Source organism: Populus alba, chromosome 8, assembly GCF_005239225.2.
Source record: "Populus alba chromosome 8, ASM523922v2, whole genome shotgun sequence".
NCBI lineage: Eukaryota > Viridiplantae > Streptophyta > Magnoliopsida > Malpighiales > Salicaceae > Populus > Populus alba.
The window spans coordinates 6,245,178-6,314,936 of NC_133291.1; the positions used below are offsets into that span (position 1 = coordinate 6,245,178).

The 69,759-nt window shown below is 35.1% G+C and overlaps 8 protein-coding genes and 1 non-coding gene across 14 annotated transcripts; 4 read left to right on the forward strand and 5 right to left on the reverse strand.

The window, feature by feature from the left end:
* The first annotated feature begins 9,183 nt into the window (after positions 1-9,183).
* On the forward strand, positions 9,184-13,289 carry LOC118062396 (probable 6-phosphogluconolactonase 1). 2 transcript variants are annotated; one of them, XM_035076123.2, is made up of 4 exons: positions 9,184-9,374; positions 10,336-10,509; positions 10,595-10,730; positions 12,579-13,289. In XM_035076123.2, the coding sequence occupies exons 1-4, from the start codon at positions 9,211-9,213 to the stop codon at positions 13,068-13,070; spliced, it is 966 nt and encodes a 321-aa protein (XP_034932014.1). In that variant the 5' UTR covers positions 9,184-9,210; the 3' UTR covers positions 13,071-13,289. The 2 variants fall into 2 exon arrangements, with proteins under 2 accessions (XP_034932014.1, XP_034932015.1); XM_035076124.2 differs by lacking the exon at positions 9,184-9,374 and adding an exon at positions 9,421-9,690.
* An 875-nt stretch (positions 13,290-14,164) lies between these two features.
* On the reverse strand, positions 14,165-17,947 carry LOC118062384 (fructokinase-like 2, chloroplastic). Its single transcript, XM_035076108.2, has 5 exons — positions 17,792-17,947; positions 17,038-17,366; positions 16,317-16,957; positions 15,300-15,771; positions 14,165-14,677 (listed from the first exon to the last, which is right to left on the reverse strand). The coding sequence occupies exons 1-5, from the start codon at positions 17,830-17,832 to the stop codon at positions 14,337-14,339; spliced, it is 1,824 nt and encodes a 607-aa protein (XP_034931999.1). The 5' UTR covers positions 17,833-17,947; the 3' UTR covers positions 14,165-14,336.
* A 247-nt stretch (positions 17,948-18,194) lies between these two features.
* LOC118062385 (folate synthesis bifunctional protein, mitochondrial) lies at positions 18,195-20,537 on the forward strand. Of its 2 annotated transcripts, XM_035076110.2 has the most exons (3): positions 18,195-18,347; positions 18,495-18,581; positions 18,882-20,537. In XM_035076110.2, exons 2-3 carry the CDS (start codon positions 18,515-18,517, stop codon positions 20,348-20,350), a joined length of 1,536 nt encoding a protein of 511 aa, XP_034932001.1. In that variant the 5' UTR covers positions 18,195-18,347; positions 18,495-18,514; the 3' UTR covers positions 20,351-20,537. The 2 variants fall into 2 exon arrangements, with proteins under 2 accessions (XP_034932001.1, XP_034932000.1); XM_035076109.2 differs by having other exon boundaries at positions 18,201-18,581.
* A 520-nt stretch (positions 20,538-21,057) lies between these two features.
* On the reverse strand, positions 21,058-22,585 carry LOC118062402 (uncharacterized). Its single transcript, XM_035076133.2, has 2 exons — positions 22,204-22,585; positions 21,058-21,502 (listed from the first exon to the last, which is right to left on the reverse strand). The coding sequence occupies exons 1-2, from the start codon at positions 22,508-22,510 to the stop codon at positions 21,285-21,287; spliced, it is 525 nt and encodes a 174-aa protein (XP_034932024.1). The 5' UTR covers positions 22,511-22,585; the 3' UTR covers positions 21,058-21,284.
* A 6,778-nt stretch (positions 22,586-29,363) lies between these two features.
* LOC118062393 (UDP-arabinopyranose mutase 3) lies at positions 29,364-32,133 on the forward strand. Its single transcript, XM_035076120.2, has 4 exons — positions 29,364-29,759; positions 30,558-30,808; positions 30,914-31,082; positions 31,626-32,133. Exons 1-4 carry the CDS (start codon positions 29,436-29,438, stop codon positions 31,965-31,967), a joined length of 1,086 nt encoding a protein of 361 aa, XP_034932011.1. The 5' UTR covers positions 29,364-29,435; the 3' UTR covers positions 31,968-32,133.
* A 2,805-nt stretch (positions 32,134-34,938) lies between these two features.
* On the reverse strand, positions 34,939-42,992 carry LOC118062376 (uncharacterized). Of its 2 annotated transcripts, XM_035076099.2 has the most exons (13): positions 42,689-42,978; positions 41,845-41,952; positions 41,619-41,753; positions 40,472-41,062; positions 40,064-40,208; positions 39,101-39,928; positions 37,837-38,756; positions 37,652-37,737; positions 37,344-37,562; positions 36,485-36,613; positions 35,770-36,138; positions 35,546-35,661; positions 34,939-35,208 (listed from the first exon to the last, which is right to left on the reverse strand). In XM_035076099.2, exons 1-13 carry the CDS (start codon positions 42,821-42,823, stop codon positions 35,105-35,107), a joined length of 3,885 nt encoding a protein of 1,294 aa, XP_034931990.1. In that variant the 5' UTR covers positions 42,824-42,978; the 3' UTR covers positions 34,939-35,104. The 2 variants fall into 2 exon arrangements, with proteins under 2 accessions (XP_034931990.1, XP_034931992.1); XM_035076101.2 differs by lacking the exons at positions 34,939-35,208; positions 35,546-35,661; positions 35,770-36,138; positions 36,485-36,613 and adding an exon at positions 36,640-37,131 and having other exon boundaries at positions 42,689-42,992.
* A 35-nt stretch (positions 42,993-43,027) lies between these two features.
* Positions 43,028-43,099, reverse strand: TRNAD-GUC (transfer RNA aspartic acid (anticodon GUC)). The gene has a single exon. It is a non-coding gene; the product is annotated as a tRNA-Asp (tRNA).
* Positions 43,100-57,623: 14,524 nt separating this feature from the next.
* LOC118062338 (protein DROOPING LEAF) lies at positions 57,624-59,245 on the forward strand. Its single transcript, XM_035076034.1, has 6 exons — positions 57,624-57,713; positions 57,956-58,087; positions 58,419-58,551; positions 58,670-58,718; positions 59,027-59,102; positions 59,186-59,245. Exons 1-6 carry the CDS (start codon positions 57,624-57,626, stop codon positions 59,243-59,245), a joined length of 540 nt encoding a protein of 179 aa, XP_034931925.1.
* Positions 59,246-62,686: 3,441 nt separating this feature from the next.
* Positions 62,687-66,930, reverse strand: LOC118062386 (squamosa promoter-binding-like protein 6). Of its 3 annotated transcripts, none has more exons than XM_035076111.2 (5): positions 66,777-66,930; positions 65,202-65,849; positions 64,498-64,634; positions 63,130-63,903; positions 62,687-62,994 (listed from the first exon to the last, which is right to left on the reverse strand). In XM_035076111.2, the coding sequence occupies exons 2-4, from the start codon at positions 65,828-65,830 to the stop codon at positions 63,140-63,142; spliced, it is 1,530 nt and encodes a 509-aa protein (XP_034932002.1). In that variant the 5' UTR covers positions 65,831-65,849; positions 66,777-66,930; the 3' UTR covers positions 62,687-62,994; positions 63,130-63,139. The 3 variants fall into 3 exon arrangements, with proteins under 3 accessions (XP_034932002.1, XP_034932004.1, XP_034932003.1); XM_035076113.2 differs by having other exon boundaries at positions 62,687-63,049; XM_035076112.2 differs by lacking the exon at positions 66,777-66,930 and adding an exon at positions 66,555-66,725.
* Between the last annotated feature and the right edge of the window lie 2,829 nt (positions 66,931-69,759).

Consider the following 69,759-nt stretch of genomic DNA (forward strand, 5'->3'; position numbering starts at 1 on the left):
ATTTCAGATTGTGGAATGCCTCCACACTATTCGGGCGACACATTCGGAAGTGTTTGGAGGCCAAATGGTGACTTATGGGGTAGCGTTCGAATCATCTCGGTGACCTTTCATCATTAAACAACATGTATGATTTATCAACATCCAATATGATATTGACAACCTTTTTTTCCCTTTTTTTCTCTTTTTTCCTCCATTTTCATGCTTGACTTTTCAAAATTTAAAGCATTTATTCAATTCATTTTTGTTTCAAATTTGACCTATATTCTTTTGATTGTCATTTTATTTTTTTCATTTATCATATATGGTCTCTATTATTCTGATTGCTATCAAATTTGCTATTTGTTATCTATCATTTTATCATTCTTAAAAGAATGAATTATCTTGTTCTTTTTTGTTAATGAGATCTTTTCATATGGTCAATTAATTATTATTATATTCAAGCTTTTGAAACACAATACAATAACTAAATTAGTCTTAAAAAACATAATTTCTTTAATTAACGTCTAGGATCTTTTTTGAATTTTAACTTTTTAAAACACAACAAAATAATTAAATTACATTTGAAAGCAAAACAAATCTTTAAATGTGTCCAAGGGATTCTTTTTTTTTTTTTTTGTATTTTCATTATGCTTTTATGGTTACAATCAAGTTAATTGAGGGCACTTTGGTTTTTTTTTTAATAAATATAAATATTATTTTAAAAACTAGTTAATGCGTGCATTGCACATTTCAGATTGTAGAATGCCTCCATACTATTTGAGTGACATATTCAAAGGCCAAATAGTGGTTTATGGGGTGACGCTCAAATCATCTGGGTGACCTCTCATCATTGAACGACATGTATGATTTACTAACCATCAATATGATGTTGATGACCTTTTTTTCCCCTTTTTTCCTCTTTGTCCCTCCATTTTCATGCTTTACTCTTTAAAATTTAAAGTATTTATTCAATCTGTTTTTGTTTCAAATTTGATCTATATTCTTTTGATTATTATTTGTTTTATTTGAAAAGAATTATATATTTTTTTTTCAATTTAATTCCCTTTTATTTTTTTCATCTATCATATATGGTATTTATTATTCCAATTGCTATCAAATTTGCTATTTGTTATCTATCATTTAGGTTTGTTGGGGATGAGACTTTGTTTAATTTTATCATTTAATACTAGATTTGTTGGGGATGAGACTTTGTTATCTTTTATTTTTCCTATCTATAGGATTATCCTGATATCATATTTAGGGTCACATGTTTGGTGAGTTAGCTCAGGTTGACCCGAATTAAATTTTTTTATTCAATTTATTTATTATTATTATCTATTTTTTTATCACATTATTAAATCAACCAAATTTCTTGAATCCATTCAATAAACTGTTGAATTTTGATTGATTTTTTAAAAAGAATATCAAAAAGATTGGTCCAACTGACACTATACCGAGTTCTACCAATGTAGAAGAGAGCATAAAATAGCATGCCGATGGAAAGGGAATATACATGTCCATTTATAGCCAGGCTTACGTAGCAAACTCATTATCGATAAGTGGACCACTAAGAAACAAGTGGGTTTTTCCATCTCATAGATCATGTTTGACAGACAGGGACGTTTCTTTTTTGCACAGATTGACAAAACAATAAATTAGGTTACCCAACTGATCAATGGTGGGTGGAAGAAATGAATGGTTCACTGAGCATACAAGAAAAGTTTCTTCCGAGTGCTCGGAAGTCAGGTCTGTTTGCATCCTGTCATTGTAACTCAAAAAGTCGGTTAACATCAAAACGAAAATAGCATAACCTTCGGGAAACTATCGACAAGTTGTATGAACTAAGATCCGAGAGGAAAGAAGGAATAATTATATTGCAGAGCTTCTTGGCGAAGGCTTTCCGTAATTGATTCTAAGATATTCTATACTTTACTGTATCCCATTTTGATTCTAAGATATTCTCCAAAGTAACCCCGGGCCGGCATCTCTCTTCATCAGAGCTTGGAGGTGTCACGATCGACACCTGTGACTCTGTACCCAGTTCCGTGCTTGTAAGAGAATACATTTATTCTCCTGTTAACATGCAAGGCTAAATTTGTAGAGAAGACAGTGATAATATCTATTTTTTCTGTAAATATAAATAGCCTGCTTAGGATTTGATTCGAGGAAAAAAATAATTTAATCCCAGCATATAAACGATCGAGTTAGAATGTTAAAACCAGACGGGAACAGATAAAAGCATGTCTGATATATATTATTAATTCGTAGCGTATATTAAACCTACCCCCCATGTTGTTCCACAAGAAGAAGAAGAAGAAGAAGAAGAAGAAACCCAGATGTATGGGCCAGTTACGTTGCATTCAACAGCTACAATCATCAAAAGAAAGACAAAACTAATGTGAAGATACATGTATGTATCATTATCAATATCAATTCCAGAAGTTGATAAACAAACAACAAGGCCCACGATATCGACACATACAATACAATCAAGTTCATCTCTTAATTTTAACAGAAAATGGCAAGAAAATTGATCATTCCGGCCCGTTGTCATGTTTTCAATATCGACCACTTGATTTTTTTTCTTTTCGTATGAAAAAAAACCCTATATATCTGCACAGCACACGTATAAGATATATTGGTTATATATCATTTAATTATAGATTAAAGACTACATAGGAACACTCGAAGATTATTAATTATCATTGTTTCAAGGGTAAGAGTACATATTTACACCCTGATTTTCATATATTAAAACTGAATTCTCTTTCCCATCGAGTTTTAAATCAGCTATGCACTTGTAAAATACTCTATGCGAAGACCGAAGAGCAGTGCAAATTAATAATTAAAAATGCACAAAACAGACAACAGCCAAAGATTTCTGTAGCAAATATGTTTACGCACAATTTCTCAAGTTCTTGTATATATGTAATGAAATGTCGTCATAGGGGAGTTTTACGAAGTGGTTCTTCTGGTAGAGAAACTGGAGCTGAAAATGACCACTAAACTCAGATCGATTGACAAAATAATTGTGGGCACGCTAGCTACTGCAAGTACTCCCTAGGGGCTAGGATGCATAGCGTGACACGACAACGTGTATATGAACAGGCCTTGGACAGCAACATGAACTGAGTATGAATAACCTTCACGCTACAATATATATAGTTTTTTTAAAAAAACTCTGCAACCGTGACACGATACCAAACAAATATACTTCATTGACAATACCAACTAGAACTAGGAGTAACTCGCTATTTAATCCGAGTTCAGGCTTTCAACACTGTTTTAATCTTTTTTTTTAAAAAAAAAATATCGAGTATACAAATTTTTTTAATGTAAAAAATTTTAAAGTATAAATTAAAAAGTTTATGGAAGTTTCTAGTTAAATAAATTGATAATTATCTATATAAATAAAAAAAGTTGTTGAAAATAACAAAGGAAAAAACTGAAAAAACTAAGAGATGAATTTATATTAAGATGTTCAATTATATAAAATAAAAAATTAACATGACTGTATTTACTTAACTTATTTATTTAAATTAATAAAAGATAAATTTACACCATAAAAAAGTACTCATGACTTAAAAGATAAATATAAATGAAATGGACTGAATAAACTCATGCTAAAAAAATATCACGCAAGGTCAAACACATCAGCAATATTATTTATAAACAAATATCTTTTATTTTAAAAAATAAACATTGTTTGTGTGTGTGTGTATTAGAATAATATCTTAAAAAATCAAACAGAAATAGAACAATTAAAAAAACTTACATTCAAAACAAGCATGCAAAACCCGTAACCTAGGTTATGAGATCGGAATAAACCCAAAGAAAAAACTTGAAGATAATCACAAAATCAATATTAAAAAAATACCTTGCAAGACGATAAGATCATACGAAGGCGAATCTCTAACAAATTAAATTATGAAAGATGAAACCAGGAAACAAAAATCAATTATACAAACAAATCTAAGAAAATAAGGGTGGAAAAAAACATTAATTAGAGGGATAAAATTTTCAATTTGAGTGTTAAATTGAATTGAAAAATAACTTTAATAAAAGGAAAAACAAATCAAAAGAATGGGGATCAAAGTGAAATAAATAAAGCAAAAAAATTTGATTGACTAATGAAATTAAAAACAAAAAAAATACTTCAATAAAAGTGGTAAGAAATTTGTTTTTAAAAAATAAGGATTAAAATAAAAAATAAAACATATAAAAAAATTACAATTGAAGGACTGAATTGAAAAAAAAAATTCTATAAAAAGAATAAGAATTAAAAGAATGAGGATTGAAATTAAAAACAAAAGGTACACATGAGAAATTGTAATTGAATGATTAAATTGAAAAGAAAAAAAAACTTGTATAAATGAAAAAAATAAATAAAAAAATGACTAGAATTGAAAAGTAAGAAACAAAAAAGACAATGGTATGCATTACATGTTAGGAGAGAGAAGAGAATGGGGGAAATCAAACGACCACCAGCAATCATCTAACCACCGTAAGCTGACATACGCCACTCCACAAGAAAGAGGACACAATAGTGCATCTAGAGAAATGGCCCGGGGGGAGTTTTAGCCACCAAGTGGTGTTATATGTGCCGCCTGAATGACACGGACGCCACTCACTCACCAGTTTGTGTTGAACACAAAATTTCTTGGATTCCAGGATACATTTATAATTCTCTTTTACATGAAAAACCAAAAATACCTATATACCTACAATTGAATTTTTTTTTTTTTTTTTTATCTTAGGGATTTTCTGTTATTTTAATATTCATTACAAATTTGTATAGATAAAAATACATTCACACATATCAATAATGGTGATTGATCCATCTGAAAATACTAAAATATCCGTAAATAAAAAACAACTGTTTTTTTTTTTGCCTAGAATATAAACATCAATCCCCACTATCATAATGAAAATAGTACACTGAATCTATAGTTACAGTAAACCCTGATAAATGCAACTTGGTATATTTGTTAGATGTTGTATTTCTATGCAAATGGATTATATACACGATCGACTCTCCACGTGAAAAGAATATTAATTTAATAATTTTAGATGTTTTTCAATGTTGTAATATATATATATATATATGAACTTGGAAATTTTATTAAAAAATATCTTAAATACATAGCCAAAACACGCTACAAAACAAGGGGTGTGTGATAATATACAATGGGTGAATGCGTATAAACTAATCTTAGAGTACACGGAATGAAAACAAATTCAAAGAAGAATCTAACCACGTTCTAACTATAGTGATGATTGCTTGATGGATTAATTCATGGCAGAGACATAATGTTTGAATTGAAAACTTACTTTTATAGTTGAAAGTGAAGAATTTGACGCAGTTAAATTATATCCCAATATCCTCCGGTACTCTTACCTTAATTATTCCTTGCGAACGCTTTGTAACTGGTCATTAAGTGTGTCTTGTAGTCAACATTTTTTATATGTTAATGTTGTTTTCAGCCGTAAACTCTCTTGACTAATTGCTTGTTGGGCATCCATAAAGTCAACATTTTTTCAATTAATGCTTGAAAGAAGGGTTTTAATTAGTTCTATAGCAATAATAACTTTGAATTCAAATAATAGCAGTAAATACTTTGAATTCAAACTTTTTATCGAAAATGATGAGCGGATAGCTACACTATTTTTGAAAAAAGTAGGTTAAACAGTAGCAATAAATACTTCGATTTTTTTTTAATAAAACAAAACCCTGTATCTATCCGAGTTAGAATCGATCTGGCGTATATCAAAGTGCAGGTTGACCCCGTATGATTTTGTTTTTACACAAGGAAAATTATATCCCAGGACCTTGAAAGACTATCCTCATTTTATTATTGATATATACTATCCCAGGAGGAGTTGAGGATTAGCACAGAGAATTATCACTGGAAATGATTTCACGTAAAGTGTTTTTGCTGTTGAGCAGCATGATAATTTCCTCCTCCTTTTTTTTTTATAATTAATTACAGTCATAATTGGATTAGACCACTAAACATGTCATGCACCAAACCAACTAGGAGACTATTAAGAATTACTTATGGTCCTCCTGGGAGGTGGATCAAAAGCTAATTTCATCGTTGAGGTTTTATATATTCCCTTCATTTCTCGCCTAAAATTTCCGTTCCTCTCATGCTTGAAGAGACTGTTTGGTTTTCTTTTCTGCAATATCACCAAAGCCTTCTCCCTGGTGAAAAAGGATTTTTTACCCTTTTAGCCCTTCAGATGTATTATTATGCATGTCTAAACTAACAATTACGTCAAGGTAACAAGTGATGATAATCCCATCAACTCGAGATTCCTCTCTATCCCAATAGCACGGAGAAATTAATTAAAAATAAAACAAAATCGTGGGCTAATGGCCCGAATCAGGGAAGAAGATCCCAGAAATTTTAAATAACGCGTAGGGGACACCGAAACATGTGCGAATTTCATCACAGATGTTTGCATGGATAAGTGCTAGGAGGATAACGCTAGCATAGTTTTATTACTATTTACTAGCTAGCAATAATTTCGGTATAAGATATTAGGATTTAGCAGCTAGCACTCTGATTCCAAATACATGTTGGGAAGTTGGGAGGCACCAGATTCTCGATCCAAACTTGAATAGATTTGGCTTAAGAAGCAGATTCTGGACTGGTTCTGAAATAAATCAATGGCTTGATTAGTTTAAAAATACATTTTAAGTGGATTGATGGGATGATCATGACACTTCAATTAATCCAGATCTCTGAGTCGAAATCTGTTAGCAAATCAGCACGCGAGCTCCTTTTTTGCAAGCATAAAGTTGAGAAGTTCTTCTCGAAGAACTAGCTAGTTGAAAAATGTAGGGTGGCGGTGTCGGATAGAGAGAGCTTAGAGTTCTTATCATTCATTTTTTTCTCTCTCCAAGATTAGAACCAGAAGGGGATCGAAGACATCAGGCTAGAAGACATCATCTAACGGCTCTTGTTACTCCCTAAAAGGGACATAAAATGCCATCACACCATCGGGATGTCAGTCCCTTTTGATAATACAATAGATTCCTGAAATTCTGGGGCATTGATCAATTAGCCAATGCCTTTTATAAAAGATCTTTTACTTCCAGGTTCCAACACCCATTCGTCTCCCTTTCCCTCTTGCACTGTTGCTTGACATTGATGGCATGAGATTCCAAACCCCTCTTGATATGTTCATCATTAGTTTTCTCTCTCTCTCTCTCTCTTTCTTTTCTATGGTGGTGGGGAAGTTGGAGAAACTAGAGAAAACGATGGCTGACACGATATCTTTAATGCAAACACCATGAAAGTTTCTTTATGCCAAAAAAAAAAAAGAAGCTCCGAGAGATTATGATGGCATAGTTAACTCCTTCCAACCATGAGAAGAAACAGTATAAATTAATACATAGCTTTGGAGTCTACAGAATAACTGTAATACTTAGTACTGATAATATATATATATATATATATATATATATATATATATATATCATAGTAATCATGTAACCCACCAGCACTATATTCATATGCCTGTAAATATGTGCAAAGATTTAAATTCTGGAAATCATCGTGGCCGTCCGCTCTAAATCAATAGCAAGCACAAATTGCATCATGATTCAAGGGGCAGGAAGAGCGCACATTACACACGATCCTAGCAAGTGGAGGAATATAGGGGGAATCAAGATTCAAGAAAGTGATAGAGAGAGGGGTAAAATGTGAGACACGCAAGTAGATTTGAAAAGCGTAAAAATTAGCTGGTTCTGGGGAGACAAGCACGAGAAACCTGAATAAATAAAAGGAAGGATATATTTTTCAAAAGAGCAAGAACTAACGTAAAATTGGAAGGGAAAAAAAAAAAAAAAAACATGGAAAATTATCACCATGCTCTGTAGCAGAATGCGCTCTATTTCTATCCTTGTTTATATCATGGACACGGAGAGTTTACGTTTCATCCTGTCCTATCATATTCTATTCAGCGTAGGGATTGGTTAACACTATGTTTGTTCAAAATTTATTTATTTTATTTAAAATTAAATTTTTTATATTTTTATATAGTGTTGATATTAAAAATAAATTTTAAAATATAAAAAATATTATTTTAATACATTTTCAAATTAAAAAAGCATTTTGAAACATAATCTCTTCCACATTTTCAAACAGGTGCACAAAAAAAATATTTATTATTATTATTGTTGTCGTTAACAAACACTTGAACATTCACTATCTTATAAATCATTGTTGACTTATCATTGTTTTTATTTTTTTTTTGTTTTTAAATTTCATTATTTAATGTTAGAGTTATTTAGAATTGAGTTTTATAATTTTTTTTTTTACGATGATATATTGGTTTCATGATCCAAGTTACTTTAAAAAAATTATCTCAGATTTTTTTAAAAAAAAATTCATTCTTTAACATTGATTTACATAGGATTAATTGAGCTTCATATTTATTTCAACTTGCATGTGATTATCTTAGTTTTATGATTCAAATTGCAGGATTACAAGTTAACTCAAGTTGACCAGTATTGTTTTTTTGGATATGTTTTTAATTTTTTTTATGTTTTGCCCTTTAACATTAGGTTAATTGGGTATTAGAATTATAATTTATTTTAATTTATTTTTTATGAGTTATTAAGGTCTCACGATATAAATTATAAATTTAATAGGTTGATTTAGGTTAGTCCAATTCAATTTAATATATTATTGTTTTATATAATATTTTTTGAATAAGATGTTGTCATGCAAATTTCTTAGTCAAATTATATTTTTAGCGGTTATTTAGATTGTTTTTAAACTCAAAACAATATTAACATGATTTATTTTTTTATTAAAAAATATATTAAATATTTATTTTTATATTTGTTTTATAAAAATTGATCTCACCCCTGATATAACGCAATCAACGATATAGTCATTAATTTTAGTGAAACAAAGATGAAAGTCCTTATTGGTACATTTGTCACGAAATGATGACAGGTGTTTGGTCTGAGTACTCTCCCCAAAAACTCTTTGTGCTGGCCTTTTTTTTTTATTATTATTATTTTATTTCCTAAAATCAAGACTAATCAATATTGAATGCTAATAATGATTCAGGATGTAGGAATATTATATTATTATTAGCAAAAAAAAACCCTAAACTCATTGGTTTTTATTTGACAACAACAAACTCTATTTAATATTATTATTATTAATTACTGAATTGTTGAGCACTTGATTTACATTTTGAGGTAGATAGATGTGTAATGGGAACAGAGGAGAGGATCTAGCATTTCAGAGTTTTTCTCTTCTATTTATTTACAAAAGAGACAGAATTTCCTCAGTTTCCCTGTCTATTTTTATCCGTTTACTTTTGTGTCTGTGTTTTGTCACGATCATTGGATGCACGTGGAAACCCAGAAGGTAAAAATTGCTTTGTTGTTCTCTTCCAATGCTCTTCTAGTTCTACTGCAAGTATACAACAACTTCTTCTTCTTGCGCGTCTACAATTCCTTTTCTTATATATATATAATAATGTGATTTATTTCCTGGGTTTGTGTGTGTGTGTGTGTGTGTGTAGAGAGAGAGAGAGAGAGAGAGAGAGAGAGAGAGAGAGAGAGATTAGAGACTGACATGCATAATAATAATTTCGTGTTTCTGTCGATATATAACCCTCATTATCACCATATTCCGTCTTCTTCTCTTTGCCAAATCATCTCTCTCTTTCTCCTCCTTTTTTGTAAGCATTTTTTTTTTTTCTCTTCTCCTTTTTCTTTCTGTGTTTCTTTTTTGCACGTATGATTGCAAGAATCTTGTTTTTTCTTTTTATTTCGAGAAATCTGTATGTGTGTTTGTTGCTTTGATTTATTGGTGTAACGGGGCATGGGATTTTTAAATGGTTTTTTTTTTTTTTTTTGTGTGTGATCTGGGTTTGGTTAATTACTAGGAGAAATCTCTCATTTTCTTTTCCTGTCACTTATTTTGAATTATAATGATCATGCCATTTATTGTTCGGTTGCCATTTTATTTTGTTATTTTCAATTTGGACTGAATGTATCAATTAATTTTTCTTTCTGTTTATATAAGAGAAGTTTGCTGTTTCTTGGATTTTCTATTGGAAGATTATTGAATTATCCTGTTATGAGTCAGGGATGTTGTAAAGTGAAAATTGTCTAATTTCTTGTTGTCTTTGTTGCTTAATTATATGCCAAATTGCCAATGAACTGTGACAATTGGTGGCTATTTGATGTTATAGTTCTCTCTCGCTTTTTTTTTTTCCTTTCACTTGCTGCCACTTTGTTGCTCTTTTGACCATTATATTTTTCTTGGTGGTGTTTCATTTGTTAAATATGTTAATAGTTGAGTTGTTAAACTTGTTGAGTAGGATGGCTCATTCTGGGGTTCATAAAGATAGAGGGGAGTTGAGGATTCATGAGAATTTGGATGAGCTTGGCACTGATTTGGCAGAATATATTGCTGAATTATCAGAGGCATCGGTGAAGGAGAGGGGTGTCTTTGCCATTGCCATATCTGGTGGTTCTCTCATTGGCTTGATGGGGTATTTATGCAATTGCATCTCGTGTTTCCTCGTTTTTTGGTTTTATGATGTTTGTGTTTTTGTTTACATTTCTGGTGGGTAACAGGAAACTTTGTGAAGCTCCTTATAACAAGACTGTAGACTGGGCTAAATGGTATGTATTTTGGGCGGATGAACGGGTGGTAGCCAAAACTCATGCTGATAGCAATTATAAGCTGGCAAAGGATGGTCTTTTGTCCAAGGTTTGTGCCTTTGTTTGTTTCCTTTATATTTTCCAACTGTCCTTTATCTACATGCATCCGGTAATCAGTCTCCAAAAAGACTTTAAGGGAAGGAAATTGAAGTATTTCAAAGTGCCTTCCTTGGTCAAGCATTTGCTGCATTTTGATTTCTCGGCTTTGTTCACCAAATAACCAAGTACAGATTCTTCTGTTTTCCTATTAAATAGGCAACTACGTTGGTTTCGTGATGCCATTGCTAGAATAAATTCACCTCCCAAACTGGTCTTGATCTGATGCAATGCCTAGGTTTTCCTCTTGTGGGTAGATAGTTTGTATTTGCAGTTGATGCCAAGTCTCTCATGAAACCACCTCAAGTAGTCATCTAGTCATTAGATGACTCTAGACTTCTGCTGTTGTGATATTGCATCGAAAATAGAGTACTATGAGCTTCACGTTTCCATTTTGTATTGTTGCATGCATTTTCATTTGGTATTTTTACATTTTGTATCTTTGCATTCATTTTCATTTGGTATTTTCATTCGCTTGTTCAGCATAGGTAGTCAAGTCCCATTTCTAATTTTGCTGAAATGTCTGTGTCTTCTTTTCAAACTCTGGCAAATCACTGCTATCATCCAGTATCAACTTTTTTGCAGTTCAATTAATTTTGCACCTAAAAAAGATGTCAAATGTATTCTGGATGCTTCTGTTGGCCATTTAATGCAGTATCCATTTCTACTAACCTCTGTCAAAGGCTGTTTCTCTATATATGTTGTTTCTTCTGCTCTGTGCAACCCAACGTAGCCAAAAATGCCAGCCACTTTGGATTGGCCTTTTAAAATCAATCATTTTTTTTTTTCCTTTTTTACCATGTGGACCGATAAACCTGAGCAAATCTTTGACAATCGTCTTCCATTGCCACCCCGGCCAATCATCTATCTGTCTAACCTTAACCCACCATCTTAAGCAGATTCTTTCTTATAGTTGACATGGTAGAGATGTTGGAAATTTTAGACGAAGGCCTTAGTCAATGTGTTCTCATTCGGAATGCTCAGGCTTTCTTAGGCTTTACATTCCTTGGTGCAGGGGGGTTGTGAAAATTCCCCTACTAGTGCTACCTTGAAATAAGAGTTGCATGAATATGAGCTTTAAATAAAAATGTTATCAGAGAGTTGAAGCTACCCTGTATTCATTTGAGACATTGATGTTTGTTGCTGTATCGTGAATGCTATGCTTCGGTGCTGTGTATTTTCATATGTATATTAGATACATGTCTTTTCTTCCACTACACTTCTTAGATTTTTTACTATTGATGTATGACAATGCCCTTTTTGGAAATGTTGCAGCCCCCTGAACAAAGATGAAATAGGAAAAATTGTGTATGTCGCATAAAGAGCTCTTCTTGCTTCCCTGAACGCCTAGGGAATATGCAAGCCATATTTTAATACCATGTTTTCCCTTATGACACAGAACATGGACCCATTGCATATTAAAAGGAAAAGATATAGTTTAATTTTGATTGCCATTACATCATCAGGCCTGTTGGTGAATTTGAAGGGAACCATTACCAAATGCCAATAGGTAAGATCAGTCATTAAGCATGGAGATTGGTCACTTTATATATTTTTGGCACAATTTAACATATAGAAAATGCAGATAACTTTGACAATAGCGAAGATAACTAGAAAGAAAAGAACATCGTGAATGATTTATCTTTTAGATGTAGAAGCTTTTCGTTTCTTCATCTCTGCTTCATCAGAGGCTTGAAGTGGAAACAACAAAAGATTCAGCTAGTCTAACGCTTCTCTTGTTTGGTAAAATGCTACGACAGTCACCTGCATCCTTATCGTTTTATGCATGTTATGCTAGCAGGTACCTGTTGTACCCAGTCATGTGAATTCTATCAATGATTCAGTGTCAGCAGAGGAGGCTGCTGACGACTATGAATTTCATGTTCGACAGTTAGTGAAAACACGAACAATTAATGTGTCTGATATTAGTGACTGCCCCAAGTTTGACCTCATCCTTCTTGGAATGGGCTCTGACGGTCATGTTGCCTCACTATTCCCTAACCACCCTGTGCTTGACGAGAAAGATGAGTGGGTTACTTTTATTACTGACTCCCCCAAATCCCCACCGGAGAGGATCACCTTCACTTTGCCTGTCATCAACTCAGCATCCAATGTGGTCGTGGTCGTGACAGGCGAGAGCAAAGCAGAGGCTGTACACTTGGCAATTGATGACGTAGGAGCTGACTGCCTGTCATTGCCTGCACGATTGGTCCAGCCAACAAAAGGGAAGTTGGCGTGGTTTTTGGATAAGCTGGCTGCCTCAAAACTTGACGGTTCTCAGTTTTCTGAGTAGGGTCAAGCTTTTACTGTCAATGTGTATGTTTGTATGTAGTGGACGTACTCAACACCTGTGGATCCTTTTCTTTCCTATGACACCCCCCCTGTTTGCTTTGGGTTAAATTCTCCATTTTGGCTTTTATTCTCTCTTCTTTAGAGGAGTTGGAGAAGTGTGATTATCCTCTTTGTATGAAGAATAAAGTTGGGGCCTCAGTGCAAAAGCTTTTTCTGGTTCTGGTTTCTTTTAGGATGGATTGCGATGGTGGGATAGTAGTTCATCGGAAAGCCAGCCCATCGGGATGTTAAACAGGTCCTGTCTTTTGCTTCACAGAGAGATTACAAGTTCCATGACATTCTGTAGGACTTCACTCCTTTTTTTTTTTTTTTTTTTTTTTTTATAACGTGACCCTGACATTTTTAATAGCTTGTGAATGACAGAAAAGCAATCAACTGATACAGAGCCATTTTCTTGTACATTCCTGTTGCACTTGATAATCACAGCGTTCAAGGGAAATAAATATTCAGGGAAGAAAAGATAAAAAGAGAGAAGATTAATCTGAAACCTAATCCTGCCTTTAACGTGACATCACTTTCCACAGAAGTCAAGATTAGCTATTCACCTACTCCAAATTATCATATACACTAAATAATGGTGACAGCATCTAGGCTTTCCCCAAGCCGGTGTAGACGTGTAATTGTTTTTCCCCGAAATTTTTTGTTTTTTGATTTAAACTTTATAAGACCAAATTGAATGCCAGATAAGATATCAAAGTGAAAAAACCAAATAAATAATTGGTTTTTTTACCTTTTGATGAAATGTTCATTGTAATCCGCATGTAATTTGAATTATAAAATATTAGGTCCTCTAATTCCTTTTTTTTAAAATGTTAATTTTAGTTTAAAATTTTATTTTTATTATTTTTTAGTTTTTGATTCAAGAGAGAAGAAGAAAAGTCAATAGATTCAGAGAAAATAATTGTTAACACTGATTTCCACCGTCAAAATAATCATATTTTGAATCATGAGTTGTCCATGAATCAAGAACGTTTGCTCCAATGGGTAGGATATGCAGAATTAATAATTCATATCCTGGGTGAGCCTAATCAGACTACTAAGAAATTTATATTTGGATTTAAGCAGAATATTTTCCTACGCCCTCCCCTGGAAAGCAGGAATAATGGCATTTGATGCCCGCGCCTCTGCTGAAGAAAATGAAGACCGGAGAGTTTGGAAAACAGTAATTTGTGATGACAGATGCTATCCGTAAAATACAAAATTGATGCTACATCCAAGAAGCCTTGTACGTATACTCCTTTTCCGTTTCCGAACTGGTGTCATCTGGAACAGGCTTCACCGGGCGGCATTCCATTTCTGGTGGTGGCATGTAGCCTTCCGGATCAGAATCGTTCTCCAAAGTGCGGTATTCCTTTTCTGTTACTGACCTTATGCCATTTTCATCAGGCTCCACTTCATCTCCCATCTCTTCCCTGGGAGGAAAGCCACGTGTCCGTCCAAGAAGCCATTGATCGATAACTCCACAGTCAATTGCATACTTGATTGTGCTTTCCAAGTATTCTTTATCGGTAAAAAGGTCTGGTTGAACAGTTAACATTCTCAGTAGACCTGCACGCACAGCAGTAAAATGAGCTTAGCAAAATAATGGATTTTTGGGAAGAGATTAATACTGTAACCAGGGCAGACAGATACGAAACGTTTAAAATTCAATGCCTAAACAGCACTGGACATCTTAATGCATGCTTTCTTGAATACGATAAATAAATAAAAAAGGACTCAGATTGTTCTCTCTCAACAATGTAGCAGATGCATTTTACCCAATCTGCAATATCAACTAGCAAACTGATGGGCATTACCTATTTTTTGTCCCGTAAAAGTTTATTGGTGGGAGAGTTCAGACCAACCTACCATACGAACTGATAAGCTGGACTCCATAGTCACAACAGAGCACTTTCACCAACTCAGAGAATAAGCTAGTGCAAACCAATTCCTAGGCTTCTCTGCAGTTAATCTAAAACCCATAATACAGTTCAGTTCATACTCTATTTTGTCTCTGAAGACTTTTTTATATTTTAACGTGGCATATGATAGCAGTCTTCAAGTGGAGGAGCATGACATCACAAAACGAAGAACTCAACAGCTCTTGATTCTACTTATATAAGCTTTAAAAATACCCTACTCCATGCCCTGCTGTAATTTAGCGAAAATATCCATGGGCATAATACTGTACCTGCAGTGATGCCATCTCCAGAAGCTGACATATCACTGGTGAAAGGGGTAACGGGGGGATCCTCCATGCCATGCACTGCTCCATTGTGCTCCCTGGTGTAGTAATGTATCTTTGAAGTGCCATTTGTCACAAACAAAACCTCTAGATTTTCATGCCAAAGTGGTGCAACAACTTCTGGCCCATAATGGACAAACTTAGATTTGGCATTATTTCTGGTGTCATATTCCTCATCGGGCTCAATCCCGCATAGAAACTCAAGTTCTTGCTTAGTAACTTCAACAACGTCCGCAAGGTTCCAGGCTTCTTGTATGAATAGTTTGGTTTCTTCACTTGACTGCCACAGTGGCAAGGGAAGGTTTACATCATAGAAAACAACTGCTCCCAATTTCTTTGAAACTTTGATTGCTCGCAATGCAGTTGATCTCATGCTACGATCAAGCAGGGAATGGGTGTTGAAGTAGAACATTTTTGCCTGGATAAAAGTTCATCAATAATGTGACTAAATCCTGGAGAAATCAAAGTTTGGTCACCAACCTTGAACTGCAGAAAACATAGCTAGAAGCAGATGCTATTTTACAATTTTACAAAATTCACATAAACACCGAGAAATTTCATGCCACAGAAATCAGAAGCAATAGTATGACAGCGAGTAACAAATCCCTCTCTTGGGGTTTTAGAGAACCAACAAGCGTGAGAGTAAAAAACACAGCATTGCTTTGTGGTATTTAAATCAGTTCTCGGGCAATTTTCTCTACGTTAAAATGACAAGACCATCTATTAGTATCTAATTACTCTATTCATATACATGATTATAGAAACGGAAGTTGAATTTTTCATATCATCTGTCTTGCAAAGATCAGGTCCATTTAGAAACCCAAACACATATATCATTTTTAATGAAATAACGCTGTAATTTACTGGTTCGCAGCAACTTGATATAACCACAACCAAGAGGACAAAGAACAAGAGGCACAAAGCATTAAGAGTTGGAGATGTTATTTCTTCCCAGCCCATTACCTGCTTCAGCACATCAATATTTAGTTCAGACTTCAACAGAGAATCTTCCGCACAGGACTTGGAACAAGTCATTCTCAAGCGACCTCGCCTGGCAATCTTCATCTGTGATACTGCTGTTGATCTTTTACTATCCATGCGAACTGATCGTGTTTGAACGTTGTTCACATTCAAAAAGTATAGCATTGCCTGACCAAACTCATCATCTCCAAGTTTTCCCATGAAAGCAACCTTACCGCCCAAGCTTGCAAGAGCAACTGCAACACCTCCAGCAGACCCCCCAGGAGCCCTCATAAATTTTTCAGGTTCCCAATAAGCTTCTCTCATTCTGTCATGAATTTCATAATTTAAGAGTCTGCTGGCTGGCCTTCCTGTGGGTACAAAAGCATGTTGTGCAGCTCCAAAACAACAAACAAGAGGGGGCCAATCATATGTATAGGTGATATCCTCTCCGTCATCTTTATCTAATTCCAGGTCTCCATCACTCTCATCCTCCAAATTTGTAACAAATTCAGACTGCTCCTGATCACTATTTTCAGATTCACTATCTTGAGTCTCAACATCCTCATCCATCTTTTTTCTTGCCCTCCTCTTCCTGACCTTCTCTGTTGACGACTCTTCCAAACTAGTAGAAGCAGACACATCTGTGGGCAACAAAACCAAGGGGTTTAGAAATTACTATAAAAATAACATTCACTGAATAATAATTACAATAAGGTTGTACCTTTTCGTCGAGTCCTCCTTCGAGTTTTCTTGGGATCTTCAGACACAACACTTTTCTCATTAGTAGGATCATGAATCCCCACTACTTCAGAATTCTCCTCAAGAGCATCAGCTACTTTTTTCTTCCTAGTTCGTGAGGTAGTTCTTTTAGTACCAGTCCTAGTTGTCCTTTTTTTCCCAACTACGCCATTTTCACCAGGTTCCTCTTCAGGTAAAGCCTCTGAAATTTTCTTCCTAGAGATAGCTGCAAGACCCCATTTATTTTGCAATCTAAAATCCTGAAGCTGGACAAAGTTCATCCGTTGATGATTTGGCCAATTCAATTGCCACCTGAACATTTAAAGATTAAAAAACACCAACCAAACAAAAGTTACAAAGAAGTAAACAGAACAATAATTTAAAAAAGCCCTTAATAAACCTCCTTTTTTTTTGTGAACAAAAAAGAAAAGGCTGCAACTTTACATTGTGAGTGGAATAAAAGCAAAGCAACAACATCCTTTCTTCTTCTTTTTCCCATCTTAGAAATTAAGATAAAACAGCTTTTCAAGTGATATGAAGCATATTGGAGGATTATCTTCACACACGAAGGCCAAAACACACATCCACTAACCAGCAATCAAAACCCATCAATTAAAGTGAAGTGTAAAGGTGAAATCAAAGATTCAGCAGCTAATACTAATCCAAATATGGAAGTTGAAAGAAAGAAGATAAAAAACTCAGTAACTAAAGAGTGAAACTTTAGATAGAAAGAGAACCTGGACAGTGGAAGGAAGTGAGTGAAAGATAGAGACGCCATTGCAATGAAGAAAGACGGAGAGAGCTTTAATGATAATAATTTTATTAAAAGAAAAGAGAGCTCTCGAGCTTGTTGATGGAATTGGTGGGATTTTTTGTGTCTCGACCCCAAAATGGTTCTGGGGTTTAACAAAACGAGTCAGTAAAGAACACTTGACACTTGTAGCGGGCGAGAGGAGAGGATAGCGTAAACTTCATTTTCATTCTTGTAAATTGATCAACATCTCACTTATACCTTTATAATTTATAAGCTTTCAATTTTACCCCCATGATGCTGCTCATTATATAGGTAAAGGGTAAAGATGAAATATTGTTTAATTTGCAGGAGAAAGATGGAGTGGTAATAATATATATTTTTTGCTTTTAGCTTTTAATTAGGAATAAAGAAGATCTACACCCTCATCCTGTAAAAACGAAACCAGCGTGCCAGGCCGGGAAACAACATAAAACAACGAGATTTGAATGCTTGCTTCTCTCTTGGTTTCCTAGATTTAATTTAACACTTTCAACACTCGGGTGGGTGCTTGTTCTTTTTCTTTCTTTTCTCTTTTGGGTTTCGTTTGGTTAACGTTATTAATGGATGCTTTATAACTCCACGGATTGAAGAAGGGGCAGAAACTCTGACGTTTTCCTTTTCTTCTTCTTCTTATTTTGAGAGACCAGCACCGTTATTCATTGCTGATATGATTCTTTTCAAGCAGCTGCTGCCCACCAAACGTGGGCTAGGTGGTGCCTTGAACCGCTTCAGAGGTAAGATGTGTTTCTTTTATCATGTTAATTAGACGCTTTTTTTTATTGTGAGATAGATAGATCATCAGACGCCAACGTGATAAGATACTCTGGCATTTAAATTCATGCGCTGAATCTGGTCAATTTGATATCTTTCCGGAAAATTGCTCATCTTTATGTTATTTAATCAACGCGGTATATGTTTTACTACTACACTTTTGTGTGAAACAGTTCTAGGTAACTAAGAATAGGAGTTGGTAATAGAAGTGAGTCAATGTAGCAATTAGTAGATAAGACATTAAGGCTGTCTTTTATTTGCAGGATCTTCCCTTCGCTTTTTCAGTTCATCCCCAGAAACATTTGTGGAAATTCATTCACAAGAGCAGGAAGTAGTGATTGCTTTAGGAAGCAACGTGGGCAACAGACTTCATAATTTTAATGAAGCATTGCGACTGATGAAGAAATCTGGAATAAACATCACCAGACATGCCTGTTTATATGAGACAGCGCCTGCCTATGTCACTGATCAGCCTCAATTCCTTAACTCTGCGGTTAGAGGTGTTACGAAACTTTGGCCACATGAGCTGTTGGGAGTGCTTAAGAAAATCGAGAAGGATATGGGTCGTACTGCGGGGATAAGGTATGGACCAAGACCGATTGATTTGGATATATTGTTTTACGGAAAGTTCAGGGTTAGTTCTGATATACTTACTGTTCCTCATGAGAGAATTTGGGAGAGACCATTTGTAATGGCCCCGTTGATGGATTTACTGGGAGCAGATGTAGAGAATGATACAGTTGCATGCTGGCATTCTTTGTCAATACATTCTGGTGGACTCTTTGAATCATGGGAGAAACTGGGTGGTGACAGTACAATTGGAAAGGATGGGATGAAAAGAGTCCTGCCCATTGGAAATGATTTTTGGGATTGGTCCCTGAAAACTTCTGTGATGGGTATACTTAATTTAACCCCAGACAGTTTTAGTGATGGAGGAAAGTTTCAGTCTGTGGAGGCTGCGGTTTCTCAAGTCCGCTTGATGATTTCAGAAGGGGCAGATATGATTGATTTAGGTGCACAATCAACAAGACCAATGGCTTCGAGGATATCCCCTCAGGAGGAATTAGATAGACTAATCCCTGTCTTAGAAGCCATTCTAAAGATGCCTGAGATGAATGGAAAGCTCATATCTGTCGATACTTTTTACTCGGAAGTTGCTTCAGAAGCAGTCAGCAAGGGGGCTCATATTATAAATGATGTATCTGGTGGACAGTTAGACCCTAACATGACTAAGGTTGTTGCTGGCCTTGAGGTTCCTTATGTTGCCATGCACATGAGAGGAGACCCAGCTACGATGCAGAATAGTGAGAACCTGCAGTATGATGATGTTTGTAAGCAGGTTGCCTCTGAGTTGTATTCACGGGTTAAAGATGCAGAATTATCTGGTATACCTGTCTGGAGGATTATTATTGATCCCGGACTTGGATTTTCAAAGAAAACCGAGCATAATTTGGAACTTCTCACGGGGCTGCCATCCATTAGAGCAGAGATTGCAAGGAAAAGCTTGGCTATGTCTCATTCTCCTGTATTGTTAGGATCTTCTAGAAAGAAATTTTTAGGTGAAACTTGCACTCGTCCTACTGCAAGCGAGAGAGATCCTGCAACAGTAGCTTCAGTCACTGCTGGGGTTTTGGGAGGTGCAAACATTGTAAGAGTACATAATGTTAGAGATAATCTAGATGCTGTTAAGCTCTGCGATGCAATGCTGAAGTACAGGAGATCTCTTGCATAATCTTGCAAAATTAGAATACCTTTTGATATGGCTCATGGCGGGAACTGTATAAATCGAGCAAACCAGATTGGTGTTTCATTATGCCAATTATCTGTTTTCAAGAGAACAGAAGGCTACCATGCCAAAACAGAGGTCAAATTGTAGAATTTTTCTAATGGATATCTAGCAGTCTAGATTTTCTTTGCAACCTGGTTTCATTTGTGCTTGTGTAGTGTGTGGCGTAACTCCCAACTTCAGGTTTTCCCTTTTGTTTTTACAAAACTATGCGTAGTCAAACTTCCGCAAAAAAATTGTTATGACTCCCATTGATCCTTGTTTTCTAAGCCTACAGTGAAGATTCAAGTCCCTTTTTCATCACCAAATTACAAGGCCTGTGAACTTGGCATAAGCACGAGTTACAACCTCACTGTATTGGCTAATGGCATCGGAGTTATAATGCGAATCAACTTGCCCACTTGACAGTTGAGAAATGCCTTCACTTTAAACTGAGAAATGATAGCGGGGATCTGAGTTGCCCAGCTATCCTAACTTAGAAACCAACCTATCACCTGTTCCTATAATCAACGGTTTAACACAAAACTGAACACGTTTCAGAACAAAAATTTGTGAATGATTGACTTATTTGTCCACTTTGCATTCGATTTTAGCGTTGTTGCCCACCCGAGTATGGTATCCGATTTTTTATTTTTAAGTTTTTTCACACTGAGTCAACATTAAATCAGATCATCATGGTATTACTAAAGAACAGAATAATTAACGCAGTAGCATGAGAGGCAAATACTCGACTATGAGAATATTAGTATCCCTTGCACCACGCAAGCTCTTGAAAGAGAGTTGTCGTCGTAAGTTGCATAAACGTATCGGAGGGAGGGAGTACGAAAAACCATTTCATGCCAATGTAGATAATTTGTTTCACAAACACACATTTTGTTGGCTAAGATATGTTCTGTTTCAAAACCTCCGCTTCAGCCCTTGCCATTGGATCATCCTTGACCTGCCCTTCATCTTCCTTCTCCCCCTCTCGCTCCTCTGTCATCTTCTTTCTGTGCAACTCTTCTGCAGCCTGCATTGCAGCCCTGTTCTCTGCCTGCATACGCTGCATTTCCTCCTCTTGCTGCTGCCTTTCGAACCATGTGTCCGCATCAGCCCAGACTGAATAATTCAAGAACCAAGTCAATCCCACAAACATAAGATCCAACAGGGAACTTTATAGTACCCGGAAAGATATTTAGAATAGTAAAATTTCATTATGAGAATGACTAATCCCAATCCCAAGTTACAATTCAGCTAGGTAGCCCTACAGGTGTAGATCACCCATAAATTGCAAGTATTCATCCCAAAGGAAAGCAACAGCACGGTCATTATTTTCACATCAAAGAGATATTCTTTCCACTGCTATTATAGCTATTTTGAGAGTCCTAAACTCCTCTATCCTTCTTTGGTTGTTGCGGCAATATTTTTCCTTCCCTACCTCAAATTGAAACGTAAGAACTGAAACTGGACAATAACACCAACCAGTATCAACATAAAGTAGCAAGCTAGAACATGCAATCAACATTTGGAATCAGAATCAAGAATCAACCCATCATTATCACCAATAATACAGATCAGATTCAGGCTAACTCAATCAAAATCACCGCGCATTGCACCCCTTTACTTGTATAGAGCACATTACTTTTTGTTCACAAACCTAAAGTGTAACTACACTGGTATCCACTTAAGAATACAAAATTTCCAACAGCCCCCAGAACCCTAAACCTCAAGGAAAGGCATGGGAATTGCTCTTGGAACCATGGTTCATCACAAATTCAAGAATTAGGGTTTAAAACAAAAAAAAAAGGAGAAATACTTACTTGGCTGGGCAGCCCAACCTTGTTCACCACCCTTAATCTTCTCTGGCAAGGCGTAATTAACGGTGAGGACACGACCATAGAGCTCAGCGCCATCCATATTGTCCATGGCGGAGGCGGCGTCCTCTCTTTCGAGGAAAGTAACGAAGCCAAAAGAGCGGTGTTTCTGTGTGGCTTGATCTAAGGGGGTTTTGACATCCTTAATGTCACCAAAAGGAATGAAAGTAGCGTGGAGTATTGCTTCGTTTACTTCCTCAGCTAATCCTCCAACGTATAGCGTGTTCTTTTGCACTTGCTGCTGTGCTGCCATGTTGTTTCTATCAAAATTCCTGCACTTGCTCTCCTCCTCCTCCTCCTCCTTTCCTGCGCTTATGCTTAAGCTTTTATTATTTTGATAAAAGGTGGATCTGAATTTTAGGACATCGACCCACTTGGGCCCTGAGGTTCGAATCCGGTAATAAATTTGGGCTTATTTATTTATTTTTTTTATATTGAGTCTAGGAAAAGCATCGAATTCGAGTCTTGGATCTTGGATCTTGGATCAGGATCTCAGCGGGCAACCGAGTCTCCGCAACAAGTAATCAAGCATCATGCAATGAACCCGTTTAAGGCCTCCTGTAGCATTTTATAGGGTGAAAAGCGGTTTTTTTAAAATATTTAAGAATATCATATTATTGATTAATTATAACAAATTTAGTTCTCAAACTTTTGATTGTTGTATATATTTTATTTTAATTATTTTTTTTAATTTCACCCCTTAAAAATTTGATTTAATTTAATTTTTATATTTACTCTGGTTCGTTATTTTTATGATTGTTATTTTCTTTTTTTTTTATTTTTTTTAATTGAAAATTTTCATCTATCAAATTTGATCCTCATTCTTTTGAATTGTTACTTATTTTAATTGAAATAATTTATGAATTTTTTAATTATTATTATTTTAATTTTATCATCCTTTTTTAATTTTTTATCTATTACATTTGATATTTATTATTTTGATTGTAATTTATTTTATTGGAGATAATTTATGAAATTAGATTTTTTTTTAATTTTTTCTCATTTTAATTTCTTTTTTAATTTGTAAGATTTATTCCTCATTGTTTTAATAAAGGTTAAAAAAATAATATTAATAAGTTATTTTTCAGTTTGTTTTTTCATGATATAATAAAATATTGGAAAAATTGTTTTTCAAATTTACACAAGAATGTACTTTTCAAGAAAACCAAAAAAAATTTATTTTTTTCAGCAATAGCCTAAATAAAACTGCAAACCCACATCATTTATCACCCTTTCTTTCAACTTATTTTACGCATGTATTACAACACAAATAGGCACATCATGCTTCATTCTGAAAAACCAGGTGCTGTTTTCCAGTTCTTTCGAATTTTTATAGATACAAACCGGCTATTCTCAATCACACCCCCCCCCCCCCCGCCGGGTAGTTATTTCACCCCTGGCTTGCTGCAGCTACAAGAAGCCAACCACCACCGAGACACCAATAACTGCTACAGGAACTGCCCCGTTGTTTTGTCAAATCCTTGAGCTCTTCTGAGTACAATCTGCTTGTTTCTTAGAGGAGATTTCAAGTTCTGGGATAACTGTTGCAGACAGGTCAAGCTCGCCAATGAAAAAGGTTTCTAATAGCTCTCTGGCGCTTCTGCTATGCCCAGCATCTTCAAATTCATTGTTGCATCTTTGCCTTCAGTAACATACGAGGTCTGTTTGTTTTTTAGATAATTTTTATTGTGATTTTTAAAAGATAAATCCTCAGAAAAATATGGTTAGACTGGTTAGTTGGATTTAAATGTGTTTAGTAAAAATTATGGTTGAGATTTATGTACAGCAAAAAATATGTATAAAATATTTGGTTGTGGTTGTTTTTTAAAATATTTTTTTTGGAAATATGCATCAAAATATTTTTTTTATTTTTTAAAAATTACTTTTGATATCAGCGCATCAAAATGATTTGAAAATATATATATATATATATATATATAATAAATAATTTGAAGTAAATTAAAAAAAATTTAAATTTTAAAAAATATTTTGAAACACAAAAATAAATAGAGTTGTACAAAACTCAGTTAAAAAAAATGTAAAAACTATTTTTAAAAAAACTGCATTTTCAACTTAATTTATTAATGAGTCCCATTACCTCTATAAATTATATTAGTATATTAAACAACTACTAACATTTTTTACACCACAAAACAAACACACCTTGAAGAACATTGTCCTAGATAAGAAAAACGCCAATGGCCACGCAATGGAAAAATATTACAATCACTAATATTTAAGGTCAGGCTTAATAGATAAGATCGAAATGTTGTCTTTATTACTATTATGGCCCAATAGGCTTCTTGAGTCCACAATATAACCTGCTGATATTGAAAAAGGTCACTAAATCTCAAGATTTTATATAAAAAAATTATTAAGTCTAAAAGAAACTTAAATCGAGGTTTATTCTAGGTTTTTGATATAAACACGATCTCAAGATTTTTAAAATAAAACTTAAACTTAATTTTAATAATTTCATGTAATTCATAAACTTAAAAATACATGACAATTGCCTTTAAATTTTTTTAAAAAAAAATCATTTAGTAAGTAATTTGATAAGTAAAAAATTCATTGTGTGATTTCGAGTTTTAGCATGGTTGATCAAGTAACTATTGATAAGAGATTTATTTGTGATTTTTAAAGTTCAAGCATGTGATTGTCTAATATAATAGTCACTAGAGGATTACATGGTCATTAATTTTAGAACTCGTGGAATTAGTCGGATATCCATATTAATAAAAAAAAAAAATCAAGGGTTCAATTTTAAAATTGTTTTGATTCTTTTAATAAATCATGAGAAAAAACAAGTTGAATATAACTAATTATATAAAGAGAGCTAATTTCAACCTAAAGAAAGTATCCGAAAAAGACACAGTATAGAATGATAGCTATTAAATAGTCAAATAACGGTATGGCAAGGAGAAGACATGTATACCAGATAAATTACCTTGTATTATTTACGTGTTTGGGTCCTCTATTTTTTATTTTTATTTTTTGTTAAGCCCAGATACGAAATAAAATTTAATTTGTTAATGCATTTGATTCCAACCATTTTTTTTAATTGCTAGCCACGAGCCCTGAACGCACTATTTTTTTTGCTAATCAAATAAATAAAACTACAAGTTTAATCATAAATTATAAATATTATTTGATAGGGTTCCTAGAATAAATTAAAATCTTTAAAATATGAAAAAAAATTGAAAAAAAAAGTAATATAAAAATTTTATATCAAGGAAGGGGGGTTAAAAAAAGGATCCCTAATTTTTGTATTTACAATAAATTAAAAGTATATGTTATAATTATTTTTATAACATTAAGGACGAGTTAAATTAAAATCAATTTAACTTATATTAAATTATATGAAATTAAAAGAACAATTAATTTCAAAACAATTAAATATTGTTAAATCTCAATATTCAAGTATGATATAAGGATTTTTTTAAAGGAAAACAAGTTAGTATATGAATGTATTTTTATCACGGTATTGATTAAAGTAATAATCAAAACATTATGCCTTGTTTGTTTTCTAGGAAAACCAATTCCTGGATTCATTTTCCCTAGTTTTCCATGTTTGGCATAATATGAGAAAATTATTTTTTATCGTCAAATCGGAAACTTAATTCCGGTCAAAACTGAAAACATACTTTAGCAGAAGGAAAGTGTTTTCCTTTTGATAAACCAAAGGAAAACACTTTTCCTTTCTTTCTCATACACATATTTTTTTTGATAAATATGCTAAACGGGTCATATTTTTCCCATAACATAACACAGTTTTCTTCCTTCAAAACAACCGAAATTCATAAAATCAAGCCAATATATTTTTTTCCATTCTTCTTTCAACACAACCTGTAGAAACCATAACCAAAACAATCCACAAATCAAAGCAAAATAAAAAAAAATGCCCAAACAATCCCTATCCCGAAGATTATTGTGAATCAATCAAAGAAAATGCCCAAACTTCCCCAGCAAAAAGCAATCCCTACTCCTCGGATTCAACGACCATATCCTGGGTGGAAGCATAAAGAGAGAGGCAATGTGTATAACTGCAATTAGCCACCATATCAAAGGAATTTAATTCAACCTTTGATCTCTTTTTTTTCAATTCCTAGTAGAAGTAGTCAGGGGAGAGAGGGAGGAGATCTGAGAATTAAAAGCAGGTCTTTGAGGTATAACCGAGAATCTGAGAGGGAATAGGGGAAAGGGAAGGGGCAAGGGAATGAGAGAAACTGATACAAACGAGAGAAACCGAGAGCAAACTGTATAGGGGAAGGGGAAGGGATGACAGAAACTGAACAGAGGAAGGGGAAGGGGATGAGAGAGACTGAAACCAACATGGAAAACCGACAATGAAGGGGAAGGGGATGAGAGAAACTAGGGGAAGACCAAACAGAACTAAAAAGAGGAAGGGGAAAGGGAAGGAAACTGAAACTGAACAAAGGAACAGGGGACTAAAATCGGTGTTTTGCTACATGTATAAACAAGGGAAAGTTTAACAAGGAACCCACCAAGATTCTGTTAATAAGGGGAAATAATATAAAAACGTTGATAAGTGATAACACTTTAAAACGCATGATTTTGTTGCCACAATTATTGCTTTATTTTGCTATATGTATAAATATGCTAGTTTTATTTTACTTTGATTAATTATTGATTAGTGTTTGATTATATTTGTTACATATGAATAAAAAAATCATAAAAAAATATTTTTGTATGTATTTATCTTTTAAAAAAATATTTCAAAAGCTTATTTCTCTATAATATGATATGAATATATAGTTATATTTTATAAAATAAGCTAAAATGTATGAATATAGGATATAATAAAAAAAAAATCATCATTAAGTACTTTTTAGATTTCAATTTTTTTATTGTAAAAACATTGAGTAAATATTTTTTATATTTTAGTTAGATAAACTTGAAAAAAAAATTAATTCATTAATATTATTTTTCAGTTCCGTTTTCCATAACACAACCAAACACTGTAAAATGTTTTCCAGTTCATTTTTCATAAACACTACCAACATCGGAAAATACTTTGCCCGGAATTCACTTTCCCCAGAAAATTCATTTTCTTCAGAATTCACTTTTTAAAAAGAATTCACTTTCCTGCAAACAAAACGGAGCCATAATAGAACGCATGAGAAGAAATTCAAAAGAAGCCAAAAAATAAGAAGGTTAGTTCTGGGAAAGAAAGAAAAGTGGGACGGGCCTCGCTCCTGGTTTGGGCCTACATTAGTTGCCCTCGAGTGAATGGGTCAAGTGCACAGGCCCTCCAAAAACATTTTTTTAAAAAAACGGCATGATCTTCTTCTCCAGCTGAAATCCGACCATCAAAAAGTCACGATTCGTCAGATTTTTTTGCCTCAAAACTCCAATTTTTATCATTTTCAAACGGAAACACCTCCCAATCATCTAGATAAACTTCATTAACCCATTTTCAACCTCGGAATCTATATTAATCCCACTTCTAAACAACAATCATCAAAATCACTTTTCGATTTTTTTTTCAGGCATAGCTCCGATCCACCGTTTTCTTCAATGGTGCAGTTTTTAAGAACTTCTAATGAACTTGTAGAGTTTATATCCATCAGATGAAGTATGAATTCCTTCACTCTTGGTCCTAGAAGATTATAATAATTAACGACAGAAGTACAGTGGAACTTAACAGGGTCTATACATGGATTCATATAGTACAATGAACACTAATTCATCTAGCATAACGAACAGTGCAAATTAAGATATTTAATATTTTATCTTTTTATAGTGAAAAAATAAATTCCTCTCTTTAAAACATGGCTTTCGATAAACTTCACCGGAAAATATTTTATCTTCGAACTACACACGAGAAAATCAACAAAATGCTACGATAACATATATCCCTCGTGGTTATTGCACTATTTCCGCGAGAAGACTCCCCCCTGCCCGCTAGCTCTTGGACGAGCCTCAAGGAATGTAGACCGATGTGAGAATGTAGCTGCTGCTCCATAGATTTCAGAGTCCATTATCTTACTGTCTAACCACTCTCTTTTTTTAAAGGAAGAAGAAGAAAAAGAGGAGGAGGAGGAGGAGGAGGAGGAAGACAGTTTCATGCAAAAGATGGGGAATTGAATTGCCAGGGGGACGAGAATCATATGGGAGGACAGTGCAACAAGACAGAGAGGTTGTAGAGAATCATGTGTTTGTTTGTAGGGGGAGACTGAACATGAAAACTACACAGCAACTGTTTATATATATATGACCAAATCTTGGCTGTACGCAGCACATCATCCACGTTCTAAGAAAGAAGCTCTCCCTTCATGTTTTATCTATCCATTGCTAAAGGTAATTAAATTAGTTATAAGACATTCTTCTCTCTGACAGGTCAACTCCAGTGATAAAAAGTAATGTATCTTGTCAAATGAGTGATTTAAGAATTCACTGTGTTAGATGCATCTGTCTTAGTAAGATTTTCGAAACTTTGTTTTCACGGCATTTTCTTGGTTTTTCGACAATATGATGTCATCTGAAGATTTTATTTTATTTTTTCTGAAGAAATCTTAAAAAAGATTCGATTACTGGATTGACAGAATTCATCAGTAGAATCCATCCATTTATTAGAAAAAAATATTTAATAGAAGTTAGCATTTTGTTTTTTATAAAAGTCAACAGGAGTAACTTTTTTTTTTTTTTCAAGAGGAGTAGCCCAGAGTAAGGTTTTATTATATAATGTAAGAACGTTAATTCAATAAAATTCCAATATATAAGATATTATCTCCACGAATCATTCATTTATAGAAGGTAACTGCTCGTATCTAAACGAGTTTTCATTTTCCTTTTCCGTAAAAGTTTTTAATTTACTCACTCTCAAATGAACGGACCGTCGATACACCTAAACCAATCTCATTAATTATCACTCAAAGCCGTAAATTTCCATTTAATTACCTTCAAGTCAAAATAACCTGAAATTTCTCCAATTAAAAAAAAAAAAAAACACATGTAACTGAAACCACTTAAACCAGGGACCTAAATGTAAAGAATTCCTGCAAAAACACCACTCTTTCTTAACCCTTGAGAACTCGTCTCTATAAAAACCAGAGACAATCTTAGACAAAACACCGCTTTCCTTGTGGCAGTCCAGCGACCTTGCTAACTAGTCTTCTGCACCCCCCCCCCCTCTCTCTCTGTAGTTTGTGCAAACAATGGCAGGATCTGCAATCAAACCCACACCCCTTTTGAAAGATGAGCTGGATATAGTGATACCCACTATTAGAAACCTTGATTTCTTGGAGATGTGGAGGCCTTTTTTTGAGCAATATCACTTGATTATAGTCCAAGATGGTGATCCATCAAAGACAATCAAGGTCCCTGACGGTTTTGACTATGAGCTCTACAACAGGAATGATATTAATAGGATTCTGGGTCCTAAGGCTTCTTGCATTTCATTCAAGGACTCTGCTTGTCGCTGCTTTGGTTACATGGTCTCCAAGAAGAAGTATATCTACACCATTGATGATGATTGCTTTGTAAGTTTTCTACTTTTTTATATAAATATTTTTATGTTTATATGAGTATCATTTTTCTGAATTCTCTGCTCAATGAAGGGTTTTAGATCTAGTTTTGGTTTTGCTTGACTTGACTTAATTTTGCTCTGGTGATTCTATAAGGTTCAGTATTTTTTGTTTTTGTTTTTGTTTTTGTTATTGAGGTGTCTTGAATTTTGAAATACTATTTTTTATTCCTTTTTTTATTTTTATTTTTAAATGTTGCAAGGGCGTAAAGCTGAAATATTATGGTAGATTTGGAATTTTTGGATCCTCATTTATCTGAGATTCTGGGGTTTTATGAGCTATATTTGGAGAAGAGATACTGGGGTGTTGATGGAATTTTAGGGTGTCGGTGGGAGTCTTGTACTTCATGTTTGAAAGTCTGGGTCTTGATGTGAGCTTTATGGTGGTTTTTTTTCTTTTCTTTTCTGGTTGGTGTTATTTGTGTTTGGTTGAATGTTCAGTGGGTCCGTTATGTGATTTTTGATTGCTTCCAACCGCTGCATTTGCCGGATTGATATTGGTTCTTGCTTTGTCTTTACGAGCCCTTGGCTCGCTACGATGCCTACACAACTTAATATTTTTCTTGCCAAGAACGCACAATGCGGATGATGGCATGTTTAATCCGTGTTCTGGTAGCTAGCCGCCAAGAAAAATGAAGAAGGAAAAAAAATGAATAAATAGTTGCATGAAGGAAATAAAGGTGTGATTTTGATTCACCTAATCATTCTTGGGAAATATTTTCATGTTTTGCTTATTGTCCACGTCAAAATGCAGGTTGCCAAAAACCCATCTGGCGAACAGATTAATGCACTCGAGCAGCACATCAAAAACCTTCTGAGCCCATCCACCCCATATTTCTTCAACACTCTTTATGATCCGTACAGAGAAGGTGCAGACTTTGTTCGTGGATATCCTTTCAGCCTTCGAGAAGGTGCTACCACTGCTGTCTCTCATGGCCTCTGGCTTAATATCCCTGATTATGATGCTCCCACCCAGCTTGTGAAGCCTCTGGAGAGAAATAAGCGGTATTTAGATCTCAACTGGAAGTTACTATGATTACAAGCTTCTTATCTTGTGATCAACAATGTGAGGGATTTGAACTTAGTTATACATTTCCTTTTACATTTCAGATATGTTGATGCTGTTCTGACAGTACCTAAGGGAACCCTTTTCCCGATGTGTGGTATGAATCTAGCATTCAATCGTGAATTGATCGGACCTGCTATGTATTTTGGACTCATGGGAGATGGTCAGCCAATTGGACGATATGATGACATGTGGGCTGGCTGGTGCATGAAGGTGCAATTTCTATGAAACTTCCTTCTCTTTTCATGATTTCTTGTTAACAGTGTATTCTTGATCACAATTTACTCCAATCTCTTACTCTTTACAGAAGTACTATCAGATAGGAAATGACATGTTAGATTAAGAATCAAGTAAAAGGGCTGTTAATTAAATCCTAAACTCTATTTCGGGGTCTCAAGACATCTCAAGAAAATGGAGATTCCATTCTGTTTAATTTTTAATTGAAGCTTGAATCATTCTTCTGTGCATTTGGTTACATAGCCATGAAGAAGTCAAATAGATCAGAGACTTCTGTCTGTGCTCTGAGAATGAGTACACTTTCCCCCCTAATCCACACAGGTTGCTATGATCTACAATGCTGGAATCATATACATTATGGATAGAAAAATATTTTCTTAATGTTTAAATAAAAAGCTGCAGTGCGTACATTCAGAAGCATACGAGATTGTCTTATTTTATTCTGAGCTGCGTATGTGAACCAGGTAACTGCGTTGTCCCCGTTCTGAACTCACTTGTACTGTATTGCTGAACTTGTAGGTCATATGCGACCACATGGGATGGGGAGTTAAGACTGGCTTGCCCTACATCTGGCACAGCAAAGCAAGCAACCCTTTCGTCAATCTCAAGAAGGAGTACAGGGGGATCTACTGGCAGGAAGACCTGATACCATTCTTCCAGGCCGCAGTTCTTCCCAAGGAATGCGTCACTGTTCAACAATGCTACATTGAACTCGCCAAGCAGGTCAAGGAGAAACTTGGCAAGGTTGATCCCTATTTCATTAAACTAGCTGATGCCATGGTCACTTGGATTGAAGCTTGGGATGAACTCAACTCATCAGAGGAAAAATCTTCGAAGCAACCCAACGGGACAGCAAAGTAGAGGATTTAACACACAATTATTTGCCCTTCTAGTGCTACTGCTTAGTTGTCCCTTTGTCACGGTTGTAGCCGTCGTTGAGATCATTATATTATTTATTTATTGACTTTGTGCTGAATTATTTTTGATATCCAGTTGTTTGAAATATATTAAAATTATTTTTTTATAATTTTTATTTTGATATATTTATCAGGGAAAAAAGTTAAATGCATGTTTAAAATGCGTTCAAATATAATTTTAAATATAAAAACAAACGGTACTGAAAATTAAGAGGTGCTTAGGTGAATATAAACTTTTCTGGTTTCTACTATATTGCTATCTGTTTTATGTGTTTTGGTAGAATGTTTTTTAAAAATAATTTTTTATTTAATAATATATTAAAATAATATTTTTTCAGATTTGTTTTATTTTTTTATATTAACACATTAAATTATCATAAAATATTAAAAACTTAATTTAATATTTTCTTATAAATTAAATATACTTCTAAAAGAATTCCATGCACAATTTTAACTCCTTTGAAATTGAAATTCGTTAGGGGAATGACTGAGATGAGTGAAAATTTGTGGTGGGCCAACAACTGGTTTCCTCTTTTCGCATTTTCATTTTGAGAGGATAACATTTTTTGGCAGATAAAAAAATTGAATTGAAACTCCGACAATTTAACTTTATTGTCTCGTTAGGTGGAAAAAATAGAAGGGGATTAGATTATTACCTGGTTTTTTTTAAAGTTGGGCACGCCTGGATCTAATGAACATGGTCATGGATTGGGAGCGAACCCCACTTGGCTGGCATTTTTGTCAGCTAGCATGGATCTGATATTGTTGGATTCCTTGGACTCTTGGAGGACAAAAGAGTTTAATTTAACTTTTAGCAGGATAAACCGATAAAAGTTAATATTTTTAAAGTATTTTTTTTATTTTAAATATATATTAAAATAATATTTTTTATTTTTTAAAGTTCATTATTAATATCAATACAATCTAATAATATTATAAAATTTTAATTTTTTTTCCAGAAAAAAAAACGTAAGAAAAAAAAAAAAAAACATGTTGTAGATGGCAGAAGTTTCTTTTGAGAAACTGACAAGAAAAGAAAGAGAAGGCTTTCTGTCAGAATTTACTTTTAACATTGCATAACATGCATTCTTTTAGGTTTCCAACACCATGATTGCTCCAAAGCGCGTTTCTTCTATTCTACGGTTTTATAGTTGTTTATTATTTAATAATCGAATGCGAAACACCTAGCATGGGACAGACTGATCCAATGATTTTGAAGTCGACATGCACCGGGGCTTCAAAAGTCACTAAGATATGACCTGCTGTCGTCTCCAGTTTTAAAATAAAATACACGTGATCATGCTTCAAACTTTAAAATAGACACTTGCACAAACGGGTTTTGGGTCGTCCTAACAGTGGCCCAAGGCAAATTTTATGAATTCAAAACTTGGGAAAAATACATCGATTCCCTAAAGATAGCTGGAGCTAGAGATGTTAAAAAAAAAAACCAACCAAACTAATTAAACTGAAAAAACTAAGAAAAAATTAACTGAAAAAACTGAACCGATAAAAAAAAACCGAATAAACCAATTAAAAAATAAAAAAAACCGGCCGGTCCGGTTCGGGTCCGGTTTAAAAAAGCTAAAACCGATTGAACCGGACCAAACCGAACTGGTTTAATTATATCTAAAAAAATAAATAAAAAAAAAAATCATAACCCTAAAACTAAATACCCTAACCCTCACAGCAGTCGCCCCCTCCTTTTCCCCCTTCCCCCCATCTCTTCCCCCCCTTCCTTTTCTCATAACCCTATTTTCTCTTGTTTATGCAGCCACTTTTATTCAGTTATTAAAAGATATATGTACGTTCAATTTTTGTTTGTAGATGAGAGTTTTCTAACAAATGGCCACTTGGACAAAGTGGTGGATTGGATCCCAGGAATGAGAGATTTAAAGTTAAGGGACCTTCCGAGTTTTGTTCGAACAACAGATCCAAATGATTATATGTTTAACTTCTACGTGGAATGTGCTAAGAGGGCTTCTGAAGGTTCTGCCGTTATTTTCCATACTTTTGATGCTTTGGAGCAAGAGATCCTGAATGCCTTTTACTCCATGTTTCCTCGTGTCTATGCGATTGGCCCACTTCAGTTGCTTCTCAATCAAATACTTTTTGTTGCTTTGTGGAAGCCTTAGATTCATCCTAAATGGCAATCTATCAAAGATGCAGTACACCATCTCTTTCCTTCATTGGCACAAAGCCCAGATTAAGGTATACAACGGTAGCAACAAAAATGCTTCAGTTTTTCTGGTTTTGGATGCTAAAAACCAACCCGAACCGAACAAAACCGGTTTGATTTGAACTGGTTCTCGGTTCATTTCAAGTTATATTAACAAGGACTATTATTTTTTGGTTTGGTTAAATTTTTGGGTTAAAACCGGATCAAACCGGACCATGAACACCCCTAGCTATGGCCTGGTTGGTCGATAATGTTTTATGCTGCTCTGTTAGTGATGTTTATTTATTTTTGGTTTTTCGGGTCGATCATACGTTCTAAAGATTTCTGAATACCAACCATGCTAGTAAATGCCAAATATCGAGCAATCACCAGGATTTTAAAATGGTGAAATCGTGAAAGCAGACGGTAATTTGAACCACCACAATACAATACGAGGGCCTTATCACCCTCTAATCTTCAATCTCTGGAGGTTAAAAATACACCAGACTGATTAACTGACAAGCAAGAGTAACTATACCATACGGAACTTGTCTGGAAAAGCAAGCTGCTGGCAAGAAAGGATTAGCAAAAAATAAATGCTGATAAGCAGCAAGATGTAATGATGGTTGCCACGAAATATTAATTATTATGAAAATTGCTTTCGTCGTGATTTGTAAGTTCATATACTTACGCGCTTTTATTTACTTGAATAGGAATATAGGATGGCATAACTCCTTTGGTTATCCAGCAAAAGCGCAACAAGGGAATCTCAAATCTTTATATTTGTGAGCAATGGAAAGTCAACGTTGTACTGATTCAGATCATAACTCGAAGGGAATCAGTTGTTAAGCACAATTCTCTGCCCAGGCCACTCGACGAACAGTGACAGAAAGTTGAAGAAAATATAACATGTTACCCTATCTCATTCATTTGCAAGACCGTCGATAAACCAGTAATTGGCCTTTGTCGCCTGCTACTGAAATGACTCCTGGCTTCGAATTGTCAGTCGCAATACAGGAAACACTTTCACCTGGTGAGGGAGAATTGATCAAACAACAACAAAAAAATAAAAGCAGCAGCCACCAAAGTTCATCAAAGCACTAATACAAAAAGGTTTAAAGTTCACTAGACAATTGCTAGATTTCACAACCGAAACTAAAGTTCATATACTTGATGTTAAAAGCATGCGAATTTGGTGTTGAAAATGATTTTCTAACATTAAATGAGATTTGGAAGGGTCAAGAACTGATACTGTAAGATCACGCGGAAGGGATGCATGCACAAGGTAAGGCCGATAATTCCCCAATCAATTTGATGCCATGGAATAGCATAAAATACAAGCCTGGATTACTCAAACTGAAGTATACCTTCAAAATGGTGCAGAGTGCCAAGTCTAGTCCCTGTTGTAAATTCCCACATATAAACAAGTCCATCAAATGTGCCGATGATTCCATTGCCAGATGACGAACCAATAGCAGCAGCCCTGCACAGTACTTCCCGGTCATACTTGTGAACTTTTAAACAGGAATATAATTTCAAGGTTTGGACATGAGGAATATAATTTCAAGCTTAAGAAAAAAACTGTGGGCACCTTGGATCCAATGCTTTTCCGAGGAACAACATATTTTTCACCAGTAGAGCTAGCCTCCACCACCCAACTGGATTTATACCGCAATCACTTGATATATAGTCTTCTTGAGTATCCAACTCAGGAATGGTTGAGACAAGAAGCCAGATGGCAATATCTTCTCCATCCAATGGAGGTAAGGAATTACACTCACTGTTCTCTGAAAACCACAATTTTGTTGCATCTACGATTCCATTGATTTGCTTCTCCACAGTAGAACAATGGAAACCATGGACTACTCTTTGCCAAGTAAACGAACTGATTGGAAAGAACTGACATGCTGAAGCACTTGGAGAAGAGACCCTTGCCATGAACATGCGCCTTGAGACATCCCTGGAAGAAATTACTTGCAATCAGATCCAGATGGAATTCAGAACAATCATGAAACTGATGTCTGTTTCCTCTCAGCTTTATTTTGGGGGGATGTTGTTAAAGGGAGAGGAACATAATTTAGAAACCTTGTGCGAATACAAGCGGATTGTAGCTTCAGAAAAAAAAATCCAGGGCAGACAACAAAAGTCACGGGAGAGGTATATAATGAGTAATCAAATATAAAGTTGGGAGAAATTTCAATATTTAAAGGCTTTCACAATGCTGACCAACAAGTACTGCTAATTACACACATTGTTTCCATATCAAACAACTTTGAATCAAAGGAGATATCTTGTCAGCAGCATACCATACAGTAAATTCCCCGAAGCCGTTATTCCCAACAACTAGAGAAGCACAGTTCGGAACCCTCTTCAACTCAACTATGCAAGGGGATATGCAATCGTTAGCTGAAATGATAAATTCTTCTGTTGGTGCACTGCAAATTTTGAAAAAAAAAAAATGAAAACTGTATACAAGGAATAGATAGATAGCCTGATCAGAAGCTGCCAACTCAAACAAGCAAAATCAAAGCTAACTCCCATGAATCAAGCGACCGAAATAGCATTCTAGGGACTAATAAAAAATAGCATGCCTTCATTAAGTTTGAGCTTTTGAACAGCAGCTAATCTCAATAAAAAGATGAACACATTAACATCAATCCAAAATTCCTGAACCACTTCCTTTGAAAAATATGACCAACTTGCCAAGGAGAAAACTCAAAGGCTTGAACCCATTAAGGATGGTATATATTGGTAAAGCTCTGAACCAAATATTACTGGAATAAATATAGAGGACAAGCATTTAGGGTAACTGACTTTTCCTCTGATTGACTATTGAATCAGGCACGGACAATTATGGCATAATAATGACCTCAAAAGATCAAGAAGCACCTAGTTTGGAGGATTAGGTGAGAAGCGAGAGCAGTCATTTCCAACACAATTTGATTGGTAAACACTGGTACTGCAGATTAGTACAAATATGATCAAATTATAAAGGAGTACACGCTAGAGAGCAAATGAATTGTTTATGAAGGAAACCAGATGGCCGCATTGAGAAAATTAGCCTAAATTAAACATTTCAGACTCAACACAGATATCAAACCATGTAAATAAGTACTTTGAGGAACTGAAGTCAAACGAAATGGACAGTATCTCAGAAAAACTTACCTCCATGCTGAATTCATGGTCCAGAGATGTAGTCTCCCACTCTCTCCAGCAGCAATTAGATGGTTAGGTTCACAGGCCAATATACACTGCATGCTGTCATCTGTACTCAATTTTACCAGGACTGAAACATATCCAGTTTTTACTTGCACAATTTTCACTGTACTTTGCTCAGAGCAGTTTAATGAACAAGTTGAGCACGAACAATCTGTTCTTCCTTCCCTGATGAAATATATGGGATATTAGTGCCCAAACCTTACTTTTATCACATATAATCTTTTCTATAATATAAACCCACAGGAGTAATCAACCTGCAATAAGGTGTTTTCATGCTGCCAAGTAAAACAAGATTCTGCCCATCTGGGGTTAGTTGCAGGCCAGATCGTTCAAGTGCAGTCTAGTGAAGAGTAACAACAGAGTCAAAATTATGACAATAAGTTGCAAGCACAACAGCCAAAGAATTCAGTTAATTATTAACAATGCATCTATTTCTTACTTCTCTACCAAAGATATCTGTTGAAAATGGAAACGTTACTGATGTGTGGCCAACAAAAGAAGGGTTCCCTGTCCTTGTTTCTTCAATTGCTAGCTTGTACAGAAACAGGGTTCTGTTTTTATCTACCAAATGACCACACAGAGCACAAACATTGATTTCATCTCCTTTTGTAACCACCAACAGTGACAAAACAGGCATGGGGTGAAGATAGCACCCCACAAGCTCAAAGATACCCTCTAGTTCATTGTTGTGCTTCAAGTTTCTATGTAGTTTTAGGTCTGAGTTAGTCTGAACTTCCTTGACACTGGATGTGTTATAGCAAGAGAATGTTGTTCCTAGCTCCGCAGATAATACTGGTGGTCCATTTGTATCGGAGGTATTCTGGCTCCCAACCAGCCTGCCTTCAGAATAAGCATGCGGTTTTTCTATTTTTGAAACCGTTGCAGCAAAAAGATTTGAAGCATCTTTGCCCATGGAAGCACCGGAAAATGTTTGAGTTTGTAATACAGAAGGCAACTTGCTCTCTGATAAAGGGTTGGGATTACTAGTAGTTTCGTCTATCTGCATACCGTTGAGCTGGTCTCCAACCATGGGTTCAGAACCAAAAATAGCATTTTTATGTGGTTTGTCCACAGAAGAACTCATCTGGGACATCTCTGAGTTAAGTAAAGTTCTTGTAGTTTCTGGGATAGAATCATCTCTCAAATTTCTACATGTAATACTTTCTGAGAATGAAGCATTACATTTTTTTGTTGAAGACGATGCTTTTGAGACCTTTTTTCTGGTATATACGTTTTTTGTCACTTGAGCAGTAGACAAATTGCCTGATTCAGGAGTCTCAGCCTTGACACTGATGTCATTCCTTAATATTTGCACAGAAGCGCCTAAACCTCTTTGGCTCATATTACTTTTAGCAGCCACTGCAAGAAAACAACCAATATGCGGTTTAGTTGAAATTTAACATCAAAGGATCTGAAATAATGAAATTGCACAAGAATTTCAGAATTTAGCTGGTCCATATACAGCTTAGAACAAGGTTTTCTGCACATGCATTGATTTACATATACAAAGTTCCTGCTCAAATTGGTAACATGCGATTCCAAGATAGGCAGTTCATGTACATGGAAAGGCATCATTTGAAGGCCAGTAGGGAATATGCTATGGCTAGACTGCAGTTCAGTTCACCATTATAAGTTTGGTTTTGGACATATTATCAACAAGTGGAACTGATAGAGAATTGACTAGAAATGATGACAGACATTACCATCATTGAAATCTGTTCCACGGTTGAGGTCTTTTTCCCCGGAAAGGAATTTGGTACCAATTGAGTTTTCATCCATTTTTTTGCCAATATCCTGATTTTCTTCATACAAAACATTTTCATTGGCAGGCTTGATGCCAGAAACAGATTCATAAGGGTATAGATAATCATCCTGATGCCTTTTATCCAAATCCAATTGCACTTTGCTTTGCACTTGGTTGTGACAAAAGATGTCTTTAATCCCATCAGTGTCAAACTGACAAACTGATGACTCCGTCCCATCTATATTAACAAACTGATCCACTCTGCAGGGAGGACATGCATCTGCATCAAAACAAGGTTGATCAGCCTCAGCAGTATTGGAGGGTGATATTGGCGGGTTTGTTACATGAACCCCACATTGGTCACCATCAAAACTGTCAAGAACAACAGACTTCTCATGCTCAGAACCTGGGAGAACTGAACCATATGCACCAGAAAATTGAGCCTCCACGAGTTGGAGATTTTCATCATTATTTTCATGAGGTTTTGGTGTATTAGGCAAAATCTCTGAATAACCAATGGTCTTCTTTTTTTTTTTTGACTTGTTTTTGAGCAGAGGTATTGCTTGAGGAAGCAGAACCGTCATCATTGACTTGGCTATGTCTTGAGCTGCTGAATCAAAATCAATTCTTTCAGAATTCCCATTTGAGTTGGGTGTGCCTATTACTTCTTCTGGGTGCGATTCAGTTATAAGTCCTTGGGAAGTGATGGCCTCAGTCACCATTAACTCTTCTCTGACACTGCAAGCACTTATATCATGGGTAGCTTGAGCAGAATTTGTAATATTATCTGCATCAAACTAGTGTCAAGACAGAAAATGGATATTTGGAGAAGATGATACATCGCCAAAAGTTGAACAGGAGAGCACGTAGGCACTCCAATTTCACAACTCGGGAAAAAAAGCATGAATAAGTTAAGGAATACCTTGCTCAAAATCTAAGGTATCAGGTGCACAAAGATCAACATTGTGTACACATAGCTGTTCTTTTGGAGCTGTTGCATCTTCAGCCTGGCCTTCCACTGACATTGTAAAATTTGACCCTTCCACTTTAGTAAGTGACCTATCAAGCTGTTGCATAAAAGAATGTTTCTCATACCAGGCCAATTTGACTAAATAAACATGAATATTTCCGACAATTGGGAGAAATGAAGAATTTTCTGAATAGGGGTACAAAAAAATGTAACTGGCTCAGTTCATTAATGTAAGAACCTAAGATACCGTACAAAGGTAGCAGGAAGTAAACAAAAACTCACAGGTTATGTAAATGTCTATCAATTCATTAGTGTCAAGAGGCAAAAAAGTTCGGAAGCAACGAGTGAAAAGGCACTAACAATTTTATCTTCCACAGACAAGTTGACGACTCCAGTGGTGGATTTAGAACTTTTAGACCAAGCAAGCACGCTTTCTTCAGGCCCAGGGGCAGCTTTTTCTGTAAGATGATCGGAGCAGTCAACTGACTTCAAGGGAAAATCATCCTTGGCTGATGAGTGATCAGTTTCTCCTCCAGCAACAGGTTTTAAGCAAACTGCAGTTGACAATGTTCCTGGAAGTTTACAAGACTCCTGCTCTTGGTTAAAACTTAAAGTTGACCTCCATTGCTTATGAGTTTTGGAAGCTGAATCAGATGGCTCGGCAATATGCATTACATCTTCAGCTCGGGATCTTTTAAAGCTAGCAGTACTTAATGACTCAGGATTCGTAATTTTTTGGCTCTTACTTCTCTTTCCCTTAACCTGAGATCTTGCCAAGCCGGGTGGTAGGTTGGGATGTGTGCATGCATCTGTGCATCGGTTATTTAGCTCTGTTCCAGAGGACCCATTGGAGAAGCTGGGGGATAGTGGGCTCTGTTCTGCAATCCCATTTATATTTGTCACCAGTTCTCGTAGTAACCTCTGGACAAATGGATTTTTGAACCCAAAAAACTGCATTGCTCAAGCATAAGAGAAGGAATTTTTTAGCACAAAATGAGGTTCCTTTTCTTTGTCTTTCCCTAGTTTTGCAATTGATAATAGAGGAAATAGAGGAAGTCAGTCTCCTGCTTGTCAGGACACTAATCAATTGAACACCATGCAGCTTGAAGATTAATACAAAGGAAACAATCAGAAGGTATAAACAATTTCTAGTTCTATTAACGAAGTAATCTGGAAGAGCCATTACTTTCATAAGTTGCAAGCAATAGAACAACAAGGGCAACTGAGATGAAACCTCAAAAAAATTACAAATGTGGCCAGCTTACTGCAAACTGAGGTTATATATATTGGACTTCTGTAAAGTCTAATACCAGTCAAACGTAACTAATGTGAACATCAATGCATCTTAGCTACAAAGTTTAGAGGCTTATATTAGATGTGAGCAAAGCTCATTCCAGTTTCTGCAAGATGAATGTCTGAATATGATAAAGGTGTGATACGACACTAAATATTTGCAATAAATGTGATTTCAAGATTGAACTGATTTTAGGAAGGAACCAAGATTTACCTCTATGCCATCTATCATGCATGAAAATCTTTTTCCGTGCCAAATCTTTGTGTGAGGGCAACAATTCTTCTGAAATTTCTGCCACACAATATCAGGAGTTTGACCGGAACATGAATATCCATCAGTGGAAGTGATCTGCAGCAATACTGTATTTGTCATTCTTATCTTTCTACCTTTACGTAAAACTAGCTTAGAATGATAAAAACCAAAAGGGCTAGGTACAAACCGCAAATAAAGGCCCTTTAGGACCTTCATGAATTTCCATCTTATAAGCTCCCCCATTGTAAGCTCGACGAGCTTGGTATCCAACAGGATAAGGATACCGATCTTTACCCTACAAAATAACAGAATTTAGTTGACAAAATACATGACATAATATGACACGGACCACAGTCTATAGTTTTCTACAAATTTCTAAGAGCCTTCACTTTGTTATTTCTGAAACCACATTGGAATGCTTTTGCTAATTCTTGATAAGGAGCCAAATCCACAAAACAAGCAGAACAGCCCTATGCTTCACAAATACACACCCAACATGCATCAAAACAAGTAATTTTATCAAAACTTCGAAAGTGAAGCAGTATATTATGTTTCAAATGCATTACATGCGTACTTAGTTTAGATACTTTCTTCATCCTAGTCTTGATCCTCAAAATTAAAAGCACCATTTGAAGCCTTAATTTATCTACTACCAGAAATATCTAGCAGCAAATTCTTCAAATCTAACCACCCAATCAAAAGATGAATAAAACCTCAAACCCTAAACAGCATTTTCCAAGCCCTGGGCTGACAAATCAACACGGATTGCCGAAGTCTGTTGTAAACTACAGAAAATGAAATGGAATCAACTACTAAGCAACTTAAATCCATACTAGTCGAATCGGATCTATCTCCAAATTTAGAACCATTAGACGAATAATCAAATATTTGCATAATCTAATTGAAATAACCGTTAAAAGTTCACTATACAGATTGGAATTTAAAACAAAGATCAAAGGATGTCGAGAAGGTATTAAAGCGTTGATGGATTTAACTAGATTAAAATTGACAAAGAAAACCAAAGAACGAACCCTAGTAGAGCTCCAGTACTTCTTGTCCCAGGCGCCACCGCTATAGAGAGATCCGATTGAAACTAATTCAAGACCGCCTGTTTTCTCCGCTTCCTCTCGATCTTCTCCTTCTTCTTTTAGTTTAGATTTCGCCATTTAAAAGAATAAGAAATCAAATGCGAATTTTTCTTAGTAGAAAGACTGTACGGTACTGATTGATTGATGCGAGAGCGGGAGGAATAGAGGATTTTAATGGCGGGAGTGAAAATTTAAAGTTCCCTCTCACATGCTAGCTTTAGATAATTTTTCGAAACAAAAATAATAAATCGAATAGAATAACTTCTTTCGAAAAAACAAATTCGCCGTTGCCGGGGATCGAACCCGGGTCACCCGCGTGACAGGCGGGAATACTCACCACTATACTACAACGACCTTGTTGGGAGAATAATTTCATATTATTTAGAAATATCTTAACAATAGCGGAACTCCCTTTCTGATGTTGAAACGTCCTTGTGATCATAGGCATAACAGAATCATGCTAAATTTACGGTTACTTGCTATTTATTTTGTAATTGATTTCACAACATCTAGCATGAAAGGTTATGGCTTGTCCATGACAATATTCAACTGAATCTATGCAAATCTTACGAGTCTTCAAATTTCTTTTCCTCGTCGATCCGATGAAGTTGAGGAAGATAAGGTTATTCTGTTTATAAAGGATTGTGTTTGGTGTTGGGAAAACATGTATTGTAATAAAAAAAGATATGATTGCTGAGAGAATTAGTGCTGATTTTGTATCTTTAATATAAAAAATCATTTTCTTTAAAATATCATTTGTACTCCTTGCTACAAATTCAATTGTTATTAAATTCAGAGCAGATACACTTTCAGGGCTGGTATAAAAACTTAGACAGTCTTTGGAAAATAAGTTGTGTTTTTTTAAAATTTTAATTTTTAATTAGACGTTCTCTTCGTCATGAATCAAGATTATTAAATTCTTTTGGTGTAATGTTAGCTTTTTCACTCGTATGAGAGTGGGATTCAAGAGAGAATCACACTAAAAATATATCCAAGTCTCTTTCATTTCTCCAACATTAATCGTGGTCTCCTAGTGTATACTAGGTTATTCAACGGCACTATATGGAATCAGTTCAATTTTTTTTAATATAATAAAAATATTTAGATATTATTGATTTTTTTTAATGAAAAAAATCCAAATCATGTGAAAATTAATTTGATGTCATTCAATTAACTTTACAAGTTCAAAAATAACTCATATAACCTATAAAAATATAATTTGATCAAAAAAATTTCAAAATGATATTTTTCTTTAATATTAAGGTAACAACATGTTAGATTGATTTGGGTCAACCTAAGTTAGCATGTAAAATTCACGATCCAAGTAGTGAGACTATGATAACCTCATAAAAAACAAATAAAAAATAAATTATAAAACTCGATTTCCAATCGATCCAATGTTGAAGAAAGAGATTAGAAAAAAAATCAATTAAAAAGGACCTAAATGGTGACTCGAGTTAACTTTAAAACTCGTGACTCAGGTGATATAGCTCAGGTCATAATAGATAACTCTATGAAAAGCAAATTATGAATCTCAATCCCCATTCAGTTCAATATTGGAGGATATGTGATTAAAAAAGAATATAAAAATAACTCAAGTCAATCTATTAAACTCATGATCTAAATCATTAAACCGAGATAACCTCGTTGAAAAAAAATAAAAAAATAATTTGATTTAACTTGGGTTAACCTGTCAAATCCACAACTTTGGTTACAAGACTAAAATAACCTCATAGAGAGCAAACCAAAATAAATTATGAAGCACAATTTTCAATCATCTTTGTTGGAATCAATTTTAAATGATGAAAATTATAGAATTTCTAATTAAAAAAATAACACAAAAAATAGTCAAGTCAACTGGGATTAACATGTTGAACACTATTATTAGGTCATGAGGTCGTGATAATATAATAAGAAGCAAATCAAAACAAATCATGAAGCCTAATTTTCACTCAAACACGACATTAAATGATGAAATTGAAAAAGAAAGTCAATCAAGAAAAAGAAAAATAACTTAGTTAATGGGTTAACCCGCCAAACTTGCGACCTTGGTCATGAGACGAGGACATTGTTGAAGGACCTATGCCGGTCATGAGATCGAGACACCCTTTAAGAAAGAAAACAAAAAAACGATTCGATTTAACCAGGATTCAAATGCCAAAACTCATGATCTTGATCGTGAAATCAAAATATTCTATAGAAAGCAAATCATTAAAAAAAAAATAGATTATGAAGCTCCATTCCTAATTGACCCAGTATTAAATGATAAAATTCAAAGGAAAAAAATAAATTTAATTAAAAAAATGAGACAAAAAACAACTAGGGTTAACTCGAGTTAACCCGATAAGAACTATTCTCGTATCATAAGGATGAAATAACATAATAGAAAGTAAACAAAATAAATCACAAAATCTAATTATCAATTAACTCAAAATTAAATGATAAAAATAAAAAAAAATAAAAATTGAGTTAACCTAATTAACCCATCAAATCTATGATTTATATATGAAAGTATGATAATTCAATAAAAAGTAAATCTAATATTAAATAATAAAATTAAAAAAAGAAAAAGAAAAAAGAAGAAGTAATATTTAGATAACAATGCTTCATGAATAGGGATAAAATGAGCCCTTATCTTTTAGTTTATAGTTAATCAATAAAATAGCAGCATTTGCTTTGAATTAAGACCCCATCCTTGTATTTGTTTGGAAGAGGTGGTCAAATTGGTAACTTATATTTGCTTTGGGGGTCAAATTTATTCCTTACAAACTATATACTACAGGAATTAAGCTCGCCTCTCCATCTTTACTATCTCTAACATTTGTTGTAACCCATTTTTGGGTCTCCATAAAAAAAAATATAATACAAAAAAATAAAAATAAAAGGCTAAACGGTGTCGTTTTGAACGGCATTGTTCCCCTTTCTTCTCCACCGAGCATACAGCAGGAAAGAAGGAAAAAGAATGCATATTTAATGACGCCGGTCCCTCAAACCCACCGACCGCCGGTCCCTCTAGCCCACCGACCGAAGACATTGGCCGACCACCTACCACACCGCCGAAACCGAGGGAGGCACGCCTGGACAGCCGCGCCCGACCAGCCGCCGCATAACCCGTTCCTTGGCTCCACAATGAAAAAAACATGCTCACAGGCTCTATAAATAGAGGAGGAACATGCAGAAGACAGGGGAAAAGAAGAGAAGGGAGAGACAGAGGGAAGAAAGCAGAAGAGAAGGGAGAGAGAGCGAAATAAAAGAAGAAGAAGAAGAAGCAAAGAAGAGAGTAAAACAGAGGAGAGAGAGAGGAAAACAGCACCGCCGGCCACCGCGAACAGCCAGTTCCGCCGCCGCCACCCCTACCACATCAGTTGCTGCTAGGGGTGTTCAAAAAAACCGATTAACCGAAAAAACCGAGAAAACCGATAAAAAATTAACCGAGAAAACCGAACCGAGATAGAAAAACGATTAAACCGATTGTTAAAACCATAAAATCTCGCCGGTTCGGTTCGGTTCCGGTTTGACCACTTAAACCGGTGAACCGAACCGGTAGTATAAATACCACGCACAGTCACACACGAACACAGTCACTCATAACCCTAAATCTAATTAACATTCTAAACTGAACTACTAAAGAAGCCGCCGCCCCCACACCAAAAACTCAAAGAGTCTCCCATCTGCGGATCTGCCCACAGCCCCACACCAAAGACGATTTATCGTCTTCTCCTTTTTGTTGTCCTGCATCTCTCTTGCCCTTCAGGCCTTCACCATCGAATTTCGTCCTTCCTCTTCTCCCTTCCGCATCTGTCTCTTCCATCAATTTGCTTCCTTCCTCTGTCTTCCCTTCTGCATCTGTCTTTCCCCCTGCTTCTCTCTTCACTTGCTGGTTGCAGCAGAACAACAGGGCTCCTCCATTGGTAAGATTATCTTCGTGTGCTTAACTGCTTATAAGTCCAACATAATTATTTTCAAACTTTGATGCTTCTCAGTTCTCTGACCTTTGCTTCTCTTTTTTTTATCCTCAGGTTCGCCCCTTTTTCCATTTAATCAACGATTAAACGGCTAGGGTTTTTGCTTCTGTCTTCAGGTTAGTCCCTCCTTCCCGGCCCTATCTCCTTTTTTGTTAATTTATGTTGGTATTGAAATATGCTTGTTAATTGTTATAGTTTTTCTATTTGATTATCAATTAGTCAAATACTCAAATGTGTTTGTCGCCTGTTACAGCATTTTTTTTTCATGTTTGTCGCTTGTCTAGTGAATGAGTGAATAACTGAATATGTTTTTTCATGATTATCGGGGAATCGGGGATTGGGTTTTTTCTAAACCGAAAAGAATTGGGTTTTTTCATGTCTGTTCCTTCATTTTTGGTTCCCATAGCATGAATGTCAGACCGATTAGTAGGGAGAAACATATTCACTCATTCCCATAGCATAAATACTAATCTGACATTCATGCTTATTTATTTTTAAAAAGAATTATGATTCTCAGACCGATTAAAGTCCAATTTGCTGGTTCAAACAATTTTCTCCCTACTGCCACTGCCAGCTTCTCATATGAAGTTATTGATGGTTATTTTGAGGATTCAGGTGTCTGTTCCTTCATTTTTGGTTCCCATAGCATGAATGTCAGTCCAATTTGCTGGTTCAAACAATTTTCTCCCTACTGCCACTGCCAGCTTCTCATATGAAGTTATTGATAGTTATTTTGAGGATTCAGGTGTCTGTTCCTTCATTTTTGGTTCCCATAGCATAAATGTCAGTCCAATTTGCTGGTTCAACCGAAAAGAATTTGTTGCAGCAGTGATAAATTTTAAATTCTACACACAATTTTAAAGAGACTAACAAACAAAACTAGTTCATTAATAGCTGGCAGCTGCACATACAAATATACAAGGCATCTTTCTCAATTAATTTTTTTAGATCACAAAACACACTTTCAGTTTCAGTTTCAGTTCCAGTTCAATTAATAGCTGCAAATAATGTTTTTTTCATTATTTTATAATCTGTTTTAATTTCAGATGGATAATCGGGAAGATCGTACAACAATTGAATCAAATCCTTCAAGTTCAGAACCCCATTCTGTTCCTATTCCAGCTCCAGTCCTAGTTGCTACTTCTAGTACAAATAGCAACACTGAAAGTGAAGGTAACCCAGCTTCTAGATCTAATAAAAGAAAAACATCTCAGATTTGGGATCACTTTAAAAAATTAGATGGTAATGCTAAGGCTCCTAGGGCTGCATGTATGTATTGTGGAAAAGATTATGCATGCCATACTATACTTAATGGGACTAGTAACATGTGGAGTCATCTAGGTGTATGCAAAAAGTTTCCTTTTGTGATTGACCGAAAACAAAAAACTTTAGTCTTACAACCTAGGCCTATGATAAAAGGGGGTAATAGTGGAGAGGAAAATCTGGTGACTATTAAGGCGGTGGGTTATAGTTATGAAGAGTGTAGGAAAGCCCTAGGAAAAATGATTATACTTGATGAGCTACCTTTTAACTTTGTTGAAAACCAAGGATTTAGATCATTTTGTCAAGTAATGCAACCTAGATTTGATGTTCCTTCTCGTTTGATGATTTGGAGAGATTGTTTAAAAATTTATGTAGTTGAGAAGGAAAAATTAAAGAAAGCTCTTAAGGATCAACGTGCATGTTTAACAACCGATACTTGGACATCAATCCAAAATATTAATTATATGTGTTTGACTGCCCATTGGATTGATGAATGTTGGAACTTGAATAAAAGAATTCTAAACTTTTGTCAAGTTTCTAATCATAAAGGTGAAACAATTGGCCAATCAATTGAGAGTTGTTTGTTGGAATGGGGAATTGATAACATTTTAACAGTTACAGTTGACAATGCAAGTTCAAATAATTTGACAATAAAATATTTGAAAAGAGTAACAAGTAATTGGGCAACTAATATATTGTCAAATGACTTCATGCATGTTAGATGTTGTGCACATATTGTTAATCTTATTGTATGTGCGGGATTGAAAGATATTGATGATTCAGTTGTTAAAATTAGGAATGCAGTGAGGTTTGTTAGATCTTCTCCTTCTAGACAACTTGTTTTTAACCAATGTGCGGAGAGGTTGAAAATTGGGAGTAAAAAATCTGTTTGCTTGGATGTTGCAACTAGATGGAACTCTACATATATGATGCTAGATGCGGCTGAAAAATTTGATGTGGTTTTTATGAGGTTAGAAGAAACCGATCCTAGGTATTTGAGTTACTTTGAGGTTGATTCAAAAGGAAAACAAAAAAACTTAGGTCCTCCTGTTTTAGAAGATTGGGAAAAGGCTAGATCTTTTGTCAAGTTCTTGAAACTATTTTACACGGTTACATTGAAATTTTCTGGTTACTGTGCTGTGCACAGTAACTCGCTAATTAATTCACGGTTACTGTGCATGTGCACAGTAACCCGCAGATTAATTCTCTGGTTACTGTACACACAGTAACCCGGTTACTATGTGCACAGTAACCAGCCCATTCTTTGGGCCAGGTTTGGCCCAGCCCATATATTTGGGCCTGATCCGACCCATTTCAAAGAAAAAAATCAAAAATATTTGTTTCAGCATTTTATAATTTTTTCGCGTAATTTTTATGTCATTTTGATTAATATTTGGTAGTATTTTTTTATGTTGTTAAAAATACAAAAATCTAATTTTCAAAATACCCGGTTTTCATCAAAAACTTCCACAAAATACAAAAAAATTAAAAAAATATATATATATTTTTGTGCATACGGCCAAGTGTCTCAAAGCTAAAAATTCATGTTGTATTTTTCATACACCAAAAAAAAAATGTTTTAGCATGCATTTTGGCTTTAATAACCAGTTTATTAAAGTCAAGAGAATATTGACCAATATTTCAAAAACAACAAAAATTTTATTTTGTTTGTCTCTTAGTATCCGGGGTATGACTTTACACGTAATGCATATTCCAGATATTTAATTTTTTTTTTTTTGGACAATAAAACCTGGGGTATGACATTACATGTAATGCGTATTCCGAACAATAAAAAACCACAATACGACCTTAGATTTTATCAGATATTAAAACAATGCAGCTTACCTTAGGTAGGGCGTAGTTGGGGTGCTAATACCTTCCCTTTACGCAACCAGTCTCCGTACCCGATCTCTAAAGACCAGTTAAGGTTCCTAGAAACCAGAATACTAGGTGGTGACTCCCAGTCCATTTTTAGCTTAGAGACAAAGAACTCCTTGTCTCACCATATTTTCCATGCCAAATAGACAACATACAACACCCTCATGAAGGGTTGGGGTGGACGATCGTCGCGCCGCCGCACACGTGCGACAACATTAACTAACCATTGAACACCCCATGCAATCTTCCTTGCAAACATATCAATACATAAGCTAAAAAAAAAAAAAAAAAAACAATGAAAGAACAATCGGTTCTTTATGGTAGAACTTTGAGACCGTAGAAACTTAAAATCGAAGGCTTGACTTGTAAAAAGAAAAGAAAATGAAATAAAGAATCGAAAGATATCTTTATAATATTAATTTATCTTCCCAAACTCCAAGATCTATTCATTAATTTTGTACCTGATTTTACACGGCTTTTTTCTCTTTAGTTTAAAATAATCCATCTGATTTAAGAATCTTAATTAACTTTAATTTGAAAACTTCGGCCAGTTAATTACCTGCGTTCAAACTGAAAAAGCAGTGATAAAAACTGAAAAGTTTTTTCCAGGACAAATGCCAATTAGACATGAACAAAAACGAATACTGTAAAATATCCAAGAGGGATCGATGCGGGCTTGTTCAAATAAGAAAACTAGTTTTGAACCAAGAGAAAGAAACATGAAGAGTGAAGAGGTCATGAACATGGGAGTGGAGATGTCTAATCTGAATTTCCTTAAAAGGAAGAGAAAGGGGGTGGCAATAGAACCAATGAACGTGTCCAAATCCGTTGATGAACAGAACTACGTACGTGTGAACTGGTCTGGTAAGGTCTAAGGAAAAAGATGGAGGAAAAAGGAAGACATGGGAGCCTCGTAGAATGGTGAACACTTAATGCCAACCCATGAAAACCTGCATCAAACTCCATGGTTAATGAAAAAGAACTAGCCAACAAGGCAATGACTAGTGAACTACACAATGGACTAAGGAGAGACCTTGAGGGTAATGGATACCTAAAACTAGACGGAGGGGGCCGATTTATACAGGCAGAGAAAGGTGAGGATACCAAGTGTTCCTATAGCTTTGTTTCCATGTTCGGAAATGAGGAATCGTCCCATCACAAAAGACACAAAACCCATCTCCTATTTTGATTAACCAGGGTGACGGTGACACGAGCTTTAGCATCCGTCTCTTTCAGATTTCCTCTTTCAGCACCGCACCCACAAAAGATGGAACCCATGCAGGTTACCATCTCTACACTGTCTTTTTCACTCGTTCACGCTTCCCGTGATATTTTGGATGGACGCTTCTTTTTTACTATCTTAAAATAACACTCAAATGGCATGGGTATTAGCCCGTTAATTTTATTTTAATTTATTTTATCACAACTTTATGTTTTTTTAAATTTTTTTTTATTAAAACAGCATCCGGGTTTAATAACTTTTGATTCTTATTTTCCTAATACATAGCCAGATACAATATTAATAGAGAAATTACTAGTACTTGTTCATCTCGAATTTTACCATTGCATTGTTTTTGGATAAATAATATAAAGTTGGACAATTATGGAAAGTTATAGTACTCCTCAATCAAAGATTAACTCAGAAGATCAAATGGAATGGAAACTGGTGGCTAATCTATAAATTAAACTAATTTAAACCAGCACTCTACTGCTAGAGTAGACAGTAAAAAAGTAAGATAAACACGTACGTATAGTTGTTTGGGATGTTACGATGATGGCAAAACTACAGGCACGTTATATATTTATAATGATAAACAAATAACTATCACAAATAATTTCCTAGAAAATTAACTAATTAATTAGTATTATCCTATATTGTCCATGTATCAACACCATATCTTGTCACTTGTCTTGTATTTTGTAACTTCCAATCTTCCTGAACAGGCTAAGAAATTATCTTGCTTGCCAAGGTGGAGAGGTTTGCCTTGTTCTGCTTTCTTGTCTTCTCTATTAGATCGCAAAAAACCACTCTTAGATTGCCTCCACTGTGTTTCCTTGTCTAAATTTGCCTTGTTTTGCTTGGCTGATACAAAACCGCACTAATCCATGATATCCTTGTGGTTAACTCCATCAAGCCTGGGTCTGCTATTCAAAACAATTATTCGTCTCTTCCTAATTTTCATGAGATGTACTTGTCACGTTGTGTATGATTATCCCTACAGACAGACTGTGATGGATCTCATTTCTGGGGATAAAACCTCTGTTTTTATAATTAGAACGTGAAGGTTACTGTTTAAGTTCTATAAAGAAGCATCTATATATTGTACAAGTAGTAGCCTCTAAGCAATTTGATACCTTTTCCATTAGCTCCTCAATTTAGTCGGAGGCATTCATGCATGCTGTCATTGCCTAAATCTTGGCTTCTGTCAAACACGTGGGTGTGTTCACAGTGACCTCTTATGACCTCACTGTTTGCTTGCATTACTTGTATAAATTACTTAACTTGACATTGGTGTTGGTCATTTTGGTGGTGAGATTGTCAATGTCTGTGGCTAAAACATTAATTATTCGCTCAGCCTGACCATCATTGCCATTCTTGGGTATATATCTCCAATTTGACTGCTATATATCAGCAGCAGCAATGGTGATTTCCATGGCTACCACTTTAGTTTCCCTGACGGGCTGTTCTTTGCTTACATTTCTTCTTTTTTTTTGAAAGATGTGTATATTATATAAGCGTCAAAGTCTGACGGGAATAGAACAAAAGCTACGCAATATCTTAATATGGCATAAAGTCATATGAAGGATAAAGCGCAACTTAAGATAAACCAAAGCAAAGAAAACCATACAAAATCCATCCAAATGAGCTGAAACTAAACATTCCTCAACAAAACAAAACAGAAAATACTCAAAGACATAATGGGAGAAGAAACAATATCAAGCCCATAGAAAAATGGTGGATTCAAAGCCAGGCAACAAATTCACTTGATCTCCGCACTCCTTGCTTAGCCAAACCATCTGCCATGCAATTACTTTCACGAAAGATATGAGAGAAGGTGATTGAAACAAAATATGCTTTCAGTCTATTAACATAGGAGAACAAATTATGATGCTTCCAGTGACGACTGAGAGGATTATTCATCCAGCGAATAGCATTGACAGAGTCAGATTCGATGATGAGGTGTTGATGGTGTAAATGACAATTAGATGCTGATAGATCAATGGCTTTCACAATAGCCCTTAACTCAGCAATATTAGAGTCTAAAATACCAACTGGAACAGAGAACATACCGAGCACATGGCCATGATGATTTCGCAGCACACCACCTATTCCAGAGGGGCCTGGCTTACCAAGAGAAGAGCCGTCCACATTCCATTTGAGCCTATTAATCATAGGAGGAACCATATATTTTTAATCCTGAAAGAGTGAGCATTGGACCACCGAAGCAAGCCATCTGCCGATCTGATCAGATCTGAAGGGGAGTATGGAAAATCTGAATGGATAGCTTTTAGCCAAAGACATAGACGGGTGATAATAAGAAAAAAAATTGAGTCATAATCAGGTGTCTTCTGTTGGAAAATGAGATCATTTCGAAGGAGCCAAAGAGACCATGCCACTGAGAAGAACAACATCAACCATGCCTTCCTTTGAAAATTACCATGCACCATGGAAGACCATTGAGACCACATATCTGAGAAGCTCTTTGGGCAACACCAAACTAAACCCCACCATTTAATGATTTTGGACCAAATGAGCCAATGCTTATGGCAGTGAAGCAGAATATGGTCCACCGATTCTGCTTCAACAAGGCAAATAGGGCAATTTGATTCCGAGCTACTCAAGATACCTCTTCGAACCAACATACATCGGGAGTTGAGTCTGTTAATGATAGCCATCCAGCAAAAGATCTCTACCTTAGGAGGGACAATACCTTTCCAAAATCCAGCAAATGAGAAGGCATTGTTTGTGGAAGGCTTTGGACTCAACAATCCGCAGAGAGATTTCACTGAAAATCTTCCTGAATTATTGTCCTTCCAAATTAGTCTATCCTCTCCATCTTTGTCCATGAGTACTATTGATAGGATTGCATATAGTTGATCAAGCAAGCCAATGTTGCGCCCCCGTAGTGGACGTATCCATGAAAAAAACCAAATCCACTCATACCCTTCCCACATTCCCATCTTAGCAATGGTGGCATCTTTGTCATTGGATAATTGGAAAAGAGTAGGGAAGTGATCTGCTAAACAGTGATTATTAAGCCAGCAATCAAGCCAAAACAAAGTTTTCTTGCCATTTCCGATAAGGACCAAAGATTGCTCATTCACAATATCCTGCAACTTATTATTTCTCACACAATGATTGACAATCCGAGACCATGTAGTTGCAGTTCCTGGAATAGGAGCTTGCAGCAGCAGATTAGAGCAATTGGTGTTGTAGATGCTTTTGATCACACCCTTCCACATACTTGATTCCTCCAACCTAAACCTCCATAACCATTTAAAGAGCAGAGCTGTATTTTTGTCCCTTAAAGAACCAATCCCAAGACCACCCGCATGTTTTGGAAGAGTAACAGTTGCCCAGCTAACATTGCATATTTTGTGCCTTTCCGCATTTCCAGACCAGAGGAAGGATCGAAGTTTCTGATCAATTTTGGAGGCTACCGTAGTAGGCATGAGGAACATAGATAGGTAGTAGATGGGGAGATTGTTGAGCACAGATTTAATCAAGCACAAACGACCCCCAATAGATAAGAATCTGCCTTTCCACGAAGCCAACCGATAACTGATATTGCGCAAAATAGGGTTCCACATTGTAGCTCTGCCCAAGTTTCCACCGATGGGGAGCCCAAGATACATGAGGGGCAACTGATCCTACTTGCATCTGAGAAGCTGAGCTGTGAAGGTACATGTATGAGCTGCTACACCCACACCCACAATACTGCTTTTATGAAAATTGACCTTCAGCCCTGAGACAAGTTCAAAGCATAATAGGATACGTTTAATGTTCTGCATGCTATGAAGAGAGTCTGAGCTGAACATAAGGGTGTCGTCCGCAAACTGTAGGTGAGATATGACAAGCCCTGAATTGTCAATGTTTATACCCGAAGTCAAACCCAAATCACAGCCACGCTGCAACATACAACTCAAACCCTGGACTGCAATGTTGAAGAGAAACGGAGAGAGAGGGTCTCCTTGGCGTAGGCCTTTAGCTAAGCAGAACTCCTCCGTGGGAGACCCATTAACAAGCACAGACATTTTTGCCGTTGATATGCATTGCATTATCCACCCTCGCCATCTACTACCGAAGCCCATACTAGCCATGATGTCATTAATATATTCCCATAACACCGAATCAAAGGCTTTATGAAAATCTAGTTTGAAAAGATAAGCTTTACCCTTTTTCTTCTTGATGAAAGAAAGGACCTCATTTGCAATCAAGACGCTGTCTAAAATTTGCCTCCCTTTGATGAAAGCATTTTGATGATGAGAGATGACCTCTGGCATAACATGTTTCAACCTAGTTGCAAGAATCTTTGAGAAAATCTTGTATAGGCTACCCACCAAACTAATAGGTCTGAAATCCGATAGCTTGATAGCACTTTTAATCTTTGGAATAAGAGTAACGAAGGTGCTATTGATACCTGCAGGGAGGAGATTAGTCCGATAGAATTCATCAACCATCTGGATAATGTCCTGACCTATAATGTTTTGCTTACATTTCTTCGTCACGGTCCCATCGTATGATGTCCCATTGAGGTCGAGTTGCGAGGGCCTCGTAGATGATAAAACCTTCATTGATATGATAGCGAATGTCGTCACTTAGGCTCGGAGCTAATGGACTCGGTGACTAGAAAACATAAAATGATATTACCAGCTGGAGGGAAAGGTTGATGGCTTTAAAGGGGGAATAAAAATAGCTCATGACGAATTGAAGTGGCTAGAACGATGACTAAACAACAGGGCGAATACAAACTGCTTCGAGGTTCATCGAAGCATCTCCGAAGAGACAAGGACTCTACTACTCATGAAGGTTATATGAAGGGATAGAGTCAATATAATTCAACACCTCCGAGAAAGAAAAATCCATAACATTGCATATATTCTTCACATTTACGTAAATTAATTTTAAGAGATTTTTATGGTATCATTTTGAGATCAAGGCTTGGTCAAACCGCTTCGAATGATTGATTTAGATGTGCCATCTATCTCAAATTAAAGCCAAAACATGACTTGATTGAATTTGAGATTAAGTTGGAAGGGTCTGTTAATTCTTCACCACTAGGAACTAACTTATCGAAAGCAAAAACATGACCGATTTTATTTCTTCATATATGCATATAGCCTACTTTATTTCCTCTTCACTTGTACAATCTAATTAATTACAAACTGCCCTTTTCTCTTATATAGCAAAAGCTTACAATTATATATATCCTTTACTCAAATTTCAAATATTAATATAAAAATATTTAACGTTAAAAAAAAAAAACATCTTGCTGCGCGCCCGGCATGAATAGATATAGACAAATGGATCCGGTTTGATATTTCAACAGAATTTCAGCAGTGAATAGATAACAATGCTTACCTGAGTTGATATTTCAGCAATTATAAATCCTCGTGCTTGCATGCCTAGTTTCTTTTCTTTCTTGTTTCTATATTATACATGCTTACCTGAGTTGATATTTCACCATGCTTGCTTTAAAGTTCTTTAGCTCTTGATTGCTTGAGTTGGGGAAGATATATATATATAGACCAACAATGCTCGAGTCCAGGACTACTACAAGTAATAACTCCACCAATTTTATAAATGTAAACCTACAAGACAATCGATTTTCAATTATGTCATGGTGGATGGTGTTTTGATTTTTCCTGAAACCAAAAAGTTTAGAAACTGAACAGATAATTGATTTGACAACACCATGGAAACCCGCACCAAAATTCAATTGAACGAAATTGCTTTACACACACACAAATCAAAATTGCTTAATTGGGAAGTAATTTTTTTTTATTTTCTTCCATATTAGATCATAAATTTAGAAAAATAAGTTTTTGAATATTCACCTTAAAATTTAAACTTAAAAAACTAAAAAAAAAAGAATAAACTTTCTTAACCACAAACCCTTCAAATCATTTTGAGTTTAATTCCATAATTGTATTTATTTACTATATATAAGAGGGTATGTTTTTAACATGGATTAATATATAACCAAACGCTTGTAATAGTAGTTTTGATTTAAAGTATTAATTTTTTGCACGAAAATAATTTAAAATAATATATTTTAAAAAAATTATTTTTAATATCAGAATATCAAAATAATCTAAAATTATTAAAAAATTAATTTTTAAAAATATTAAATTAAAAAAAAAAAAAAACACAAATAAATCGCGTTACCCATCACTGTATTATCCCGGAACCTGTGTTGTGTTTGCTAGCGCTGAGACCTGTTCACCAACTAGAGTACTTTAGTATATCGCGATAAATTGGTAGGTACTTACTGCCCGAGGCTCTGAGCATCAAAGGGGCGTAAACGAGCAAACCCGCTCTGCAAAATGCAGAAGTGCATGTACTGTGACTCTACGACTACAATTAGTAGCAATAGATTTTCTTTTTGACGCTTAGCTAGATACTTCTACTCCCATTATTGAAGCAGTCCTCTTGTTATTATACACTCACAAACCCTAGCTAGACTTCTTGCTGTTGCATCTCAAGGAACCCTCCACTTCAGTCAGCCGTCTTCTTTATATTAATCTTGTTCTATCCTTGTTGCTTGACAATGAACCTAGAAGAGAGAGCAAGCACAGAGGTTCCATCATCTGAGCATCTCTGCTATGTCCGTTGCAACTTCTGCAACACTGTTCTTGCGGTACCGTTTCGCATCTATTCTTGTTCATCCTGATGATCATGAAATTAAATAATTTCCTAGATAGAGAGCAAAATGTGGCTCTACATTGTTTTTTAATGTATCTATATACACACACACACACACATCAAGTTTTAGTTAAATTCTTGGATGATAGAACATGTGTAGGCGCTAGCCTGATAATTATATCTTGTGGTGCACCCACATCAAGTTTTCATGATTTCTTCCACTGTTCAATTGTTTAGGTCGGGATTCCATGCAAGAGGCTGCTGGACACTGTGACTGTCAAATGTGGTCATTGCAATAATCTCTCCTTTCTCAGCCCCAGACCTCCCAACCAAGGGCAATGTCTTGATCACCACCGACTGAGTCTACAGGTAGATTATATAACATTAATATTAATATTAAGATACAGGGATATATCCCATCACCATTCATAAGTTAAAACTCTTTTTGAATCAAGAAATAAGATATTTGTGATTAATCGGTAATCGCCTTCTGCTTTCTGATCGGTCTTGGACGATTCAGGTGGCACGGTTGTTATTCTACAGAATAGATACAGGGTCACTATCTGAACTGAAATAACTCAAGTAGCTAAACACAAGGCAGTCAATTCGTTCTCCTAGCTAACAAATAAATCTCTTCAGTACAACCTTATAACATGCCATGTTAAAATGCTTTATATTTGATTGCGTGTGTACTGTGAAGGGAGTTTCTAGTAATGAAAAGTTCTTATTCAAGGAGAAGCAAGGGTTTTGCACTGATATCAGAAAGGGCGAATCCTCATCCTCCTCGACCTCTGGCGAACAACCGGTGCCCACAGCACCCTTCGTAGTAAAGCGTAGGAACCCCATCTTTGTTTTGATTTAAATAACTATTGAGTAGGCTTACATTTGCTATTTTACCCCTTAAATTGATGTGAATTTATTTCTTTTTAATTTTTATTATTTTCTTTGCAGCGCCTGAGAAGAAACACCGACTTCCATCTGCTTACAATAGGTTTATGAAGTAAGAAGAAGATGTTTTTCGTTTTAATCACATGTTTCTGCAACTATTGCAGTTTATATAAATTGCTGAATTACGTGTTAATTATTTTACCTTTAGCTAGCCTTCACTAATTTAACGATGGAAACCTTCTTTTGATGTTTACAAAGTATAAACGAGAGAATCCCCTAATTAATTTCATAACAATATTGGGAAAATACAGTGCTACTCACAAGTCGTTTGGTTCATATGCCAACATTCCTGTATTTTTCAATACCTGCCTGTCATTATAAGTGCTAGCAAAACAAGTGTTATGTATATCTCCATCGTAGGGAGGAGATAAAGCGCATCAAAGCAGCCGATCCTGAGATGCCACACAGAGAAGCTTTTAGCACAGCAGCTAAAAATGTAAGATTCTTTATTTCCTCAAGGTTTACGTGCACACACACACACACATTTTATTGATTTGGATCAGGCTTTGCTGGTTATAGTGGGCTAGGGCTAGGTACCTTCCCAAGTCGGGTGCTGGTTCTGGGAGCCCTAATAATTAATGCAGGTAATTAAACAATATCCCTTTCCGTTATCTTTCCATTCATAGCAAACTGTGTGTTTTATTTTTTAAGCTGCTCGATTAAGAAATTAGAATTGTTTTGGCTTATCTATTGCAGGAATGCAGCCACAGATGTGCGAAAGAAGTTTGAGGCGTCCAAGAGGGCATCTAGAGAGAACAGTTTGTTTTGGTTTAGCTTCACGTCTCCTACCTTCTTCTAATCTTGTCATTTTATTTTGTGTTGTTTGTTGGTATATTTTCATGGATGAACTTCTGCCTTAGGCTTTGATCTAGCTAGATGGTGTGATATTTAGTAGAATTAGCAATCTCATTAATTAGACTCTGCTGCGCCCAATTTGATCTAGTCTGTAACGGTCGTTTGATTTTCAAAAAGGCTGATAGTTTTAAATCAAATAACCAAGCATTTGTTCAATCGAGCTATCATTAAAATAATAATAGCAGTCGAGTTATAAATCCAATTATTTATATAAAATTAATAATATGAGAATGTCAATTACAATAGAGTTATTAAATATATATATTCTAAGAAATTACGTGGTTTTTGAATAATAGTTTACCAAAATACCAAAACTAGAAGATGTGAAATCATAGAATAGTCTTCCTGTTGTTGTGAAGAGACCTGACAGTAAAAAGAAAAAAAAGGAAAAAGAGTAATGGTTGTTACCGCAATGTCCAGCGGCGGAGTTAGGAAAAAAAAATTAGAGGAAGTCAAATTATAATTTAGGAGGACAAGAAAAAAATTTAAGTTATTTTTATTAAATTTATACCCCGCCACTAGTAATGTCTATTTGAAAGTGTAATGGTGATTGTTTTTAAAATATTTTTTATTTAAAAATATATTAAAATATTTTTTTTAAAAAAAATTATTTTTATTATCAGTGTATGAAAATAATCTGAAAATACTAAAAAAATTATTAATTTAAAGTAAAAAAATTATTTTTTTAAAAAACACTTTAAAAAAAAAAAAAAAAAGTCAATTTTTAATTCAATATAATTGAACATAATGCTCCCCACTTATTATGATGAACGAAGAATAGATTGTTCCCTCTAAAAAAAGAGAAAAATGATGTGAGGCCGTCGTCTAATCTCATCAAAAGACTTTAACAACGTTAGACGAGGCGATCCTGGGCCCTGGCCTATAAAACCTCGACCGAGGATTCTTTCTGTCTTCTTTTTACCCTCACCTATGGTGTTCAAAAATGTTTGTTAGGAAGCAATCTTGCACGTAGCAATTATATTTTTTATTTGAAAATATATTAAAATATTTTTTAATTTATTTTTACCATCAAAATGATTAAGAAGCATAAAAATAATATTTTAAAATAAAAAAAAAAACAATTTTTTTCAAAAATACGGTTTGACTACACTTCTAAACATAGTCTTCACTAATTGGACCTGTACCATTCCACTAGTCTCCTATCTGGACCAAAAACACCTACATTAAATGTAATTGTTTATATAACTTTGTTAACAAATTAGGTAGGGGTTGATGGAAAATGTTATTCTACTTAAGTTGTAAGTAGTGATGTCCTATGAAATTAGTTTTGAAAAAGGAGACAATTACATGTGGAAGAGAGAATAAAATCCATGATCCATAAAAAATTATAAGAATATCTTCACCTAGTATTTTTTTATTCTACCTGTATCTATTTATTTCTATAAAGTGGATTCTATTAAATAAGTAATATAATGCAACTAGCTATAACTCGAGTATCATAAAATTTGTATAATTAATTTATATCTTAAGAGGAAAAAGACGAGACAAAGAAAATATATAAGATATATATATTTTTTTTATAAAGTGGATTCTATTAAATAAGTAATATAATGCAACTAGTTACAACTTTAATATCATAAAATTTGTGTACTTAATTTATGTATGAAAAGGAAAAAGACAAGACAATAAAAATATAAAAATATATATATCTATTTTTATAAAGTGGATTATATTAAACAGGTAATATAATGTAACTAGTGACAACTTGAGTGTCATAAAATTTGTGTAATTAATTTGTGTCTTGAGAGGAAAAAGATGAGACGATGAAAATATAAAAAATATGTTGTATTGTAACTTACATTTCAAACACAAATTTACTTTAAAATTATATTAAAAACAAATCTATTTTATATTTTTATTTGTGGTCCTCTAACCAATCACATTTCTATCATTTTTATATCCATGGAACACCAAGAATTCATCAAGGGATACCAATGTCAACTGTGTGAGATTAATTTATAGCATATTTGCATTATTTATATAACTTGACAAGTACTCATAGGAAGTACGACAAGCCTTTACATTTGGAAAAACCTAAAATACACAACCCATGCTCACGAATGCAGTGATCGGTTATCTGTATTAGCGGCCAAACTCAAGATTGCCAAATCTTCATGGCAATTGATGCTTCCATGCATGTCTCCATTTTCCATGCTTGAAACAAAAATCAAGCAAAAACATGGAGTCCTACTAGAGAAGAAGAGGGTTTTAAAGAAAGCCATGGATTTTTGCCCAAATGTCGTCTATATCTTCCTTGGCAAAATCCCTTGATGACAAACTCACTCTCTCGACGAATGCGCTAAGAGTCAAAGAAGAAACCTAGAGCACGCTGGTATTTGTCAAGAGGATATGCAATCAGCCTCGACGATTTATATATATATTTTACACTCTGGAAATCTTCTAGAAAAGAAATCTTAACTGCACCATACACGCACTAAATAGAAGATCAAGAAAAGACAATATTGATTATTGAATTAGCTAAGCGTCATCAGTGACATCACCGGATTTGACCACCTTGTGCCCGTGGGCCTCGAGCGGCAGGGCACATCGAACAAGACTACAGCTTGATAACAAGGCTGTGGACATCATATTTATTTATTTACAACGAAGACGTGCTGAGTCTCAAGGTAATCTCGCTTTTGAGGTCAAGTTGCAGCGCTTTGCATTATAAAAATACGGGATTCCAGTGGGGAGTTGATGGCTAATAAATCCTTTCAACTTTTGAATTTGCGTTTTCCTTTTACAACTCACTGTCCACAATCCAGACCACCAAGAGGAAAAGGGAGGAGCTCCCCCTTGATGAGTGGATGAGGTGGCCACTCCCACGTTTACTTCAATAGGAAGTGGAGTAAAGAAAGCAATAATACCAAAGATGGAAAAGCATTCCGCTCCCAAGTCAGATGGGTCAAAGCTCCCGGAACTTGGGGATGGGTTTGTTTTTTAATACAAATAATTGCAGGAGTTATCATAATTTTCCATCAGCAACATCAAGGGAGACGAGCATTTAATCAAAATATAAATCACAGGTCACCTAGTGGATCAAGTGTTTAATCCCTTTTAATCAAAAATATTAAGAGCCCTAGTTTCTGTGCCTTCAAATCTGTCCTTCGAAAATGCAGGGGGTCAATGAACAAAAGCCGAAAATTCTGCAATGATATACTCAGTCGTACATAATTTAGTAATTGAATTCTTGTCCAGCACAGTATTTCAAAATGAAAGTTGAAATAAGTCATCTCTAGCAAAATCAAACTTGCATCACCTTACAATAATAATAATAACAATAATATAAAAAAAATTCCACATATTGTTCGTGTTATTTACCTTTTAAGTAAAGGAATGTACGGCAAACGCAAGCTGAAGTCTCTTAAGGGCCTATTGTCTACTGCACCGATAAAGTTAGTAGTTATATCTGATGCAGGCAAGCAGCTTGCCATCAATTCTCTCCTTTACACCTGAAACAACACTGGATTTATCATTTTCTCATCAAGGCAGAACTGCGCGCATTGTCTGAGAAAAAACACGCCAACATTGTTAACACTATCCATGGTTTAACCAAAAAGGATGAGCTAAGTTATTCTCCTACATACCTTGTTCCTCTCACACCCCATAAGCAGAGCCGAAACTGCAGAAATCCTCATTTTCATGCTTCACTTGCATGGAGTTCCTCTGTTGCTCCACCCTCTGAAGATGTGATGAGAGTTGAAGCAAATCCACAGTTGATCCATTTTCAGGAGAAACGCAATACTTGGCATTCAAAATATCTGACTGTTGTAGAAATCCATCTGTTTCAACTTGGAAGTCCGCTGCGTGACCGGAACCAGGAACCACAAATGGCCCCATATCGTTAACTTCAATGAAATTCATTCCAGACGGATAGAGTCCATTTGGGAAGTACTTTTCCAAGGAGCCTACCCCTAAAGATTTGTTAACAATACCCAAGCTCTGACAAGCATGACTCACTTGACTGACCAAGGGCCTAGCCGTTATATTTCCTGCAGAATGGCTCAAGTCCTGTGATTCAGCTGACAGAAGAGAGAGAGCACAGCTAGAGTGCGACGCCCCAGCTAACTCATGAAAAGTTGTCGTGTTACAAAAATTGCGGTCATCAATTGCCGGTGAAGAAATTCCACAAGTCTTTTGCAACCCATTGCCGTGCAAATGGAGGAATGACTTCGGCAGCAACTGCCCATTTCCCATGGGTATTGCAGATGGAGAGCTGTAAATTGAATTCTCTTCCAATTTAATGCGCCTGCACCAATTTTCTTCTTCATAATTCTCTGGACAAAAAGCACTCCCTGGAAGCATGTTTGGGAAAAGAAGAGATGTTTTCTTTGGCAAGGAAGTCCCCAGAAATTTGGTGCCTGCTCAATCCATGTTATTCTCAGATTTGATGGAATAGCTTGTAAATTTGGATGAAAATCAAAAGTTAGGCAAGCATAATGTTTTTTAAGCATAGTTACTTTAATGGAAAGGTATGCCACGAAATATCTTTATTTGTCCAATCAAATTACTCGGTCATTAAACTGAGATGTCATTTAAAAATCTAAACGGGAGTTTTTAAGAAAGATTAAAGCACAAAACAACAAGCCCTTTACAGTTTTTCTGCAAGTAAACATATGATCAAACCTCAAAGTTTTATTAGTAGCAAGTAAATAGTCCGCTGAGCTCAAAAAATTAGATCAGTCATTAAAAAAAAATGTCATAGGAAATATGAAAAGAATAATCCTGATAAAGTTGTTTCAAGAATATGCATATTCAGTAATTATTTAGAGGATAAAAACGACCACCATCAAGGTCATAAATCTTTAAGACGCATCTTGTAAGGTTAATGAAAATTGGTTTTTCCTTCTTTTTATATGGGAAGCAAAGAAGCTCATATCTGTCTGTTTGGCTTCAATATGAAATTGAATTGCATTTCCTAAGTAGATTGAATAAATAGTACCAGATGACAATACCTTGATATGGATGCAGTAACTTATGTGGTTTGACAGAGAGGGTACCCAATTGAGGCTTCCTTCTACGCTCATTGTGGCCTGCCAAGCGTTTACGGCAACTTCGCTTACCATCATCAAAATCAACCAGCAAGTGAAACCTGAATAGTCCAAAGATAGCAGAATTCATATAGAAAAGATCCCGAGCTTCCTCAGGAGAAGGAAAAACAAGGCACGCCAAAACACTATCCGGACACCAGGTTGAAAACAATTAAGGCTACTACAATAGGAACACAATAAAAAAATCAACTAAACCTGCCATATACTTGATGCATAACTGTCATGGCACTTGAACCTATCTATGCACTGAAAATCCAAAGCCTCTACTGTCTTGTGAAACTCGAAACATGAAAAATCAGCCTACTTTTACTCCATTTTGTGGTGTTATTTCCTTTTCTAGTGAATAAAAAATAATCTAGATGTATGGATAGAGTATTATGATTATTAAGAACTCAGTGGCTAGCCCCTTTTTTACTGTCGTATTTGACAGGGTGCCATTGTCATGTCTTCATAAAGATTTATCATAATAAGCTCATCACTATCTTTATTAGTGACCCTACATGCAATGTGTCAATAAAAATATGATCTTCGCTGACTTAGCACTAAGATAAATAACGTGATTGAAAAATTAAAAAAAAATAAAAACAAGAAGTATGTAACCAACCAACCTGCTACACTGCTGACAAAACCTCTGTTCATTGCCATCAACAATAACTTGAGGGGTTTTTGAGTGAACCTCGCAAACTTTATGCCTCTTGTGGTAATCCTTTGAAGAACTAAGATCCTTGTTACAACCATAGACCTGGCAATAGGTAGTCTGAGGCCGTGAACATGTCGCTCGAGCACGCTTTGCCTGAGCAGTTGGACTTACTGAAGATAACCTCTCTTTCGAAAACTTGCTATTCTGTGCATCTTTGAAATCAGCCAATCTCCCTAGCTTCAAATCAATCAGTGATGAATCCTGACTATTAGATTCCACGAGAGAATTCGAATGATTGGACCCGGATTCCATTGACGAATTGGATGCAATCATGCAATTAGGAGAACTTGCGACTAGTTTACTCGAATCAATACCAACATCAGTACCACCAAGCATACCCACACCTGTTTTGCTGCCATGAAAAGGCTTTCTTGGAATTTCAGAGAAACCAAAATCTATATACTCAGTACTCTCAACCGATTCTGTATCCCATCCTATCAATGCTTTTCTACTTCTTGCAAATGCATCAACAGATAAATCTATTTCATCAGAGAAAAGAAGGCCTTTTCCTTCTGCAGGATAGCTCCAGAAGTCCATCAGGATAACAAATGTAAAACTGCAGACAGTACAAACAAATTCAAAATGATTAATTTCACAACTTAAAAAAAGGACGGCTTATTTATCATCTGGTACGAAAAGAGTGCACAAAAAAAAACAAAGAAAACAAGCTCGCTTTAATTTTCCAAAACTCATGGAACTACTAGATAAGCTTATAATTTAAATTTGTGTGTCTATTTGTACCAAAAACAAAAAACAAAGATGAAAGCAAAAACATTGAGCATAAGAACACGTTCCATTAAACATAATTAAAAGCAAAACTCGGTAATTCTGGTTCCTAGAATTAATATCTCCCATGGCAAGACAAAAAAAAAAAAAAAAAAACAGTGATGTTACTGACAACATAACTTCAAAAAAAAAGAGGAAAGAGGAAACTTAATTCTTATGTTTTCCATTTCTCGAGCGAGAACAGAGTCCAAAAGCTTTCTCAAAAAATAGGCTGAGTTAAGCAGAGATGATGCTTCTTTTATTTATTTATTGTTTACCCTTCACTGTCAAAATTTATTTTTCTTTCACCTTTCTCAGCAAACCAAACAAAAACAACATACATCCCAAGTCCATCTTTGATCCTTAGCCTAAAACTAACGAAAAAATTCCATCTACTTTGAGATTAAAAATCCCAAGAGAAACAAGCAAAAAAAAAAAAAATCAGCTTCTTTTTTCAAAAAAAAAAAAAAAAAAAAGAGCAAGACATAAAAAATACCCATTTCAATAGCTTGAGCGTGTATACAAAATATAGCAAGACAAGAAATGGGTTGTTGCCGGATTCCAAGTTTCTATCTCTTTTAGCAACAGTTTTTCTTGATATAAACAGTGAAACAGATTGGGGGGGGGGGGAGCCCAGAAGGGGAAAAAAAAAAAAAAAAAAAGGAGTAAGGAGCTAGTAGCATAGAGCAGTAAGTAGCTAGTTTCCTTCCTTGCTTACCAGCGGAGAAATATAGTAGAGGAGAGAGTTTGTTAATGATTTTCTTTCAGAGAAATAATGGAGAGGTAGGAGCGGATACACAAACACTGTGAGTCAACATGATTTCCATTGCCACTACACTCTCTCTCCTTCTGGTCTTTAAAGCATGTCGAGGTCTTTTGTAGCTTTTGAGACCCTCGTTGTTATTCCCTTTTTGTCCACCTGCTTTTCATTTTATTCCCATTATCACCTCCCCTTTTAGCTTTCATTAATTACTTATTTACTACTACTTAGTTAGCTGGTATGATTAATTAGCAAGGTCCAACCGGAGTGGTGTTCTTCTGATTTATTATTGTCTCTCTTCTCGTCTGGTATGATGCGAACCATTTGCCAGTGCTTCTTCTGGTGCTGCACTGTTTTTGAACATGATATACGGCACGGGGTGCTGGCCTGGTAATGGGATCTTGGCCTTTGTGGTATTTATGCTCTTTGGGCATAGGACCCTTCTGAGGGGCATTGCATTATTTCTCCTCTGGACAGGTGGAGCAGTTGCCGGGACAGATATTTTAATGGGAAGCCTTTTCTTCGTTTTGTTTTTTCCTTGTAGCAAAAGGCCAATCAGAGAAAACGAAATAAATTTGGAGTGATGACAGAATAATTGTCGAGGGGATTTTTCATGTCAATGTATACATGATGATGATGAAGGTATGCTTGCCTCTTTAATTTGAAGATTATTGGAGCTTGCCCTCCTGCTTGTAAGCTCGTGGTGGTTGTTGTTCTAGCTACAGGTTGAGTGCATAGAATTCATGGCGGTTGACTACAGCCACTGTTATATAATCATATCGGACGGTACAGGAGGTTTAATCAGGAGATCAGAGACAATTTCATTTTGGTGGCCAGGCTCCTATTCCTAGAAGAAGCCCATAACTGTCCAAGACAAAGAGACATGTGACGTTTGTGTCATCCTGGACAAGCTATTGAGTTTGTTAAATCAATCCTTGTCTAACTGACAAATTATAGCTCGGAGATTAACTTAATTCACCATGTCAATCGGGGGCTGATTAGAGGAGGAGAACAAAATGCACGCTGTGCACGACGACTCTCTTGTGTTTTTGTGTTGGGGCCTTGGGGGTGTTTCGTCTCTTATGCACTCCACGTGGAATATGTATTGGCAATTTCATTTAAAAAAAAAAAACTAAAAATAGAAGCTGATTTTAATTAGCTATATTGGTTTGGCCTCTATTTAAACACTCTTGTAGCTGATTTTCAAAGTAAATTAAACATATTTGTTATTCATGAATTCATTCAAGACTTTCCAGACAAGAGTCTTTTTCTATAATTTAATGTTGTAATTTTAGAACTTGAGAAACCCCGGTGTTTTTCTTTGTTGTGCTCTATGTCATGATTGGATTTATGTGATAAATCAAGGGAAGATATCATGTTATTTATTAAAAAAGTTAATCGCGAGGACAACCAGTTGTAAAAAAAAATAATCAAATCAAATTAAATGATTTAATTTTTTTAATTTCGAGTGGTTATTATTTTACTTTTTTCCATATAAAAAAATCCATTCAGTTTCAAAAAAAAATTGGAAAGCTGCAAAAAAAAAAAAAAAAAAAAAGAAAGAAAGGGCGGTTCACTGTATCCTACACATGTCATAATTCACCGCGATAATATAAGTATCCTTTTTCCATTCCAGAAAAATTAAACAATTGCCTTGCTATCTGAGGTGATCTTGTTTTTTTTTTTTTTTTTTTTTTTGCTGCAAAGCCTATTACTTCGGGAATATATTTGTCTTGTTGGCTCTCCAAGCATCTAAATTGTTTTTAAAAACAAAATTTATAAAACTATTGTTTATGATTTTTTTTCATCATGTATTTTTTTTTATAATTAAGTTAAATGGGAGTGATATGATATTTCAATAAATATAAAAAATTTTCAAGAAGAATACTAACCACATATGCAATGCACGTGCCAGCTTGTAAAACATTTTCATGTTATTCAAGCAGCGCGTGAAGAGACATTTGTCAAATAATAACTTTTTATGATGGTGTTTGAAATATCTTGACGGTCCCTCCATCCTTGATAACATGTTTGGTGTACAAACCTTAAACCTGTATTGAGAGAGCTCTTTTCCATTTATCCTTATCTCCTCCCTTGGTTTTCATTCCCAGATGGACATCTAAATTTTAAAAGTAGTATTTTAATTTGTTTTGTCTTTATATTTGATCATTATTTTTTTTATTATTATTTGTTTTATCTGAAATTACCTGTAAAATAAAAAATCAATTTTATCATCTTTTATTTTTTTCACATGCTAGATTTGACCTCCTTTTAATTATTTTTTGTTTTGTTTTGTTTTTAATTAGTTTATTTATTGATTTTTTTTAAAATTTCATCTCTCAATATTTGATTTCATTTTATTTTTTATCATGCCTGGTCGTTGTTATTTTAATTGCCACTTATTTTATTTTGACAAGATTTTTATATTAAAATATATTATTCCAATTCCATCATTCATTATTAAATTAGTTTGAAATTGAGTTTTTTAGTTGAACTCATGCCTAAAATTTCACAAATTATAGTTTTAAAAAATTAACCCAAGTCTAGTAAATTCATTAAAATTTACTTAATTTTTGTCCTTTTTATATACCAAAAATTTTAAAGTTTTATCACTCAACATCTTTTTTTTTTAAAAAAAACTCTTAAATCTAGTTTCAGATTTAAATTAATCCAGAGTCAATTAATACCCAACAAGGAAGGAAGAGAATAAGAACCCAAAAATTAATAAAGAAAAAACCCCTGCCAATTGCTTAAAAAAAAAAAAAAGACACCGTTAGCGGAGCTCTTATTTACAACTATAATTTTCAGTTTTATCTTTTTATACCAACAATTCATTAAGTAAAGAAACCCGATGCCAATTGGCTATATATAAAAAAACAGCATTTTGATTGGCCGCGGTATAAAAGATAACTTGAGAATATTTTGTAAATGACCGAATGAC

Coding starts and splice junctions, on each gene's coding strand:
- LOC118062396 (XM_035076123.2), top strand. CDS start 9,211: ATGTGTAATGGGAACAGAGGAGAGGATCTAGCATTTCAGAGTTTTTCT. Junction 10,510..10,594: donor TCTCTCATTGGCTTGATGGG/GTATTTATGCAA, acceptor GGTGGGTAACAG/GAAACTTTGTGAAGCTCCTT. Junction 10,731..12,578: donor AGGATGGTCTTTTGTCCAAG/GTTTGTGCCTTT, acceptor TTATGCTAGCAG/GTACCTGTTGTACCCAGTCA.
- LOC118062384 (XM_035076108.2), bottom strand. CDS start 17,832: ATGGCGTCTCTATCTTTCACTCACTTCCTTCCACTGTCCAG. Junction 17,367..17,791: donor CACTTCCTTCCACTGTCCAG/GTTCTCTTTCTA, acceptor TTAAATGTTCAG/GTGGCAATTGAATTGGCCAA. Junction 14,678..15,299: donor TGGAGATGGCATCACTGCAG/GTACAGTATTAT, acceptor CTGTGCGTGCAG/GTCTACTGAGAATGTTAACT.
- LOC118062385 (XM_035076110.2), top strand. CDS start 18,515: ATGATTCTTTTCAAGCAGCTGCTGCCCACCAAACGTGGGCTAGGTGGT. Junction 18,582..18,881: donor TGCCTTGAACCGCTTCAGAG/GTAAGATGTGTT, acceptor TTTTATTTGCAG/GATCTTCCCTTCGCTTTTTC.
- LOC118062402 (XM_035076133.2), bottom strand. CDS start 22,510: ATGGCAGCACAGCAGCAAGTGCAAAAGAACACGCTATACGTTGGAGGA. Junction 21,503..22,203: donor AGGTTGGGCTGCCCAGCCAA/GTAAGTATTTCT, acceptor TGAATTATTCAG/TCTGGGCTGATGCGGACACA.
- LOC118062393 (XM_035076120.2), top strand. CDS start 29,436: ATGGCAGGATCTGCAATCAAACCCACACCCCTTTTGAAAGATGAGCTG. Junction 29,760..30,557: donor CCATTGATGATGATTGCTTT/GTAAGTTTTCTA, acceptor GTCAAAATGCAG/GTTGCCAAAAACCCATCTGG. Junction 31,083..31,625: donor GGGCTGGCTGGTGCATGAAG/GTGCAATTTCTA, acceptor CTGAACTTGTAG/GTCATATGCGACCACATGGG.
- LOC118062376 (XM_035076099.2), bottom strand. CDS start 42,823: ATGGCGAAATCTAAACTAAAAGAAGAAGGAGAAGATCGAGAGGAAGCG. Junction 38,757..39,100: donor TGGAACAGATTTCAATGATG/GTAATGTCTGTC, acceptor GTTTTCTTGCAG/TGGCTGCTAAAAGTAATATG. Junction 35,662..35,769: donor GGAAAAGCATTGGATCCAAG/GTGCCCACAGTT, acceptor AGTACTGTGCAG/GGCTGCTGCTATTGGTTCGT.
- LOC118062338 (XM_035076034.1), top strand. CDS start 57,624: ATGAACCTAGAAGAGAGAGCAAGCACAGAGGTTCCATCATCTGAGCAT. Junction 58,088..58,418: donor ACCACCGACTGAGTCTACAG/GTAGATTATATA, acceptor TGTACTGTGAAG/GGAGTTTCTAGTAATGAAAA. Junction 59,103..59,185: donor TTAGCACAGCAGCTAAAAAT/GTAAGATTCTTT, acceptor TGCTGGTTATAG/TGGGCTAGGGCTAGGTACCT.
- LOC118062386 (XM_035076111.2), bottom strand. CDS start 65,830: ATGGACTTCTGGAGCTATCCTGCAGAAGGAAAAGGCCTTCTTTTCTCT. Junction 64,635..65,201: donor TTTTGTCAGCAGTGTAGCAG/GTTGGTTGGTTA, acceptor TGGACTATTCAG/GTTTCACTTGCTGGTTGATT. Junction 63,904..64,497: donor GTTACTGCATCCATATCAAG/GTATTGTCATCT, acceptor TGGATTGAGCAG/GCACCAAATTTCTGGGGACT.